The sequence below is a fragment of the Juglans regia genome, chromosome 7 (genome assembly GCF_001411555.2).
Source record: "Juglans regia cultivar Chandler chromosome 7, Walnut 2.0, whole genome shotgun sequence".
NCBI classification, from domain to species: Eukaryota; Viridiplantae; Streptophyta; class Magnoliopsida; order Fagales; family Juglandaceae; genus Juglans; species Juglans regia.
Genome location: NC_049907.1, coordinates 10,663,218 through 10,735,306, shown reverse-complemented (window position 1 = coordinate 10,735,306; position 72,089 = coordinate 10,663,218). Strand labels below are relative to the sequence as shown.

The 72,089-nt window shown below is 35.8% G+C and overlaps 3 protein-coding genes across 4 annotated transcripts; 2 read left to right on the top strand and 1 right to left on the bottom strand.

Moving 5' to 3' along the window:
• The first annotated feature begins 2,374 nt into the window (after positions 1 to 2,374).
• On the top strand, positions 2,375 to 4,283 carry LOC108989274 (aspartyl protease family protein 2). The gene has a single exon (XM_018962830.2). The coding sequence runs from the start codon at positions 2,500 to 2,502 to the stop codon at positions 3,916 to 3,918; it is 1,419 nt and encodes a 472-aa protein (XP_018818375.1). The 5' UTR covers positions 2,375 to 2,499; the 3' UTR covers positions 3,919 to 4,283.
• A 36,995-nt stretch (positions 4,284 to 41,278) lies between these two features.
• LOC108989268 (protein TSS) lies at positions 41,279 to 64,406 on the top strand. 2 transcript variants are annotated; one of them, XM_018962814.2, is made up of 26 exons: positions 41,279 to 41,584; positions 41,870 to 41,937; positions 42,047 to 42,108; positions 42,921 to 43,013; positions 44,312 to 44,384; positions 44,503 to 44,823; positions 45,336 to 45,403; positions 45,498 to 45,629; positions 46,429 to 46,470; positions 46,598 to 47,122; positions 47,232 to 47,389; positions 52,238 to 52,763; positions 52,832 to 52,894; positions 52,992 to 53,093; positions 53,437 to 53,754; positions 55,033 to 55,125; positions 55,232 to 55,333; positions 55,468 to 55,572; positions 55,792 to 55,925; positions 56,243 to 56,426; positions 58,654 to 58,785; positions 59,007 to 59,119; positions 59,880 to 59,967; positions 61,077 to 63,433; positions 63,721 to 63,796; positions 64,205 to 64,406. In XM_018962814.2, exons 2-24 carry the CDS (start codon positions 41,877 to 41,879, stop codon positions 63,246 to 63,248), a joined length of 5,667 nt encoding a protein of 1,888 aa, XP_018818359.1. In that variant the 5' UTR covers positions 41,279 to 41,584; positions 41,870 to 41,876; the 3' UTR covers positions 63,249 to 63,433; positions 63,721 to 63,796; positions 64,205 to 64,406. The 2 variants fall into 2 exon arrangements, with proteins under 2 accessions (XP_018818359.1, XP_018818360.1); XM_018962815.2 differs by lacking the exon at positions 63,721 to 63,796.
• Positions 64,407 to 64,879: 473 nt separating this feature from the next.
• Positions 64,880 to 68,002, bottom strand: LOC108989250 (cytochrome b561 and DOMON domain-containing protein At3g61750-like). The gene is made up of 5 exons (XM_018962795.2): positions 67,592 to 68,002; positions 66,688 to 67,084; positions 65,991 to 66,280; positions 65,438 to 65,746; positions 64,880 to 65,346 (listed from the first exon to the last, which is right to left on the bottom strand). The coding sequence occupies exons 1-4, from the start codon at positions 67,832 to 67,834 to the stop codon at positions 65,465 to 65,467; spliced, it is 1,212 nt and encodes a 403-aa protein (XP_018818340.1). The 5' UTR covers positions 67,835 to 68,002; the 3' UTR covers positions 64,880 to 65,346; positions 65,438 to 65,464.
• Between the last annotated feature and the right edge of the window lie 4,087 nt (positions 68,003 to 72,089).

The window sequence follows — 72,089 nt, the reverse complement described above, 5'->3', positions numbered from 1 at the left end:
GAAAAAATTCTATTCTTAAGTCTCATACACCACACACTAACTTTTTTATGATTTCAATGCTCTTGATTGGTTAGAAGATTGGAATCCAAGGAGGAGAGGAAGCATGTAAGAGTCATCACGAGGAGGAAACATCAACAATATTGCTCTAAAAAGAACAAGAAGAGCATGATTTTCCAATCAACTTGATCATAGACTTTTTACGTGTTTACTTTTGGGGATTCTCAAAGTCAAACAAAGGAGTGCGTGATTTGTGGATGCCAATCTGTTTTTTCCCCAATAAAGGAAACCTTTTTTTTTTTTTTTTTCTTAAAAATAAAAACAAAATAAAAAATGGCTAGGCTAGTTGAGAGTGAGATGAGATTAAGGGTGCAATTGATTCAGTTTGGTCTGATTTTAGATAAAATTTGAGATCGAGCCAGTATGCATCGGTTTTATATTTTCAAGAACTAATTCAACACCGATTACTTTCTTAAATCAATACTTTCAGTTTTACCAGTTATGATTCGGTTTGATCCGAATTTTCAATTTTAATATACTATATACTATATTATATTATATATAATATAGTGATATAAGATTTTAAAATTTAATATTATATTAATTAGTAATTTATCATATAATACAAAATTATTTTATATATAATTATATATTATATATAAAAATTATATACTATATAAAAAAATTATAATATATATTTGAACCAGTTCGGTTCGGTCCGGTCCGGTCCAGTTGTAGAAAAAGAAAAATCGGAACCAGACCGATTTTGACCGGTTTTAAGAAAAATAAAATCGGTACCAGACCGAACCAAACTCGATACCGGACTAAACCTACTAGTCCGGTCCGGTCTATTTTACTCACCCCTGAGATTAAGTATAAAATATAATAGAAGTAATCTATTTTATTAAAAATGAGTAACTCTTGAACAAGTTTAAACTCGTTTGAATATTAAATGAGTTGTTTGTAAGTATAAATTCAATTTGTAACAAGCTCGAATTCGACTCGTTTTGGAATGAAAGATAAATAAATAAGGCTTAACCACTTACTACTCATTCAAACTTGACTCGTTTACACTCTTAAATGTAATATTTATGATAATAGCCAATTAAAAGAAAAATGTACTTAAAAAATGAAAAGAAATGATGCATTTATATAAATATTTTATAAAAATAAACTCATAAATTAATATAATTTAATGTGGTGAGATTGTAAAATTTGTTTTACTGTAAAGTGATCTAACTTATTAAATCAAAATACGTTAGTATGTAAATTTATTTTTGTAGGATCCGGACAAAGCATTTCTAAAATAATAGTTGAAATATTAAAAAAGTGATCTTGTAATCAAATATTAATTAGGAACTTAATAAAACGAATGGGAATGCACTAACAGCACGTAAAGATTATATACGGTTTGGATAGTAAGAAGAGATGAGATGATTTTAAATGAAAGTTAAATTAAATATTATTAGTATATTATTTTTTAATATTATTATTATTTTAAGATTTTAAAAAGTTAAATTATTTATTATATTTTGTATATAAATTTAAAAAAATTATAATAATGAGATGAGATGAAATATTCAAATGGAGCTTCTATAGACTCTATTTGGTTGCAAGAATTAACTGAGATCAACTCAGTTCAGTTTAATTTTAAACTAAGTCTAACAACTAAATACCAAACTCTCAAATTACAAAACTCATCTCAACTTAAACCTCTTTACACGTGGGATCCATAATTTTTTTTAACTCAACATATCGTTATACGTGAGATTTACAATCTTTTTTAATTTTTTATAAATAATACTAAACTTATCTTAATATTCAAATACATATAAATTTATTTTAAATAAATTCCACATAACTTATTCTATCTATTTAATTTACTATTATTAAAAATAATAATTCAATTAAATTTAACTCAACGTCCGAACACAGTCATAAAGTTAAGGAAAAATATATGCATCTGCCCCACACCGGCACACACTCAACCTATTGAGTGTAAAAAAAAAAAAAAAAAAAGTGATGTGAAGTGTGTGCCGGTGTGGGACAGATGCGTAGCATTTCCCTAAAGTTAATACCATTACGAAGGCCAGCAAGAATTAATTATTCCATTAAACAAAATCGGATGGTCGTAAGTTGTTGGGAAAGTAAAAAAGAGAGAGACACAAATCTAATGGTCACGATTCGACGAATCTTGATGACACCGAGTTTAGTCCACTTCACTTATTAGGGACCGGGACTGGGAGGGACATCCATAGGGTGATAAACCTCGTGGGCATCAAAGTGGATACGCCGATGTTTGACGCGTGGCTAAATAATGGAGAGATCTTACGTGCTACTAAACTAACGAACTGTACAAAGCCAACAGGATAGATAAATGCTGTTTCCACATCTCCAACTCCGCTACAGAACCGCCTTAAACTACACCGACCACACCAGTCTCCAGTCTCCATTTATATCAAGCATCTCTGCCCTGTCTCTCACTCCAGCATCTCTTCTCAAATGGATCCCAAACCTCGAGATGCTGCCCTTTTTACCCTCACCATTTTCTTCTTCTTTCTCTCCATTTCTTCCTCAACCTCACTTCGGTACCAAACCCTTGTCCTCAACCCGCTTTCTACAACCCCACACTCCCTCTCATGGCCCGAATCCGAGTCCGAATCCGTCGTTTCAGACTCTACTGTCGCCACCACCACACTCGAATTGCACCACTTGGACTCTTTGTCCCTCAACAAAACTCCCGAGCAACTCTTCCACCTCAGGCTCCAACGCGACGCTTTCAGAGTCAAGGCTCTGACTTCACTCGCTGCCGTTGGGAACCGGAGTCGCGCCCACGGTGCTGGGTTCAGCAGCTCCGTCATATCCGGGCTCGCACAGGGTAGCGGCGAGTACTTCACTCGGATCGGTGTGGGCACTCCCCCCAAGTACGTGTACATGGTGCTGGATACCGGAAGCGACGTCGTCTGGGTCCAGTGCGCTCCGTGTAGAAAATGCTACTCCCAGGTCGATCCGGTTTTCGATCCGAGGAAGTCCAGATCCTTCGCCGGGATTTCCTGTGGGTCGCCCTTGTGCCTAAAGCTCGACTCTCCGGGCTGCAACTCACGCAAGACGTGTCTCTACCAAGTATCCTACGGCGACGGATCGTTCACTACGGGCGACTTCTCCACTGAAACGCTGACGTTCCGGGGCACCAGGGTGGGACGCGTGGCGCTCGGTTGTGGCCACAATAACCAGGGCCTGTTCGTGGGTGCTGCGGGGTTGTTGGGCCTCGGCCGGGGGAGGTTATCATTTCCGTCCCAAACCGGCCGCCAGTTCAACCGGAAATTTTCATACTGTTTGGTAGACCGCTCCGCCTCGTCTAGGCCGTCCTCGATAGTGTTCGGTGATCCGGCAGTTTCACGGACCGCCCGGTTCACTCCCTTGATCGCGAACCCTAAGCTCGACACATTTTACTACGTTGAACTCGTCGGAATCAGCGTCGGCGGAACACCGGTCCCCGGCATCAGCGCTTCATTTTTCAAACTCGACCGAACTGGGAACGGTGGGGTAATCATCGATTCGGGCACGTCCGTAACCCGCCTCACACGACCTGCTTATAATGCCTTGAGAGACGCGTTCCGGATCGGCACATCAAGTCTGAAGCGGGCATCAGATTTCTCATTGTTCGACACGTGTTACGACTTGTCCGGTAAAACGGAGGTGAAGGTACCGACGGTGGTGTTGCATTTTCGAGGTGCCGACGTCCCGTTACCGGCAACGAATTATCTGATCCCGGTAGACAGCGATGGGACCTTTTGCTTTGCGTTTGCGGGTACAATGAGCGGGTTGTCGATTGTGGGGAATATCCAGCAGCAGGGATTCCGTGTCGTGTATGATTTGGCGGGTTCGCGGGTCGGGTTTTCTCCGCGTGGCTGCGCCTGATTATTGAGTGGCATGCGCGATTGTAGTGAGAAAAGGGGAAGGCTTTTGTTTTTATTTTGTTTGTTTAGTTGGAAAAAGGAAACATCTTTCTCGGATTTGAATTTGGATACCATGAGAAAGGACAAAAGCAGAAGGAATAGAGAGAGAGGGGAGAAGAACCCGGGACCGAGTTGTACGGTGCACGTGGTGTCTGTCGGGGGGTTATCTCGTCATAATTATCAGTGCTATGGTTGGTAACTACACGGTAGAAGTACTTATTGTTTTTGTTAATTAAGCTTTTAAATTTAAGTTGTGGGGAACAATGACGTGGATTTTAATTGCAAGTTACCTTCAAGTTGGGAAATCAGAAACATTCATAAAGTTAATTTAGTAAGTTCCAATAATTATTTAAATGATAATTATATTAAATTATTTAAATGATGATTGTAGTTGAGATTTTTTAGTTGGTTTTAAAAAAGTATGCGTGTCGGTAAAGATATGTTAGATGTAAAAGGTGAGATAAGATTTTTTTTTTAACTTTTTTGAGGAGAGAAATGTGGTGGGTCCCAATGGATGAAATTTTTTTTTATAATTATGTATTTATATTTTAAATGTATAAATTAATTTCGAAAATTTAGAAAAATAATTTGAAAATTACTTTATGAATTCGAGAAATTTGAAAAAATAATGGAAATGACACTATTAATTAGAAAATCTGTTTTATTTTATATTTGAATGTATATAATTATTTCGAAAATATAGAAATTGCATTTATAAATTACAATATCAATTCGAAAGTTTGTTTGTATAGATGAATTTGGTTCATAAAGGAAAATAAAACGGAAATTATGCTATTAATTACGAAATTGCTTTCTATATTTTACTGTATCAAATAATTTCGAATACATTTAAAAAATAATGTATATAATAATTTGTTTTTACGAAAATACTCAAATTTCTTCTTACTTATATTATAATGTATATAATAATTCTAAAAACAAATTTCATAGAATTTTAATTTCGTAAAAATCAGACAACATTACTAATGCATTTTCTTGGTATATATATGGAAATAGATATCTATAGATTGTAGGGGTGTAACGGGTCTGGTTTTAGATAGAATTTAGAATCGAATCGGTATGTATCGGTTTTGCATTTTTCAAAACTGATTACGTACCCGTTACCCTCCTAAACCGGTACTTCCGATTTTATCGATTTTCTGTCTAGTTCGGTCAGGTTTTTCAATTTTAATAAAATGTAAATTTATCATAAAAATCTATTTATAAAAAAAAAAAAAACTGATTTATTGTTTTATTAAAAATATGCTTTATGAAAAAATTTGCTATGTAAAAAACAATCCACTATAAAAAATCTGTTTTATAAAAAAAAAAAATATGTTAAGTAAAAAAAACTTCTATAAAAAAATCTACTTTATGAAAAATGAACAAAATGGAAGATGTTAGTGCATGCCCTAATAGATTCTATAAGTCAAGAAAGATGTCATATAAAGGCTTAGATGACTAACAAATTCTATAAGTGGAAAATAATGTCCCAAGTTTGTAATAGACTATTGATCTTCTTATATGTCCTAAAAATCTAATTGTTTACAACAACAGAGATTATATGTATTACAGAGTAAGAGCTTCAAAATAACAGTTTAATAGATGATAAATTAGGTCTCATATGGATTTTTTGTTCCTCAATCGTCTAAGATGTTTTCAAGGCTAATATCTATATTTTTTGCATGTACAGAAAACAAGTGACACATGCATGCAAGACATGGACACTTTTGTTTGGTTGCATTGAAAAATGCATTTGGGTTTGTCTAATATACTAATACTCTTCACTTGTCAGGCTATTCATTTTCCCTTTATGCAATTTTATAATTGTACTATGTGTCGATAGATTTATATGGGTATTTTATCCCAATACTTTGTGCTGCCTGATGATGAATTTGGACACATGACAAGTTCCTTATGAGATCAACAAAAGTTGACAGTACACACATTTGTTTACTGGAACATTACATATCAATAAAATCAATGATAGTACATACTTGGTGTGGGATACACACACAATTTCTAACCAATAAAATCAAGAAAATCAATTAAATCTACAGGAGGCAGGAGCATACCAACATCCCAATTTCAAAATGCATCAGAAACCACAAAAGGACCAACAAACAACAGCGATTCAAAACTAGAATCAACACCATCAAAAGACTAAAAACCAGAGAGAGAGAAAGAGATAATACCAATTGAAAATCAGCGAAAAGACGCGACTGAGGGGATGAAGAGAAATTCGATAGAGTCACGGAAGTGTAGAGGGGCTGGGATGTGACGGAGGGAGGGCTAGGGTTTTTGCCTTTCGAGGGAGGTGGGAAGTGAAAGTGAAAACTAAAAATTAATGTATTTTGGGTGGGGGGCTAAAACCTAACGTTGAAACGGCGCCGTTTGGATTGAAGTTGGACCCAAACAGCACCGTTTCAACATACGGTTTATTTAAAAAAAAAAAAACTAAGTTGCATGAAATGAACTCAGTTTCAAAGTTTCAAAATTCTCCCCCCAGACTTAAACGGCACCATTTAGATCCTGTTTTATACTAATTGGCACCATTTTGTGTTTAGCAGATGAGGTATAGTGTTATGCTTTTATCTTTTTGGCACATAATTTAATTAACAGAATTATTTAAATTCCTAAAATTAAAATTAAGTAAATTATTCAATGTGGATTATATAGTTAAGTGATTAAAAAAAGTAATTAATCATAATTATATTTATAATGTTAATTGCTAATTTGTTACTAACTTAGAGTATGTTAATGTATTAATATTACGAATCTATGTTAATTGTCAATATATTAAACTTTTTAGTCTTCACATTTTTATATGATTACATTTAGTTAATTACATTAATATTTGTAATTGCTTTATACTAAATAACTATAGACTATACCAATATTAATAGTGATATCCATATTATATATAGTTATAGACTTATAGTGAACTTAATACTATTAGTCTATTATACATATATTATGCTATAACTCTAATATATTATAATGATATTAGTATTAGTTATATATTAGTATATCTATATAATATATTAGACTATATAATAGCATTAATATTAGACTATTAGTAAAGCTATATATTAGTATTAGTTATAAACTTATATATTAGTATAGCTATATAATATATTAGACTATATATAATATAATTTAATATATATATTTTATGTTTAAAAATTAAAGCATATGATCAATTAAATTTTCATATTTAAAATTGAATTTTTATTTTATAAATTATAAAAACATTATCGTATATATAATTATATTAATAACATATGATCAAACAAATTACATTAAGATTAACATTTTATGTTATAATTTATAAATTATAATATGAAACTATTTCATATATGATATATAATTATATATAAAAATTTCACATATAATTATATATTATATATAAAACTTATATATATAAAATATTTTGTATAATATTAATTTTGTATAATATATATAAAATATTAATTTGTAAATATTGTTTTCCCAACCAGCTCGGTCCGAAAAATCGTAGAACCGGAACCAGACCTAATCCGGCCAGTTTGCATAATACAAAAACCGATCCCACATCGGACCAGTTAAAAATTGAGCCAATCGGTCCGGACCGGTTTTCCGGCTTAAAATTACACCCATTGGCTCGAACTGTCATAAAATATAAAATACAAAATACCAAAACATTTTTAATTCTATTTTTTGTAATATCAACAAGCATTGCATATTTTTTCCCAAGAACTATGCAAAGTAATTTCTTAATGGCTTGAGGTTAAATACACAATTACAATTTTTGACATGTCCTTCCAAATTTTCAAACTTCATTTTTCCTGACATTTGAAATATAATTAGAAATTATAATAATTCAGCATTTAGCATTTACGAGAAAATTAATAATACACGCAACCACATATGAAACACAACAAGTTGATTATTCTTGACAAAATGAAGAATTATTATTCTCAATTACAAGTTCATTGCCTAGTCTTATGTGCCCACATCAATAATGCAATCTCATCCGTCGTAGCAGCCATAGCTTGGGCCGATTCATTAGACATGTCTACCACATGAGAGGATTCACCCGCGTCATCATCCGCAACCATGTTTGCCATTGAAGCCCGATGATCCAATACGTCTTGAATGTATTGATCATTGGGCGTCACCATTTTATCATATTGTGTAGTGTACAACATGTAGTAACAATCATGTCTTGCTTGACTAGGTGATATCGAGGCTGGACATCTAATATTTGAAACTGGTTTTTAATAAAGTGAATGTGCGTTCAATAACGTTTTGTAAGGATGAATGACGATAATTGAAATAATCTGTATATCCCCGAAATAGACACCCACTATAATGATCAAACCAGTGATATCTTGGCATTCGAAGCCGACCCCCAGAATTTTGGCATGTCATCCATATCATAAAAACTAGGTCCGTCTCCTGTAGTGCTGATTCATCTCCACTCGAATTATATATCCCCATTCCCTCGTCTGTCTCGTTGTTGCGATAAATACTTGAGGTTGTCTCTTCATTCTCATTGTTCGCTTTCATCGAATGGGCATCATTGGAACTACCATCAGTGTCTGTTCTGAATAAATTTCTCGCGTGTGCTTTCAAAAAATAAGATGGTGCAAAAATTAAAGACTCAATGTATGCTCAATAAAATGTGATCATAGCTTATATTACCCACTGCATAAATGTTCATAATGTCATAGAGTAATGTCACACATTAATTATCCACTGCATAAAACTTAAAAATAAATAATTGCAATTTCATCCAACATGAATAATTAAAACAAGCATAAATAGTATAAAATATAAAGTCAGATAAATGCTTACACTGAAGCTGATAAGCATAAAAATACCAATCCAGCAGTCTCTCCAAATAACCACTCATCAATAATACTTAGATCAATCTCCAAGCCCACTGACTCCTGCGAATAGCAGAGATCGACACGAATGATCTTTGCACTTCCGGATCAAGTAATCGGTCGAAAGCCTTGTTAAATTGCTCAGGAGGTAGGAGAGGTTCCACTTCTTCTAGAAACTTTATACAATGGGCATGGAGATCAAACGCGCCATCAGACTCCATACTATTTGCCCCTTTGCTGTGCTTCACGGACATGCTCCCATACCTCCCATCCTCAGCAGCCTTTCGCCCGGCTTCAGCACTACACTTAACTTCCTCTCTGCATTTGCTAAATTGCTCTTCAAGGGCAATGGACTGGGAAGACCCTCCCCTCCGTCGTCGGCGAGATCCCCTACCGTAGGAGGCAGAGAAGGGTCTCCCTGATTGCATGGATACGTCCATGCTAGCTACTCGCATTGGGCCCCCTTCATGATTAGCCACCGGTCGACCACGGTTTTGCATCTCCTCCTCATGCATCTTGTTAACATAATGTTAGATTAGGTCTTGGGGTTGTTAACATAATGTCATATTATATCAGGCATAATGTATACAAGTTTTTCAGTTCAAAACTTCCTTTGCTATACTTCTGACCTATCAAGAGAAAAGTGTAAAGTGTAGTTCTTACACAATCATAGGACCAATGATACAACCAATTAAATACAAAAGATAACAAAAACATCAAATTAAGAGCAACAAAGAAAATAAGATGGAAAAAGGTTATGGTGATCAAAATTGTTGGCAACTGAGATTCATGACTTCCTTCTTTTAGAGTCATTGCTTCGAATTATTCAACCAAACACCAGAAGTTGTTGAGGGCACAAACAAACTAGTCCCGAGTAGTGCAGAATAGAGCATAAATAAGTAACATCCAGTCATGGTCACAGTGCCCTTGTTCTGTGATCATATATATATATATATACATATATTATTGAAAAATTTTCAATTCCAAAGATCAAACTAGAAATATTAAGAAAGGAATCTTATAAAACATAATAAAAATATGAAAAGCTAAAAAGATGAAGTTGTAAAATTCAAGGACTGATTATGTAGTTAATTCTAGTGATAAAATCAATATTCAAGTTCATCTGGCTACGATGATCATCTATTATTAATATGTATAAACTTGAATCAGACCGAGCACGCATTATAAATTCCCAAACATTCTGAAAATAGAAATGGAACAAGGGTACAAAACATGCAACAATTCAGGAAATTTACAACATGCAAATTGATTGACATTGGAAAAATTTACATCTCTAAAATACTAACATGGAAAAATTCACATACTAAAAACTAATCAGACTCGAAATTGAAATAGAGCGGCCTTGTAAAATAACCTGGTAGGAGCGTGTCTTAGGACACGGGTGGTTGAGTTATGGAGGGTCCGACATCTATTGCGATATTTGGGGATGGCAGTGCGAGACGTGCAACCCTTCATTGGGGTGCCTTCTGTCGGGTTGGGCACTGCTACTTTATAGACCATTTTGCAGGGCAATGAGATAGCCGAGCTCAATACACGAGACTGCCACTCCACTATTTCAAACCACGCAAACCGAATTATGTATGCAAAGGTCACTTCTCTTCATTTGAAGGTTGCACAACACAGACTATGCTTTAGGGCCAAAGATTCGACTGGGTCGAGGTCAAGATTAAGCTGGCAATGCACAAGTTAGGGTCAAAGATTCGCAGGGCAATGTGCATGATGATTTGAGGTTGGAACAGCTTCAAGCACAGTGCCTTCAAGGGAACGGGAATGCAAACGGTGTCAATGCTCCCCCTGTAGAGATGTGATTCGGCTTTTGGATGATCATATTCCAGCAGTTAGGGCATGAAGGATTTTTAGGTTTGGGGGTTTGGGGCGAAACAAAATCCACGACATTTTGATGGATGGCTTCTTCAAAGAAGCTGAGATGGATGAAGATCGAAGAGGTAGATAATTTCTACGCATGAAAAGGGAACGGGAGCTTCACGGCCACATGGAGGAGGGTGTTTGAAAGAGGGAAGACCGAAGTAATGGATGGAGGAAAGTACGATCGGAGGAGGGACAACAGACACTCTTTAGTCTTTGAATAGTCATGTTGGTGAATAGTGTTCACAAATTTTGAGACAAAAGTATCTCGATTGGGTTATTGTGTGAATGACCGTTTGGATATTTGATCTCATCTCATGGATAAAACGAGATGAGAGTTTCGTATCTAATCTGAGGCCCCAAACAAGCCCTTAGTTTGCAGTCCCAAGAATAGGGCAAAATCACGATCAAACAGGATGGATACCATAGATATCAATGAATTGTTTGGTTATACAAATAAGATGAAAAATTTGTTAATAGTAGTGAGATAGTTTGTAAAAAATAGTGAAATAGTTTAAGTTAATATTTTTATAAAATTTTAGAAAATTAGAAAAAAAAAATGGTTTAGTTATAGATAAGTTAGGAGGCTTGGGATTGATTCTATTGTATCAGTAAACTTTCGTCTACAACATTTCTTAATTTTTTTTTGTGTTTTTTTTATTGAACTCTAAAACTTAAAACGTGTGTGAATTGATAGGGGAGTAATAAATAATTTACATTAAATATTGAATAAATAATTATTTATATCTCTCTCAGTTTGTGAAGGCAGGAAGTGGGAAGTATCTAACAGCGGTGGTGTTTAATGCGGTAGAGATAGAAGTGGAAAAAGCAGTGATAACCAATAATGCATTGATGGGGGGGAAAAGCGGTGGGCAGCAACTTGGTTGGCACAAAATGGTGAGAACAAAAAAGCTTACGATCGGAGGGGAGGGGAGGAAGGTTAAGCACATGGCTTATGTAAAGTGTTGAATGAATCAACTTTATTTCTCGATCATGACAATGATGTTTGTTGGCACCTATTTACTGTACAATCAGGGTTCCTTTCCTTTCCTCGGTGTCTCCTTTTCCTTCATATCTGCTTGGGATAGTCTCCTTACTCTCCCCAGGCTGCTTCTGTTTTCTAGGATAAGCTTGTTTGGGGAAAGCTATTCCTCGTCCCTCCTCGTCATGATTTTATCTTCTGGTTGGCAACCTTGGAGAGGCTCCCTACCATGCATGTGCTTTGAAAACATGGTATGTCGGTAGATTCCTATGTGGGCAGGAAGAGGAATCCTGGCTTTGCCAACCGACATATGCCCCATATCTTCTTAAACCAATGATGAATGTTAATATTCCGATGAATTTCCTTAATCGGAGTATAAAATATAAATTAAATCTTAGTGACACAAAAATTTATATGTTAAAGGCTTGGAATGCAAGATGTGTTATTTGCAACTGGATGACACTTGATCCCCTTATATATAGAGTGGTGCTACTCTGCTGCATCTATGTGCCAACTCGGTATGTTGTCTAGTGTAAAATATATTTTTTTTTTGTTATTTATTTTAAATATTTTTTAAACATATATAAATATGTTTTAAAAAATATTAATACACTAATAGTCACTTATTTAATCATTAAGAATTTTTTTTAAAAAAAATTAAATATACGAGCGATCAAAATGAGAAGATAAAATAAAAAAGTATAGTAGCATTATTCTTATATAAATATATATATATATATTCCAATATATAAAAAAAGAAAAAGTAGATGTCGGGAGCAGTGAGTCAAGAAGGTGGCCACCAACAGCAACAATATGTCAATGCTACTGTTCAGTGGTGTTAGGCTGTCCAAAGTGCAAAGCAAAATCATCATCTTTACTTTTAATAGTGGTGGACTCAAGCTGTGCGACAGACAGACAAAATCCACTTATATGAGCATTGTTACTATAATTTTCCCTCAACTTTATATCATTGCAATCTCTTATCCCTTATGCGTAATGGGCTAGCTGATCCTTAGTGTTTTGATTGTTTTTGGAATACCTAAGATTTAACTCTTTCTGCTAATCATTACATGATCTCGAAATAAATATGATGTGATATTTACACAATTTCCAATTTTAATAGTATGATATTAGGTAATAGATTAATATAAGTATGTGTTCATATCTCGAGATTACCCAATAATTAATTACTATAGTCTTCTTATGCCAAATTAATTTGGTATTCAACTACTCATAGTCTTACCTCAACCTCACTATTAGTACTAGCCCGATAGATAAAGAACAATGAGCATGACTCTCGTCTCACTAACATTGTGATCAAGAAATTGAGATTTTAATGATTCAGTTGTTGTTATGTATGTTGTTGGTGTAAAATGAAAGCTTGTGCAAGGCCCACCAAAAGCCTATAGAAGACTGAAATCCACTATATTACCGGGAGGGAAGACATAAAGTAAGAAAGCAACATAAAGCTGAAGGTGATGAAACATAAAGATAAGAGATAGACTAGAATAATAGAAGGAGGATGAGAGAAGAGGGGTCGACTTGTAGAGAGTTTAGTGAGGATAGAGAGCTTGTGTTAATCTCAGCTTATAGTGGATTTGACACTCTAGACCTATGGACGTAGGCCTTAGTGCCAAACTGCATAAATATTGGTCTTCTTTATTTCTATGATTTATGGCTCGTTTGTTTTTAAAGATGAGATGAGATGAGATTAAAGTTAAAAAGTTGAATAAAGTATTATTAAAATATATTTTTTAATATTATTTTTGTTTTAGAATTTGAAAAAGTTGAATTGTTTATTTTATTTTGTATTGGAAGTTAGAAAAGTTGTAATGATTAAATGAGATGAGATGAGATGAGATGAAATGAGATATTTTCTAAAAACAAACGAGGCCTTAATCTTTTATTCTTAAGCAAGCCATGAACGAGTGTTCCTTGCACATCACCGCCGCACCATTACCACTTTAGAGGAGAGGGTAATTCGACTATAGAGAGTCAGAGGCTAGAAGAGTCGGAGGGATGGAGGAGATATGGGGAGGAAGGAGGGTTTGAGGAAGAGGCCATGGGAATGTGAGATAGAGGACTGGTTAGGTTGATACCATGTCAAGAATTCAATTTTTGTATTTTTGAAACTTAACTTTTACATTGAGGAAATTGTGAAATAAATAGATACAAGGAATTAATCTATCTATGGTAACTGATTGAGTATGGTATGAATTTGGCTAATTTCCTAAAATCATGTTGTTGCAAATATGGAAGAGATCTTTGCTTGATTTGTGGAAATGATCTGTCAATATATACTGTGGGCATTTAACCATGACTGACAAATGCCTCAACATATGTATATATACTTGTAATATACACAAAATATCTCTTCCAATGCAGCACTCACAATAGCATCCAACATAAAAAGATAAAATCTAAAACCAAACTTTGACACATCACTAACAAGTTAACAACCCTTCTAACCATTGCTTAAAAGGAACGATCAAAGAAAGAAAAGTTGGGCATCAGGTGGCCAAGAATCCCTCATTGGAAGGAATATGTTAGCCATCTAGGCTATGAGGTTATACATTGTCAGACCATTCGTGGATGCAGGTTATTTTCTGATCGATTTTTTGTGATTGTGTAATTTCCATTGTCATTTGGGTGGCTCTACAGCCACCGCTCCGAGTCCCGCTGGGAGCCACTGATAGTGTAAAATGTTGTGTTTTTTATTTTAATTTTTTATACATGTATTTTTTTAACACTGTAAAATATTTTTTAAAAAAATAAAAAATTATAATATCACTAAAAAATACTTAATCATTAAGTAAAAAAAAAATATAGTGAGACAGGGAGCGAGACCGGGGAGCGGTGAGAGCTTTACTCTTCTCATTTTGGTGAGAACTCAAACAGAAGTATTTGTAGTAAATTAAAGCCAGCATTCCAATATTGGAATATTGGCCCAACAACTGAAAAGACATTCTAATATTGGCCCAACAACAGCAGGCCCATGGACTACAACCTGCTTCTTAAGGAGCATCCATCCTTGTGGCTTACCTTGTTTGAGATTCGGCTCTTGTGAATTTTATTAGAAATAAATTCCATGCTACATGCCACATGTCAAATTTCTTTTATCCAAAAATAAAAATAAAAATATGTCGAAGGGTTGTAATTGATCGGGTCAGGTGGGGTCATGGATCAAAAAATTCGGTCCTTGGATCAGATCGGACTGTTAGTTATCAGTTCGGTTCGTCTAATCAATCCCATTTGATTCATGATCATTTTTTTTCTTCTTTTTTTGACAGAAGAATTAATACCAAAAATCAATTAAAGAAGTAAAATTAAAATTAAGTAAACTCTTTAATGTGGATTATGTAACTAACTCATTAAAAAAATAATTAATTATAATTATATTTATCAATTTATGATGTTAATAGTTATTAACTTACTAACTTAGTATTCATGAAAGCATACATTAAGACTTACATTTTATATATGGTTAATGAATATTAATTAATTTCATTGTCCATAGATTCTCCATGCTAATATGCAAATTATGCATATTAAAATAAATTACCTAATTACTTTAATTATGTGTTGATAGTAGAGTATGTGTATGTATCTACATACAATAACATTATTCATCATATGATATATTAGTAAATGGGTAGCATATTAACATTTTATATATAGTTAATGAATATTAAATAATTTCATTATATATATATATATTATATTCTTTATGCTTACTTGCAACTTTGGTATCTTACAAAAATTATCTAGTTATTTTAATTAGTTGTAGATAGTAAAGTATCTACATATAATAATATGATCTATCACATGATCTATTAGTTATTTGATTTTATATATTATTTAACATTTTATATGGTCATTAGTGATTATTTGGATGAAAATTACATAATTAATTTATACAACTACTACATAAAATAATATATTATATTATAAACAAAATATTTAAATATATATTTGGTCGGTCTCAATCCGGTCTGGTCCGAAAAAATCATACCCTTGGACTAGACCAATTATCGAATTTTTCTACATGTTGAAATCGAGACTGACCAATAAGACTATCGGTCCGTTCCGATAGTCTTACAACCCTGGTGGAGAACACGTGCTTTATTTTCTTTACTTAATAATAAGAGAATTTAAGAAAATCTTACTTTAATCACATAAAATTATGTTATACACAATCCTTATTATAAGAACAAGAATTTATCGAATTCACTTCTAATGTATTCCCTATATTATAGCATCACATGCACTGCCAAAAAAAAAAAAAATCTAATCTTGCCAAAGAAAGATGTCAGCACTATTAATTAGTGGAGATGTGAGTAATGCCATATACAGTCTTAAAGTGTGCAAGCCCTACATATTCATTTTGAAAAAAAGTAGGGTCTACCATTAAACAAATAAAAATTTCATGTGGATTATATACTTATCCACTTTTTTCAAAAGAAGTGCACGTAGAGGCGGAACTAGAATTTGGTGTTTGGGAGGGGGGGCGATTGACAAAGTGTGTGGTATGTGTGAGTATAAGTAATATGTGTTTTTTGCATGTGACTATATAAAAACAATAATCATACAGTATAAAATTGTATACAAAAAATACATGTCTATAAATTATCTTATAAAATAATTTTCCTTAGAATTTCTGTAGTTTGCTAGAGACCATTACAAAAAGAAAAGAAAATGAAATATCAATTTAGGATTTTCCCTTCAAATTAAGCTCGACGATGATCTTTCATGGAATAAAATTCATCTATTATCATTTTTGAAGTGAAATTCTTGGCAATTTTGTTCTCAATATAAACTAGCAAATGATCTGTAAGAAACTTATTTTCTATTCGAGTACGCAATCTAGTTTTTATAGTTTCATGGTAGAAAATGCTTGCTCAGTAGTAGTAGTAGAAAAAAGAAGAGTTAATACTAGATGAACTAACTTGTCAATCAAATAATAAATTTTTGACTTTTCTGAAATTGCTAGTCCTCTGCATAGCTCAGATAATGTAAACATATATTGAAACTCTAGATGCGTTAGCACATCAAGCTTATAATGTTGCAATTGAATTCTCAAAAGGAATTTGTCTTGCTCAGTAAAATTTTGTGGATAAAACTTCTCAACCAATTTGCATATATCATCAATTTTAAATGATTTATATGCACCTTTAGAGTTCAAAGCAACACTAAGAATGAAAAGTTCCATTGTATGGTCGTTAAATCTATTGTTCAATTTTTGCAACTGGAAGTCTATTTTAGCAGTAAGTATATCAACCCTAAAATGATGCTCCATTGTTGTCAATGACTTGTCAACTTGACGACGAGATCTGCCTCGAACTCTAGTATCTTGGCCATTCATATCAGGAATATCAATTCAGTGTTTTGTACAAAATGATTTAATATCAATAAGCAAAGACTCTCATCCATCATCTCTCAGCTTTTGAATGAGTACTTTTTGGTTGAAACTAGGCTTATGACATTCACAATATCTTGAAAATTTTGTTGCAAAGATTGACAAAGTGCATTAGTGATTCTCATGATTTCTTTCATCATATGTAATATCAGAATAAATTCAAAAGATGTTAATACCATGTAAGCCGCTTCAGCATCACCATGTTGAGAATAATTTGATATTTCATTTGAGATAGTATTGATAACTGAGCAAGTAGCACCGAACATCCTCATCAAGCTACAAATAGATTGAAAATGAGATCCCCATCTAGTATCTCCTGGTCGTTGTAGTGTATCAATTTGATTTGCCAATTTTCAAGTCTCAATCTTATTAGAAGTGATCAAACTTTCAATTTCAGTAGCATGAGCAAATTGTAATTCATCATTACATTTAAAAGAACCAACAACAATATTGATAATGGATGTCAAATGGACACATAATTGATGAACTTGCTTGGCTTCTCTAGAGGCTACAACTAAAGCTAATTGTAGTTTATGAGTCCAACAATGCACATAATATGCATATGGACAATTTTTAAGAAATAAAGCTTGTAATCCATTTCATTTACCACACATATTACTTCTTCTATCATATCTCTGACCTCGAATATTCTCAATTTGAAGGTCGTAACGCGAAAGAAGAACACATATCTCATTTTTTAGAATTAGTGCGATAGTATTTTACACATGCACAATAGGAAAAAATTGCTCTCCAATAAGACAATCTTTATCAACAAACCTCAAAATGATAGCTATTTGTTCTCTTTTATACTCAGCTTGAGTTTCGTCAACAAGAATACAAAATTTGGCATCCCCGATTTCTTTGCAAATCACATTTCACACTTTATTTGCAAATATATGCAAAATTCCTTTTGAGTTTTGGGTAATGTATATTTGGCATTTTGTGGAGAATTTCTTATGACAACTCCGTCAACTTAATCATTATAACATGCTAGAAGTTTTATCAATTAAATGAAGTTACCTTGATTTTTTGAGTCAGAGCTTTCATCATGACCTCTAAAGGCACAAACTTGGAACATAAACCATCAAATACTATCTATCAAAGATTTGAGCCGTAACCAATTATTCTTCATCTCTTGAGATACTTGTTTTTCAACTAACTTGTTAATATGTCTTGACCGATTCATTGATTGTCACAACATTTTACAGTATTTTTATGTGGTGAGTTTGGATCTCTCTCCACATGTCCTATTAGAGGACAATTCATTCTATCATTTAGTTTTTTTCAATTGTCAAAACCTTTATTGGTAAATGCATATGATCCTGGATGACCTTTTGATTTCTTAGCAAAAACGTAGCATGGAAGACAAAATATAGCATTCTTCGATGGTGAGTACTTTGACCAATTTGAATATATTTAAAAACAAGAAAATTGAAATTGGCGACGTTGATTGCCTATTCCTGAAAGTTTAGGTTGATATGGACCAACTTTAAGATAGGCACGTTGGATCTCATCTTGTAGGCTAGTAGGAAATTCTCGTATTTGTCGATGTAATCCTGGATCATGTTCCAAAGTGGTAGGATCTATCTCTTTAGGTTGGATTCTTGAAGTTTTAGAGAGACGCTCATCAGTGATAGAAGCATCATGTTTCGTTGTTACCAAGCTTTCTAAACGTATATTACTCTTTGAACTGTCCACGTCTTTCTTTTTAAAAAAAGAATTACTTGTTCTTGACTTACTCATATTTTTCTTTACTTTAAGTAAAATTTATACATCAAGAATAAACCTGAGAAGTACCTAATAAGTAATGATGTAAAGTTGTTAGATTTGTTTTGTATAGTTTGTATTTATTACTAAGTGAGCAAAAAAACATGTGAATAACAAATAAATTTCAAAAAAGTAAGTGAACAAAAAAAATGTGACTATGTGAGTCTCTCACAAATAAATTATAATCAATGGGTCATCACAAATAAAAAAAAAATTGTGGCTCATCAATGGCTAAGACAGTTAGGCTCAAGATAAATTATAATCATCATGATTCATAAACTTCTAGATCCATGGATTTATAACATTAACAATGAAGATGAAAGGCAATAAAATAGAGTTGTTATTGCAAGTAAATAATAATAATGTACATCAATACACTATACATGTTTAGATTAACATACCCGAAACTTTAAATCTAGTGTTACTAGTGGAGATTGCTTCAGGAGAAAATCAACAGGAAACTATGGTCTGTGCAGCTGTGCTTTGGCTCTAGTGTTAGTGTTGTAGAGAATGAAAAAAAAACTTAAAGAGACGTTGTGTAGTAGAGAGAGAGAGAGAGGGGTATCAGTGATGGATTGATGGATTGAGTAACCGTGTAAATTGTAATTTTCAGAATAATCCCACGCTAAGGTTGTGTAGCCTATGTAATTTTCATTGTCAGAATTGTTCAAATTAAAATTGTGTTCTGTTAGTACTTAGTAGCATGTCAGATCACTAAAGTCTAGAGTTAGAGTGAGAGTGTTTTCGTGTTTGAGTATTGTAGACTCAAGGGTGTCAGTTGAAGTGAAAATTTAATTGTTAAAGTCTAGACTAAGGGTCTCAAGTAAAGTGAAAAGTTAGAGTGGGGGCTACGTCTATAACGCCTCGGTCCTGGATGAGTTTGAGAATTACTTATTGTCACTTAAAATCATAAATGACAGTTCATGTATAAACTCTAACTTCTTAATTACACATGAATCTCAATGTTTAAATCTCTAACTCCTAAAATAAATAACTACGAAAGCCACTAAATCTCAAAATAAAAAATAACCTTAAAAAAAACATGTCAACAGAGGAGACAAAACCATTGAATAAAATTCTCAAATAACCAAAGTACCTTCTTGTACTTATTCCACTAAGATCATGTGGCCTTATACATGCTTTGTACTCTTGATCCTTAACTAAAACATAAAAAACATCTAAAAAAATATTGTGGAGGTAAGGAGTGAGTTATCAACAACTCAATAAATAGAGGACATATACTGGCGTGCAAAATGAACATTTACATAATACAATATGTAGAAAAAAATATTTTTCAGGGTTATCATATAAAATAAAACATATTTTCAAACATAACAGAGCGATGATTTTAAGACACATAAAACCCTGAGTACTTTGGCATAACTAAATTGAGCATCAACATCACATTAAAGCAGAGCATCTAAAAAAGAAAATACCATATTTCACCCCTATGGTAGGGTTGTGCTATCTTCGATGGCCAAATTAGGCAGAAACAAAGGTGAAATATTCCTCTTATTATTCTCGGATCCTCAAGTGTGCACACATGAAAGACCATATAAAAACCACTTTATTTCCAAAGTAGGTGTACTCAGAGATAGAGAAGTTGATATCAACCCAAACAGAGCAGAGAAGAATAGAATAGAGAAGAGCAGAGATAGGGTCAGATGCAAAATCAGTACACCATGCCAAAGGTTTTTCAGATGCCATATCAAAACAAAACATAGTATCGAAACATATTTAGATCATTCTCACGTACTAGAAACAAAATCCAGAGCATCTGTTGAATCAAAGCATAGATTTTCAGATTTTCAATATCGCTTTTTTTCACATTTCAGAGACAGCATGACAAAATAAAACTCATGTCTACACAATAAATGTCAAAAAACATTTTTGTTCTTTCTTACAGATTTCATGGTTAATGCAAATAAACAACCGAGGTTGTTTTTCCCAATTTCTCATTTCATAACAAAACATGCAAAATTTTCATAAAGTTAACCTCAGTCTCAATAATTCGTGTAAAATCTAGCATAGAAACCTTGCTTACTTAAACTTTTTAGCTTTTCAGAATTTATCCACAGCAATACTAAACGAAAGTCAATCGTCACCTATAAAAATAATCACGTAATTTCCATAAACATCCAAAATTAACATATTTTTCAATACTTAAACCTGAAACGCTAAGTAACCTATTTTCCTAAAACTCTAAATTGCTCGAAACCCTAAAATATCATAAATTCTCAGATATCTTGATATTCACTTACTGTAATAATATAGCAAAATCGATTAAAGTAATTAGCAAAAATTCCGTTTAATAAAAATAAAACTTTATCAAATATAAGTACTCAAAAATAAAATTGTGTACTTACTATTTATTTTTAAAATTAAAATTTAAAAACAATTTAATACTAAATAATACAATTTAAAACTCATTTATTTTCTTTATGAAGACATGTATTTAAAACAAAGTCTATACAACAATTTAATATATAAAGGATAGACAGGCCACGTAAAATCAGTGATAATTCTGGAAAATTTTCAAAGGATGGGCTCTAAAAAAAACTATAAATAGATAAATAAAAAAAACAAACTTATGAAACTACCTCCAGCCAACCCATGTGCAAAAGGTAGGATTGTTTCATACCGACGAGAAGGAGGAGCGCGACAGAGGTAGGGTGTTAGCACGATGATCAACAACACGGATGTCACTGAGAGAGAGAGAGAGAGAGAGAGATGAGAGAAAATACGAAGAAAGGAGGAGGCATGAGGGGAAGAAATGGAGGAGACGACAACGACTTACGGTGAGGAGGATGATTGTTTCTGTGACAATACTGGTGGCTTCTAGCGAGATGTAGCGCCTTGAGGAGATGGCATAAAGGTGGGCAAGGTGTGCTCCTGGGGACGAAATTATACTCTATTTTTGAAGAGGGAAAATAGGGGCCTCCCTAGACATGTGATAACAATAAGGGTTCACAACACAAGGTGACATTGGTGAGGAGTGGCTTCCGTTGGTGGGGCATGGTGGTGCAGGGCAGAGCAGCGGTGGCTGACTCGAGTTAGGCTATCACGGGGGTAGGGCTGGTTACAGCGGTGGGGCTGAGGTCAAAATCGACGGAGCCCAAGAGAGAGTCGTGCTGGGAGGTTGAGTGGTTCACGGTGGCTGAGTGTCTCTCTTTCACTGGTTGCTCGAGGTTTGCAAGGGTTGGGCAGTGTTTGAGCTCGGTGGTTAATTCGAGTGGTGCAGTGGCTTCGTCATTGGGTTGGCAAATGTGGGAGGAGCATGCGCTTGTGGTTGCTGGACAGGGAGAATGGGAGTTGGTAGGCGTGTAATGGAGGGATCATCTCTATATATATGCGTGAGCAAACTAGCGGTTTCGAGGTTGGCGTTTTGGAGGTTATAGTATCAGTTAGAGAAAATCGGGGGATGATGTGGAAGAGAGATTTGGGGGCGTGGTAGTGGGGAATAACGGAAAAGAGCCGAAAACTGAAAGTAAGAAGAACTTACATACCTAAACGATGCCGTTTTGCGGTCTTCCAGGGTTAGGGCCTTCGTGTGGCCCGTGTGTTACAAAGTGAATATTGGAGGGGGGGGGGGGCGGGACAATTTCAGTTATATAAAGAAAAATTATAATTATTTATATACTATAAAGAAACATTATTTATATATAGTTTCGCCCCTAAGTGCTCGGGACTTGCACATCCTAAGACTGCAAATATCAATTCTCATTTGATAAATTATAAAATTAAGTTTATCAAAAAATTGAAAACTCACTTTTAAAAAAAAGTCCCAAATTGAAGTTTTTGTTAAAAAGTTGGTACAGATATTATGTGAATTAACTACAATAAATTTAATAGCACCTTAGATATATGTTTACCAAAAAATAAACCGTATTTCAATTGTAGAACTTTTTGGCAAAACACTTCAAACGAAAAATTTATAAGTCTAAACTGGCTGTGAGGAAACAAATAAGAATAATCACATAAAATTAAAAGTAATCTTAATAATCACATAAAATTAACAAGTAATCTTAAAAGCATAGTAGAATATGAGGATTTGCAAGATTTTTGCATAATTCTAAGAAATGTGATCACACCAAACAATGCACACCTTGGAATACACCCTCTCCATGGTGATGGTTGGTTCCCATTGGGGTGTTGGTTAATGAAGTGTCAAGAGACACAACAATTTGATTTGGTCAAATAGTTGAAATCTAATGGTTGTCACTTGCTAATGGTTGTGTCACTTGCTAAGAGTTGTGCCTCTTGTCAACTGGTGCCTTGTGGTCTATAAAAAGAGACTATTTGTGCACAATTCAGGTACTTAAAATTCATCTGTCTATCACCAATTTGCGGGACAAATTACTAAACGGGAGTTGCACAATTTTGTCAAAAACACACCCATTTTCATTCTATAAATTCTAACAATGGTATCAAAGTTATGACAGATGAGGTATTTTCTTGCCTAAAGAACACCATAAATAGGCAAGTGTTTGTTTTGGCAACCACACTTACATATATTACAATCACTTGCGGAAGATTTCAAACTAGAAGGAAAAATTCTTCCAAATCACGATCGGAGGCATCAAGTATATTAAGAATCTTCAAAATCTGGTAACAAGTTACTACTTTGAAGGAAATTATCGGCATATTCTCATACAAAGAAGAAATTCTATACTGCTCGGAATAGAGAATTTAAGAAAATTTTCAAACACTGTTTCACTCGGTCGTCGGTGTTACACACTACAATTGGGGTTCAAAATCGTCAGGGACACATCGGAACTTGAGTAATCGCTGACCAAGTTTTATATAAGGAAGCCTTGATCCAAGTTTTATAGAGTTTGCGTTGGACTAACGCGAGGAAAAAGAAGGACACCACATTGGTCGAAACAACATCATTTCAACTAACAGTCAACAAAGTTCAAATAATTCTTGGCTAAACGACCTTGTCATTTAGCTAAGTGGGGAAGAAAGCGACATGACCAAAAAGACATTGTTGTTTTGGCCATGTCTGGAAATAAAATACTTGCATCAAATGATGCCATTCCAAATAAGGGACCAAATGACACCATTCTGAGGACCTTGGAAGCCGGAAGAAGCAACACGATGTTATTTCGGGCAAACCTAACGACACCATTTTGTCTGGACCGGGCCTTCATCAAAAGGCACATATTCAAGCCTTGCCTCCAACCCATTTTTTTGAATCCCGTGGACTCATATCAGACTAGACCTAGAAGTAAGCTCAAGCCCAGGATGCCCACGAGCCCACGCACCATCTAAAGTCACAAGCGGAGAAAAGGAATGAGCTACTCCATTTTCCGTTGACCACCAATTTTCTACGCCTGAACTTGGTTTGAGTAGTTCGAAATGCTTGACTCTATTTTCTGAATCGATTTGGACTAGTTTTAGTGTTTTTGGCCGTTCTCGGTGATTTTAAGCCTCATTTTGTCCGTTCAGAAATCGTTTCGCTTCTATTTTTTTTTGCCAAATCATTGTAAGGCACCTGTTGGTCAAAAATATCGCCATTATTCTCTTTTGTGGCAATACTCGATCGGAGAATCACTTCTGTTATTCTCTTTATTTAAAATAAAATAGGAGGATTAATAGGCTGCCACCTTTGATTAAATCCAAAGATGATGATGATGATGATTATTATTATTATTATTATTATTATTATTTTATTTTCTCATAGTTTGAAGTATTGTATTTAATTTATTTATAATAGAATATATTTTTTGTTTCTGCATTTTTGTTGTTAATTTTGAAGATTTATTATATTTTTCACTGATGATTATTCAAGATATGAACATATCTACTTAATCAAAAATAAATCTAAGGCAATTGAAAATTTTAAATAATATAAAATAAAAGTAGAAACCCAATTGGGTAGGCCCATTAAAGGTTTGAATGGTGATAGACGAGGTCAATTTGAAATTTTGGATAATTTATGCAAATCTAACTGAATAAGACATATTTATACTATGCTATATAAGTCTCAAAATGATATTGCAAAAAGAAGAAATAAAACTTTATTAGATATGATGAGATCAATGATTTCATATGTTGATTTACTAATATATTTTTGGGGTGAAGCATTATTGATTGTGGCATACATATTAAATATAGTTGAAACCAAAGCAAAACCTCTCACACCTTAGTAGATATGAATGAGACATAAATCAGACTTAAGTTAACTCAAAGCATGGAGTCGTAAGGCACAAGTACTAATTCTAAGGCAACTATGAGAAAAGTTGAAAAGTAAAATCTGGAAATGCAAGTTTATCGAGTTTGTAGAAAATAGAAATGGCTATAGATTTTATCACATTGATAGAGGATTGATAGAAAGTACAAATGATATTTTCTTGAAAAATATAGATCTAATTACTCCAATTGATCAGATAAATTTATTACATGATCTTGAAAATGAGCATATATCTATAGAATTTGACAATAAAAATCTTGACGTTACACACACAGAATAATGGAAATAAAAGGAATTTAGATAAAAATTAATCTTCAGGTATTAAAGTTGGAGATAATGGGAGTAAAAGAACCAGATTACCATTAGTGTTATTTCAAGATCATTATTCTCTAAATACTAGTTTAAAATATTTAGAAAATGATCTTAAGATTTTTCTTGAGACAGCCAATAGTATCAACTCAGATAAATGGCTTGAGGCTATGAGATATGTATTAGAATCGGTAAATAAAAGTAATGTTTAAGACTTAACAAATCTTCCAAAAGATAGAAAAGCTATTAGTTGCAAGTGAGTTATCATAAGAAAATTTAAGGTTGATGGAAGTTTGGAAAGGTTTAAAGCAAAATTAGTGGATAAAGAATACACTTAACAACCAAGTATAGACTTTGTGGACACGTATTTGCCTGTGACAAAGTTCACATTTGTAAGGACTATCATATCTATTGTTGCCATGATGAATTTAGAATTACATCAGTTAGATGTAAATATGAATTTTCTTAATGATGATTTAAAAGATGACATCTTTATGATTTAGTCAGAATGATTCCAAATCAAAGGACATGAAGAGAAAAACTATACATTAAAGAAGTTACTATATGGACTTAAGCAATCTTCAAGGCATTGGTACTTGAAATTTTACCTAACTATTTTGGAAATTGGATATGAAATGAGTCCACTAGATCACTGTGTATAATATGAAAAAATGATAATAAAGTTTTATTATTATTATTATTATTTATATTATAATTTGATGATATATTACTAGCAAGTAATTGTTTAGATATGATGGATACGAAAAAAGAATTTTTGAAATCTAAATTTGAAATGAAAGATTGGGTAAAGCTACTTATGTTCTTGATGTGAGAATTTCAAGAGATAGAAATTAAAAAAGAAATTATATTTAGATAAAAAAAAAAAATGTAGAAAAAGTACTTAAAAGATTTGGTATTGAAAAGTATAAATCCTTAAGTATACCTGTTTGTAAAGGTAATGCTTTAAATAAAAGTATGTATCAAAAGATATGGCGGAAATAAGCGAAATACTTAAAGTTCCATATACTCAAATTGTGGGAAGTCTTATGCATGCAATGACAAGTACAAGACCAGACATTTGTCATGCAGTAGGATTGGTAAGTAAATTTCAATCAAATCTAGGTAAGGAATATCGACAAGCAGTAAAATGTATATTAAGGTATTTACATGGTACTAAACATACGAAATTGTGCTTTGAGATCAGTGATATGAGATTAATCGACTATAGTGATGCTGATTTTAGAAGTGATGTAAATGATATAAATCTACAAGTGGATATATATTTAAATTTGGTAGAATAACAGTTTCTTGGTTGAGTTAGAAATATGGTTGTGTTGCTAAATCTACTATGAAATTAGTATATGTTGCATGTAGTATTGCAATGACTAATGTGGTGTGGATGAAACACTTTATTGAAATCTTAAATTTAGGTATATCCACAGACAATCAATGCATTTTGTGATAATCAATCTGTCATCTCATTGATAAAAAATGGAGCATAGAGTTTCAAAAGAAAATACATTAATGTGCATTATGACTATATTTTGAATATAATTAAAAGAAGAGAGGTTAAGGTTAATTTTACTTCTTCGACGAGATGGTAGTAGATCCAATGACCAAGGGATTGTTTCTAGAAGAGAACATATAACTAGATTCGGGCTAAGAGATACGTAGGTGAAATAAACTCATTGTCAACATGCATAACTCAAAAAATTCTGGGGACGCCTAGATAAATAGAGTTATAGTGATTTATCCAAATAACAGATTTGGTCATTTGTAAATTCACTAATAAGGTGATTATGAGAAACATTTGAAATGATCTTAGAGTGAGTACTTAATAAAATTTCAGTGCAGGCTGATTAACCAAGTAACTAGTTAACCATTTGTAAAGTCCCTGATAAAGTGATTAGAAAAAACATATGGAATAGCCTTTAGAGATAATATTTAACAAAAAATCAACACAGGTTGATAATTGTGACAAAAATATTAATTCAGTTACGGAGAATTGATACTATTCACTAAAGTTTTAGTAAAATGAAGTCACTCCTAATATATGATCAGTTGGAGCACATATGGTAGAGCGTACAATCAGATTAGGTAATGAAAAAAGTGTGTGCATGTAGAGACTTGTCATGCTTTGATGCTGATCTGTAGGAGTTTGCAGATGAGAGTTGAGTTGTGGAGATCTTATATTGGTACTAAGGTAAAATATTCAATTGGATTCATTACCATTTTTGTGAGTTCAAGTGGGAGATGTAATTCTAAGAGATGTGATAACACCAAACGGTGTACCCCTTAGAATACACACTCTCCATGGTGATGATTTCTATGGGGGTGTTGGCTGAGGAAGTGTCAAGAGACATAACTACTTGATTTGGTCAAATAATTGTGTCACTTGCTAATGGTTGTGTTCCTTGCCAACCGGTACCTTGTAGTCTATAAATAGAGACCATTTGTGCACTATTCAAGTACTTGAAACTCCTCTGTTTATCATTAACTTGTGGGACAAATATCCTAACATGAGTGTTATACCATTTTGCCAAAAACACACCCAATTCTGTTATATAAATTCTAACATTTGGCTATGCCAAAACTTTCGTAAGATTTGAGATTTTTTAGTAGTTTCCAATCTCAAATCTTTGCCTAAGCATTGATTGTCACTGCTCATGTGCTTGACCAAGAGTCTCTTAATGTTTGACTCTACCATTCTACTTACAACCTCCAGTACGTACCTCTTAATCGGCACGTGATTCCAACGAAGCTACTGCCTTTTAGGCCAAGAGATAAAATGCTCTTTCTATTGCTTCTTGTATCCTGAGATACCTTTGTATGCTCCTCTATTAAAGGACATGAGAGATCAAGAGATTCTAATTTATCGCCTTAACATGTTCATAGAAAACTCTAATGCACAATCTAGGGAAATCGCAAGAAAGAGGGAGAGGGAGGAAAAATATGGAGAGAGAGAGAGAAAAGAGAGAGGGAGAGAGCTTACTGAAATGGAGACCAAGTTTGTGTAGATTGTGGAATACCTTGGGTTGTGACAGCACGACGATGGGGCAACCTATTCATGGAGGGGGAGAGAGAGTGCATTTGAATGAGTTGTAGAGAGAGAGAGAGAGAAGGGGAGAGACGGAGGAGAGAGAGACTCACTAGCTAGGCGAGGTGGTGACAGCGTGACAAGAGGTAGACTACGTTGGGATGGGTGATAGAATAGAAGGAGGGTATCGGGCCGGACAAAGAGGGAGCACATTGGGATAAGGGGAGGCAAAGTAAGGGGAAAGGTTATCTAGGAGAAAAAAAAATCAATGTTAAATATTTATACAATTATCTTTTGCGACCACTTATGTCGACACAACAATTAGATATAAAGTGGGACCCTTAGCGGCAATATAAAGTCGCTGCAAAAAAATAAGTAACTCTAAGAAGTTAGGTTAACCAATTTTTTTGCGACAAGATTTAGTCGTAGCAAATGGATATTTTTTGTGGGAGGACTGCTGTAAATTGTAGGATGGGATTGCAAAAAATGCTATTGTGTCCCTAATTTATAAAACTCACTTTGTCCCCTTGAGGTGACATCACAATGTGTTGCCATGTTGCTTATTAAAAAAAAATTAAAATGCTAACATAAAAGGGGAGAAAGAATCTAGGTTTACGGTCTTTTTCTTTAGGATCTATTTTGTTTTGAATATATATTTTTAAATTATTTTTAATAAGCCACATACACTGCATTGTGGTGCCACATCAAGGAGCAAGTGTGGTATAAATTAGGGATCATAGTAGCATTACTTTTTTTTAAAAAAAGGGTGTTTCTAGCCCGCTACATGATCCGTTTCGCATTATTATTATTATTTTTTAAATTGTCTTGTCTAGTTTACAATCTCTGTTCTGATCTTTGCTTTGTAGCAAATTGCTTCCCCGTTGTGATGATATGAAGCTGTATATAGAAATACAGCTCATAAAAATATGTAGACAAGATTCCCCTATTGGCTATTATAATTAATTTGTAGGCAATAACTAACTTTTAGGTTACTAAATATAGTGATAATTAGAAGGTTAATTTTTATCTTTTCTTGTGACCATCTATCTTGATTGCCAATAATTAGTCATGATTACGCATTCCACATTTTTTCAACGAGATTTGAATCTCTTGACTGAATTCATGCTAAGTGCACAAAGGGCATTTCAAATGTTTGGTCAACACACACATACACACACACACATATATATATATATATTGGTAATCTTTTTTTTAATTGGTTAGTAACGTGTATAAGACTTTTTCCAACGACATTGATCTGGCCAAAAAAGGAAAAAAGAAAAGAAAAAATGAAGGGTTTCAAGGATTTCAAGTTGCATGTGATTTCATATAAATATATATATATATATATACACACTTTAATATGACTTATATATACACTTTAATATGACTTGTTACAGTTTATAAATTTATTTTTATAAAATTATTTTGTGATTAAATCATTCCTCTTATCCTAATTATCATGTTGAAAATACTATTATTTTATGACGTTAATTAATGCGGATTAGATTAAGATTTAAGACAAAGGAGAGAGATTCCGAATGCTTCCCACTCAAATGAGTGTGGTCGGTCTCAATCAGGATCATGAATTGTCACTCCCATTATGTTCTTGCGTTTAGGACCCTCGATCGAGACATTGTCTGATCACTTGTCTTTGTGTACATTCATTTAGGTCTCAGTTTATTGGTATTCTCCACAATTTACAGTGCATTTTATTGGGTTGGTCCGAGCAATCGTAGTCTTGTCCTGTTCAAAATTTTGACAAACTCCTCACCATTAAATTATATATAATGTAGCCTAATTCATGTATCCTTGTCGGCCAAATTAAGGTAACTTGAAGGAGTTATACATGATCTATTAATGTGACCGTGTCGATTGGAATGTGGTCATGTTCTTAGTTACATGATACATATTCCATCCATTTCTTATGTCGAATTCGGATATCCAAGACGAATTGGCCGGATCGGATAACAGGTAATTAATCGAATATCCGAGTTTAATTACTTGTATATTATAACTAAATACAATACTTAATTGATTAAATGCTGTACCATTGGAAGCACAAAGAAACTGTGATTATTTAACTAATTCATGAATTTCCCATGATCAGTACTGTTCAATAGGCCGAGATCAAAAGAGAAAAACAAAGCAAATGTATGAGATTGAAGACAAAAGGAGGGAAGCCACACCAAACTCATGAGTACTAGATCTGAGTGTGGTTGGTCCCAATCAGAGTCATGAATTCTGATCACTTCCCATATTCTAGCATTCATTTAATTAAGAGTAAAAAAAACAAAACACAAAAACAAAGACAAAAATTCTTGAGGTTGGCTTAACTTTTGGGATTCGTTTATTGTTTTTTTTTTTCCCCACAAATGACAGTTTATTTGATTGGCTTGTTCCGACCAATCACTGTCTTGAAATTGCTCAAAGTTTTGAGAAAACTTCTCACCAATAATATTAATGCAGATATGATAAACAATATTATTTGATGATCAACAGCATCATGTCATGTCATACGTACACTGGAAATTAAGATGGACACTATATATATATATATATATATATATATATATATATATATTTATGGACAAGATGGGTTGACATTGTCATACAAAAAGAACACATAAATTAGTCTAAAAGCTTCTTTAATGTATGATTTATAGCAATTATAGAAAGAAAAAACACACCATAATACCGCCCCACTTGTTTTTGTAACAAGGTGGCCAAGATGGACGTCCTGCCCAAAACCCTAGCTACGAATATTTCTTTAGTGCATGGCCACTACTGCTGGGAATTATTAATATAGATCGAGTGCATAGCTTTTATTTATATATATTCTAGGCTCAAACATTAATAATGCTTGCATGCTTGCTTGTGATGATCTCATAGGCACTTTAATTTATATATATCGTGTTATTTTATTAAATATATACATATTAACCCTCCATTAATCTTTGTAATCTGCCCAATCATCTTCGTAGAAATATATATAGCAATATATATTTAGTTTTATGCAAAAGCTATTACCGTACGTTCCAAGAAATAGTTTAATAAATCTCTAAAATTAAATTAATGTTAACCTAAACTTTGGTTAATTAAAATAATGAAAAAGATTTATCTGTATATATAAGAGATGGAAACTAAAGAATTAAGCTAGCTGATGATCATGATCATCATGACCTGAATCATGTTCATGTGACTGGAAAGTACGTGGGACCGATGATCAAGTTAATGCTCTGTTCCTAAATTTTATTAATTTGTTGGGAATAAATAGTACTTTAGAATAATATAATTAATAGCTAGTTAAATTAATGCCGCCAATGAATAATCGAGTAATTAATTAATAATGAAAGTAAACTTCTGAACCATTTTATTGTTCTTTAATAGTAATGCTAAATATAATTTACGCACTAATTTGAAAAAACAACGTGGGACTGTCCTGCATGTACCACCATTAAATATATATATATATATATATATATATTTTTTTTTTTTTACGTGGATTACATATTTATCATTTTTTCTCATATGGAATACATACAAGATAAGATTTGTACACTTACGACTGTACGCACTATAAGAAAACTGCTTATTTACAATTAATTAATTCCAGCGAAATGATTATTTATAATTAAAATGAATTTATTTTGATCACAAATAATCTTTTCATCTCAAATAAATAATCACAAATACCTTTTTTTCTTGTAGTGACGTAATTTTAATTGACCTATAAATTATCATTTGATCATGTTAAGAGTAAATCACCAAGATTACATGATATACAGTGAATAATATTTGAGAATTCTTGCCTGCAATTCTCCTTTGATTCATGAAAATGTGGTACTATACATATATTATATATTGGTAATTAGAAGCTTGATCTTTCTAATAAATTCGGTTATTTATGTCCGGCCATATATATATAAAATTTGAAAGTTCTTTTTGTCGAGTATGACTATCATTATCATCATCATCATCATCTTTTTGATGTCGATTCTTGCATGAGTAGTGCACGAATGAGCATAAGTGTCATATCAGAAAGGGAAAATTACAAAATAAATTCTAAAGAAGATATTGGAGTGCTTGGGGGATGATCAGATCGAAATTAACAAAAATTAATTCTTTATATTTTTTCCTAGATATTGTTCATCTACATGACTTATGAGCCACATAAATAATGAAGAAATTTGTACTTATGAAAAAGAAAATGCAAGAAGAGAAGAGAAGCGTGTTACGCAACAACGTACGACGGAATTCATCAAAGGGCCACTAAAGTACGTACTTTGGTCAGCTAATTTGCCAGAATAATGTCATTATCATTGTTTTCTACTTCCTTCTATCTGCACCAATAAATTTGTCTTCCACTAAGAATGTTTTGTATTTATTGAGTTTACAAGTATTTTGGTTTAGGGGATCTTAAGAGATAGAGCAGCCAGATTTGACATTAGCAGCTAGCGTTGGAATACCTTGAAAAGGAAGATCACTGTACATATATACGAGTATCAGGAAAATAAAAAATAAAAAATAAATAAATGTACTTAAGAAAAACTAATAAAAAATTTACTTCTCCACATGTCAGTTATTGATATGATTAAAATCATAAAATTTAAAATTTGAATTTCAAAAAAAAAAAACTAATAAAATGAATCTTGTTATAAGTAAAAGTATTGTAAGTGTATGTCATACTTGAGATTTTGCATTTTTAATATTTTTTTTTATAACAATTAATGAGTTTCTTTATCTAACCCCGAATTTGGATAATATTCTGTATATATATATTTTTAAGTTAATTTCCTTTGCTCTTAGGTTGTTTTCAGCATTGTGATTTCTATCTTCATAAGCTTCTTAATTTGTTGTTTTCATCTTTTAAACAGTTTTTTGTTATTAACTCGCCGTCAAAATAATTTTACTTATGTGCGTTCGTCATATATATTTTTATCATATTTGAAAGGAAAAAGCTAATGCTCAAAATTAAATAGTGCCTTAGTATATACACTACAAGAAAAATAGGTTTTTGTGGCCATTTAATTGCGGCGAAAAGGTTATTTGTGACCAAAACAGACTCGTTTTGGCTGTAAATAATCATTTCGCTGAAATTAAATGGCCACAAATAAGCAGTTTTCTTGTAGTGATATCACCTTTGATATTGTGCTGATGATAACTAATAACTTTGTGCAGATGATCACTTGAGTTATCATGATTAGTAGTATTATTAATTCTTCGAAAAGAAAAAATTATTTGGATAACATTACAAGGAATAAGGTTTTTTGCAGCCAAAATTATTTCTGGTGACTAGTATTTTGTCGCGATAAGTCAATAATTACTATTGCAAGGCTTCATCTCCAGCGAGTGGTTGAATCACCGGAAGAAACGCACTTTTTCTGGCAAAAATTACTCGACGCAAATGGAATCACCGTAAAAAATACATTTTGCGATCAACTTTATTTTCGGTGATTCAAATTTTGACACAAAAACTCAATTTTCAACATTTTAATTCCTTTATTTCCTGCCAACAAAAAGTTGAGGCTAAAAATAAATTTTTGTGGCAATAAAAATCCTTGCAATAAAATCAACAAAAAAAACTCAAAATCAAGATTCCTTTTGTAGCTAGGACGCCGTCACTTTTATTAGTTACATTTTCCTTTTGCGGCAAAGTTAAATCGTTGGAAAATACACGATATAAGACATGATATTTTGTAGCCAAATCTTTTGCGGCGGCAAGAATATTGGTCACAAAAAGTCATTTTTCTCATTTGCGTCATTTTATTATAACGATTAGGAATTTGTCACAAAAAATATTTTTTGTGGCTTCAATTATATCGCTACAATTAATTTAGATGAAAAAACTCAATTTCAACACCTTTGGTGTATTTTATGGCGATATTATTTTGCCACTAATTGTATTGGATGATATTTATCTATTTGCGACGATTTTTTAACTAGTTGTAACAATACTAAATCTCGGCAAAAAGATCACAATTAAAAACGAAAAAGGGAGAAAGCCATAATCCCTAAAGTTTAAATCATTTTTCCTTTCTTCTTTGCCCCTTCTGAACCCCCACTCCTGACATCTCTCTTGCCCCAGATCTTCTGTTCGTTCTCTCTCTCTCTCTCTCTCTGCACCGCTGTGGTCCCTCACTGTGCCGGTAGCATCTACGTCACACCAATAAATCTCTGTCTATCCCTTTCATCTGTCTCTCTTTTCTCTCTCTTCATATGTCTCTCTCACTTTCTTGGTTTGCCAGCCTGTCTCTGGTCCCTCTCTCTTGTTGCATCGCCACGTCATAACGGCCACCTCCACCTAGCCCTTGAGCCATAAAGGTTTAAGCCCCCTTGCGTTGAGCACAACCCCCCATCCATGTCTCTCTATTCTCTCTCTCTCTCTCTCTCTTTGTCCCCCCTTTTGATATAATAATTTCATTTCTGATATTAAGTTAATCTCAGAGCTATTAGATAGTGTTAACATCACTAATATCACTATTGTTAATCAATAAATGTTTTGAAGAAATGTTTTTGGTAGATTTTCAATGAGGCTTAGGCACAAACCTTGTGGGGCTGGAAAAATTTTCTGACCTGTTTTGCTCTTAATCCAACCAACCCGCTAATTAGGTTTACTAGATATTGTATTAAACCCTTATGGCCGCTAATTAAGATTTACTATATATATATATGTACTATTCCCGTATGGCTGTCGTACTACCACACTGTGTATTCGATTTTCATTTGAAATAAAGTCAACTACAACTCTATGGACGTAAGCACATTGCCGAACTCTGTAATTTTTGTGTGTCACGTGTGATTGATTCTGTTTTTGCTTTACTCTTATCTTTCCTACTAGTAAGATGCAAGAGAGAAAAGTAAAATCTCCAACCGTCCCACTGCTCCATAATGCCTCTTCTTTATACATAGAGGCCAATGACAATAATTGATAATCATTTCAACTGAGTGGTGTGGTAAAAATGGTCTATTTTTTTTCATCCTGATGAAGTAGTCTCGAAGAGTTTCGATTGGTACCTTCTACCCTAAACCAAAGTTTCCTAAAATTACAAAAATTTCTTTCCTCAAATAAAATATTCTTCTAACCTCCTATCTCAATATAGAAGAGATTGAGTTGTATGAGAACTCAGATGAACCCAAAACTCAAACTACTAGGGTCGATCTTATGCATCTAGATAATATTTTTGGGCATTTGCTCAACCATGAAGCATGTCTAGAATAAGCTAATGCCACAGTTGATGTTGTTGTTGCCTCTGCCAACGTCGATACTCGCCATGATTCCAACCGTGGTTGAAACCAATAATCACGGGGACATCTCTCTAACAATACTTCACATGGCCGTGGACGAGGAAAAGTTCAAGGCTCTTTCACTGCCTCATCTTTTCCTACAATATGTCATGCTTGTGGTAAGAGTGGTTACATAGCCCTCCAATGTTGGCATCACTTTGATCATGCCATCCAAGGGGCACAACAACAGCCCACCTCCTTCATTGTGACACCTACTCAACAACATAATGTTAATTGGTATTCGGACACCGGACCTACTCATCATTTGACCCATGATTTTTAGAACCTGAATATGCAAGCTTCCCCATACCGTGGCCAATATCATATTCAAATCGGAGATGGAACAGGTTTGCCCATTGCCAATATTGGTACCTCTCACTTATCTCTCACCCAAGCAAGCCTTCTCCTTAAACAATTGCTTCATGTTCCCACTATGATAAAGAACCTTATTCTATTAGTAAATTCACTCTAACAATCACGTCTTTTTTAAATTTCATGGTGATTATTTTTGCATTAAGGACGAGAACACATAGAGTTTGTTGTTGCACGGCAAGACTTAGGACGGTCTCTACCCCATCCCATCCAACTTCGGCCCTTCTTCTAGACCTAAGTGTTCCTTTCCTTGTTCCCTTCAGCACTTAACATCATCGTCTTGGTTATCCCTTTATGTGCAGAGTACAACAAGTTGTCTCTAAGTTTAAGTTACCCATGTCTAGTTCTCAATTTGATGTAGTGTGTTGTTCTTGTCAACAAGGCAAGAGCAATCAATTATCGTTTCCATTGTCTGAGTCCAAATCCAAGGCTCCATTGGATCTTTTATTCTTCGATGTTTGGGGTCCTACCCTTTGTTTGTCCCATAATGGAAATAAATATGATGTTATATTTTTTGATCATTTTAGTAAATTTACATGGTTATTTCCTATTGCCAAAAATCTGACGTACTCCCCCTTTTTTGTAAATTTTATCTCCACCTTGAATTCCAGTATAATCGTGAAATAAAAATGGTTCAAACTGACTAGGAAGGCAAATTTCGCTCACTGAGTCAATTTTTCCAAACACTTAGTATTCATCACAAGCACACGTGCTCCCATACCTATCAACAAAATGGGCCCGTTGAGTGCAAGCACCGTCATATTGTTGAGACGAGCCTCTCACTTCTCTCGTAGGCTTATCTTCCTTACAAATATTGGGACTCTGTTTTGAAATGACATGTTTTCTTATCATTCACCTCCCTACTCCACTATTGTCTAACGTCTCATCATTTGAAAAACTATTTCACCGCATCCCTAACTACACCATTTTTCGTGTTTTTTGGGTGTGACTATTGCTCATATCTTCACCTGTTTCATCCCCACAAAATGCACTTTAGGTCCCAGCATTGTGTTTTTCTTGGCTTCAACTCTCACTATCGTGGCTGTAAGTGTCATGAGCCTAGTTCCGGTCGTGTCCATCTCTTTCGCAATGTGATTTTCAAAGAGTGTAGCTTCCCGTTTGCAACTCACAGCTTGTCCAACCCGGCCCCTCATACCTCTCTTACTCCATTGCCTCCAACATTACGAGTGTCCAACTTTAATATATTCCTTGGTCATAAATCATCAACAATTCCATCACCTCTAATTCCAATTATTGGCTTCTCTTGCGCCTTCCCAAGTCTCCACTACACCTTTCTCCTCCCCTCCCTCCTCTAAACCCGAAGTCTCTACCATAGTAGCAGCACCACCTACAACTAGGGTCCATCTCATGCGCAGTCGCCATCAAGATAACATCCTTCAACCAATAAAACTTCACTGATGGCACGATCAGATATCCATTGCCCAAAGCTCTCTTGGCTACAGCTCCCTCTTCCTTGCTTGAGCCTGCCTGCTTTTCCCATGCTATAAAACATGCAAAGTGCCATGATGCCTTGTCTTTGTAGTTCAATGCTTTACTAAAAAAAGGCACATGGACCCTAGTCAAACCTACTGCCTCCATGAATATCCTTGGTTGTCAGTGGGTGTTCAAAGTCAAACACAAGGCTAATAGTTCTCTAGACTGTTACAATGCGCAGCTAGGAGCCAAGAGCTAACATCAACAACCAATTATCGACTTTTGGGACACCTACAGTCCTATAGTAAAACCAACCACCATACGACTGGTTCTTGCCCATGTCGTCTCAAACAAGTGGCCGATCCATCAGTTAGATGTCCACAACACCTTTCTCCATGAGTTTCTCCATGAGGATGTCTATATGCAACATCCATTCGGGTTTATTCATCCCTATAAACCAGACTATGTATACAAATTATATCGCTCTCTATATGGCCTTAAACAGGCGTCTAGAGCATGGTATTCTCGGCTAAGCGACAAGCTCTTGGAGCTTGGTTTTGTTAACTCCAAAGCTGATACATCCTTGTTTATCCTTCATCATTCTGGTGCTACATTTTTAACACTCATTTATGTGGATGATATCATCATTACGGGGTCAGATACTTGTTCTATTACTTCGGTTATTAACTCCCTTGGTTATGAATTTGCTCTTAAGGACTTGGGCCCAATGCACCACTTCCTCTGTATAGAAGCACACTTCATCCAAGAAGGCTTGTTTCTTACTCAACAAAAGTATATTATTAACCTTCTTAAGAAGACAAATATGGTTCATGACGAACTTGTGACTTCTCCCATGACAGCCTCACATAATCTATATTTGTTTGATAGTGCTCCATTTGAGGACGAGACATTATATTGCAGCATGGTGGGGGGCTCTCTAGTATCTCTCGTTCACTTGACTAGACATCTTATATGCAGTCAACAAAGTGTGCCAGTTTATGCATAGACTGTCTACTCTCCATTAGCAAGACGTGAAACGTATCCTCTGCTACTTGAAGTTTTCTATTCATCACGACCTTCTCTTTAAATCAAGCATTAAATATCTATTGACAGCCTACTCAGATTTTGACTGGGTTGGGTCTCCGGATGATAGACGCACCATGAGTGCTTTTTGCGTATTCTATGGTAATAGTCTAATTTCTTGGAGCTCAAAGAAACAGTCGACGACAGCACAGTCAAGCATAGAGGCTGAATACCATGTTGTGGCCAATACCACAATTGAACTAATTTGGATTAAGTCATTATTAAAAGAACTTGGTATTTTTTTGGAGCATGCTTTAGTTCTATGGTTTGATAATGTGGGTACTATGTATCTCACTTCAAATCCAATATTTCATGCACGAACCAAGCATGTTGAGCTTGATTTCCATTTTGTTCGTGAGCATGTCTCTCAACGTACTTTCAATGTTTAGTTTATCTCAAGTAAGGATCGGGTGGCTGATGTTTTCACTAAACTGTTAGTGTCTACCAGGTTTGCATTTCTCTGCTCCAAGCTTCATGTAGAACCACATCCATTCAACTTGCAGGTGCATATAGAAGAGATTGAGTTGTACGTGAAATTAGATGAAACCAAAACTCAAACACATAAGGATGAAGACAAGAAGATAAGATTAAGATAAGACTTTTGATGAGTATAGAGTTAGACAATTCTAATAAGATACTAAAATGCAATTCAAATAGGATACTAATGCTATGTAAAATAGGTCTATATATACAAATGAACTCGTCACCAATTGGCGTGTGGAGAATTCCTTAAACTCAAATCCTTAAACTCAACAGCAATCTTGGAGTTTAATTAGTTATTACTCAAATGTTTGATATTGGCCATATCATTTATTTCAAGCTCTCTCTTCACATTTGGATGGAACTTGCATGATATAATATGGAATTTAAAATACCTTGCTTTGGCTGGCCTTAAGGAATGATGTGTATGCAAGCACGACATCAGACACAGCTTTCCCTCATCAGTACTTGAAATTGCATATTTATCACACCCTATTCTCTCCATTACAGCTGGCTTAATAATATTAGATGTCCACTACTTCTTTACGTGCCATGCCGAACACATGCAAGAGTCAAGTATCTTACTCTGTCCCCATCTTTAGTTTTAGAACTTTCTTTTCACACACCAAAACCAACTTAATTGCTCGCGTTTTTAGTAATATTGGATAGTGACGAAGATTTGAAAAAAAAAAAGAAAAAAACATCTGCAATTTCGTAGTGCTTTTGGGTTAGGAGATCATTTTGGGTTGATTGCATAAATTCGTGAGATTTTTAGGATTGCAATTGTTTTTGGTGCATCTACATTTTGTTTTATTTTGGAAAGCGGGAGGATCATTTGCAGTAGAGTAATACTATATACAATCGTAGAATGCGCAAACACCGTGCAGTCGCTTTGAAAAAGAATGGGATCTATTATTAAAAAATTAATTTCTTTTCATGTGAGTCTCATATTTATTCACTTTTTTTAAAGTGATTGCACGATACTTATACACTCACGATTGCAAATATCATTTCTGTTTACGAGTAAGCCTATTTTTACTATATATAAGGATCATCTGTGTTTTTTTGTTTTAAACACAGAATCATAAATTATTTGTTAAATGGGAAAAGTATTGCTTCTCACATAGAAGCAAGTCAAACATTTCGGACACGTGATTTACATGAACGGAGTAGCCGCTATGGATATTAATTAGAAGGTTGCATGCAGTGGTTCTCTGGACTGGCTAAAAACGAAAAACACAAGGGTTCTACTCAGGAGGACTGATCAGGACTTTGTTTTACAAACAACTCATGAATCATGATGTGCATTTTATCACATAACTTTCGTGTATTTCAATTTTTTCAAACCGCCACGTGCATTTAGTAACATATAACATTTCATTTCATCGTACAACTTATAATCATGTATATAGGAATTTGAGGAATGCTATATACAATCGTGAAATATATAAATATCGTGTAGTCGTTTTGAAAAAGAACAGAGTTTACTATTAAAAAATTAATTTCTTTTCATGTAAGTCTCATATTTATTTATTTTTTTCAAAACGACTGCACGTCGCTTTTACACTCACGATTGTAAATATAATTTCTCATAAGAACTTTATGTGCATTTTGTCGAGAGAAATATTTGGTTTACACATATATTTGATTTTATAACAATAGATTTATAAATTGATATGATTCGATATGGTACTGTAAATTTAAAATATGTTTTTATTTTAAAATAAGTCTACCGTATTATATCAAATTACGTGTAAGTTTATTTTTATAAAATTTTTGTGTAAATTATCCTGCTTTGTCAAATAACATATGTGGATGGAAAATCTGGAATACGTGAATAAACAAAATCAGGAACGAGAGCAAAAGGTTAATTGAGGGAAGAATAAAAATAAAATATTCAATCCATAAAACTCCAACTATTTTTATTAATATATATTTTATTATGTCAAGTAAGACAATTGTAAAAGAGTTGTGAAGAACAGTACCCTATCATTTGTCATTCAAATAATATTAAATAATATTGTTTATTATAAATATATTTTTTTTTTCTCAGCATATATATATATATATATATATATATATATATATATTGTCGTGGAATTAAAATAAAATATAATATCCCACGAAATGATAATCACTCTGCATATACGCCAGAAACTGTCGTAAAATGCCGTGTCGTTAAATCTCCACCTCTGCTTCCTTATCACACACACGTCTCCCTATATCTCTTCCTCTCCCGTTTTCTTAATCTTTCCTTCGGAGGATGAGATAGGTAGCTCCGTTTCCAAAACCCCTTCAATGGCTTTGCCCTCTTCATGATAATCTCTGCTGAACCCTTATACCTCTCGGAAAAACCATCAGTTGCAGCTTTTACGTTTGTGCTTTGTATTTTCCACATTGTTTTGTTGTAGCTCAGTTGCTTGAGCTATTGCTTCTTTTTCCTCGGAACCTTTACTCTCCCTTGTTCAATACATAAAAGCTCTTGAGACTTTCTGTTTTGCTATCTGGTAATTATTCTAAAGCTCCACAGCTCTTGACAGAGACTTCCTCTTATATATATAGTTTTCCCTTTTAGCGTTTGAGCTATTTTCTTGTAGATACCTTACTTTGTTCCAGAAATTCGAATCATTTCTCAAAGAAGAAAAGCTCTCTGGGTTGTGCTTTAAGCTTTGTTCTTTGTTATTGGAATGGTCGTTGTACAATCTTCAATTTAAGGAATAACATGTAATTGCTTGCATATGACAAGGAATAAATTTTTTGAGCATTGGTGTACTGATAAGGTTCCAACACAGGTTGAAAATGGCACCCAGAAACAATCGTGGAAAGGCGAAAGGAGAGAAGAAGAAGAAAGAAGAGAAGGGTACGTATGAATCTGTTATGGATAAAATGAACAGGATGAAGTTTGGAGATTGAAGTTATTGTCTTTCTACTGGTTTTTCTGATATATCATGAATATGTCATTTTTGCAGTTCTTCCAGTTGTTATGGATATCACTGTAAACCTTCCCGACGAAACTTGTGTCATTTTAAGGGTTTGTTCCTCTTCAGTCCAGCCTCTAGTTCCTCTTAGTTATATCATCAAATTTTGCAAATTGAATTTTCTTAATGAATTTTTGTTACTCATCATTCACGCACTATTCGCTATATATATATTTTTTTAATTTTAATTTTATTTTATTCTTATAAAATTAATTGAGTTCTTCTACTCATCATTCACACATCACATATTTGATAAGAAAAACAAATATTAAAAAATTATATATAATATATGATGCAAGAATGATGATCGAGTATACTTTCTTTTACTATATTTAATTTATCAATCAACGAATTTACTATACGTTGCTTATTTTGAGACGAGGCGTAATTATAAAAATATAAAACAATTTGTTTTTATATTATTTGATATGTCAATCAGTCTGCTTGCAAATAGAATTTTTCTTAGTAAATTGATACAGTAATAAGTCGCTAGCACGACTCATATATATATATATATATATATTGGTATACTCTCTTTGTATGTCTCTTAATATAGGTAGGTATATTTGCTCGTTTGTCTAATGGAAACATTGATAATTTTCCAACATCTTAAACATTTGAGATAAGGTTTAGCCATGCTTGCAGAGGCCATTGGCAGCTGCTGGTATTAAATCACTCCCTTGTCTTAGCAAAAGCATCCAAATCTGTTTTTGTTGGTAGTAGCCGAAGAGGGCTCAACTTGCAAGCATGAACAACATGTTGTGAAAGTTTGCCTAATTTGACCATAAAACACAACAATTTTTTTGCAATAATTAGAAAATAACTGTTGTTTTTCATAATTTATACTAATTTTACTGTCTGGCAGGGAATATCGACGGATAGGATAATTGATGTTCGTCGGCTTTTATCAGTAAACACCGAGACGTGTAACATCACCAATTTTTCACTATCGCACGAGGTAAAAAACCCGAAACACCAACACCCCTATGTTTATTATTTATTTGTGGTGATAAAGAAATGAATCCCATTTTGTGTTTTTAAGGTAAAAAAAAAAAAAAAGAAAAAAAGAAAGAGATAAAATTCATGTGATTTTGTAATTTACAAGACATGTTTGGCCAAAGGATACAGTTTGGTTTATTATTTTTTTGACTTTTGTTGGTTTGAAAAAAGTATGAGAATTTGGTAGCTAAAACGTAATGAAATTGAAAATCAAAAGGCTCCAAATGCAAAGTGGTCCTGATGATTGAGATGCTCTTCCAACGCCGTGATGCGCGCATTGCAAGTGACGCTGGCAGGCCGTGAGCACAAGATCTGTGGCAGTCAGAGCGAAACGTTCCCTCTTATAATGAAAAAAATCTATTATTTTGAAGGCTCCGAATAAAGACATCCTGGAGATGGGAAGAGGCTCAGACGCAGCACTGACATATTTTGTTGATAAACAGATCACACAAATGTACAAAAGGAAAAACTGAAAATTATCATTTTTTTTATTGATTATTTTAAAATTTTTTTTGAATCGATTTAAATCGAAAAATTAAAAAAGAATTGTCAAATATTTTATTGAGATGCGAACTATTTATTTTTTTTAAGAGAAATATTACGATAGTTTGTGAAGAATTTTATTTTAAATGGAAATCTCATGACTAGGAATTTCAACTAGAATGGATAAATATATAGTAATATGATTTTTCTTTCCAAGGAAACGCTGATTTATTAGTAATATGAAAATTATAAGGTGGTTTGGATAAAAAGAATATATATATATTATTTCATTTTTTATATCAAGATAATGAGAATGGGTAAAAAAATTTGTTGAAAAGCTTCACTGTTCAATAACAATTCAATAGTTACCCTTAAGCCAATTTTATTTTTTATTTTTTAAAAATAACTCAAGGAGTAATAGATAATATTATATTAACATAATAAGATAAAACTGAGATGTCGATATATATAGTTTTTAACGTCATTGTTCATATAAACTCTTGTCTTCGAAATAAATTAGAATTATGTTATATACTACATTTTTTATTTTTTTTTATTTTTATCGCATTGTGTTCAGCTATCAATCTTTAGAATAATTTTATTTTCTAAAACTATAAATTAAAAAATTTTCTGATAATACTATATATTAACATAGTATATAAAATTTATCAAATAATTATAATTCTATAATGTGTCATATTATTGTAAAATAGTTCACTAGAATAATATTAGTCGTAGGGGTAATTTGGGTATTATGCACTTGAGCTTTCACAGGTAAGAGGGCCACGTTTGAAAGACACAGTGGACGTTTCCGCACTGAAGCCCTACCTCCTGACTTTGGTGGAAGGTAATTAATTAGCTACTTTTTACACCTTGAAAGAACGCCGTCTACAAACCGTCTAGAAAATACTTAACGGTGTTCCGTCAGTCTCACGGTGGGCATGTTGACGTTGTTGCACTTGCAGAGGAGTACGATGAAGTACGCGCGGTGGCGCACGTTAGAAGGTTGCTGGACATCGTCGCCTGCACGACCAGCTTTGGCTCGTCATCAACGACCAAGGACTGTTCCAAGTCCGAGGCTAGTAAGAATGCGTCGGGTGCGCAGGATAAGGCCGCCGCTAAGAAATCCACCACCGCCATCCCTGGTGGCAGCAGCAAGGCTCAAGGGACTGCTGTCAAGCAGGACCTGGCAATGGAGGGGGAAGGAGATATAACCCACTCGTGCCCCAAGCTCGGAACCTTCTACGACTTCTTCTCTCTCTCCCATCTCACTCCTCCTCTACAGTGTACTCTCTCTCTCTCTCTCTCTCTGTATATACGCAATATGCAAACTCCCACGCTTACATCTGTGTTTTGTTTGGATTTGTGTATTTATGTATTTCTGTACTACATGTTTGTATAATAGGCTGTACGTTTGGATTTTTGTTCTTATATTTGATTATTATCGTGGTTTAGTTTCTTGGCCACTGTTCAGGATTTTCTTATCTTGTCTCTCGCTTTCCCGAGAAAAAAGGGAAATTTAAGGTTATATTTTAGTCCGGAATGGAAAATGAAGTTGTTCAAGAAAATGTTAGTTGCTTTTAAATGAAATTCGTTGCTTGACACAAATTTCACGAACATTGTACCAAAAGTAATTTTTTTCGTTTACTGATTTGTTTTACCGTTTTGTTTCCTGGGCATTGCTAAAAATCGAGACAGCAGTGCTTGGTTTTGTCATAAGGAACAAGAGAGTGACGAGTAAAGTATTTCTCAATCTAAGCTTTTGTTAACAATGGTGGATTTGCCATTAATGTTGCAGTTATAAGGAGAGCAATAAGTCGACATTTCAATGACATTTCAGCGGATGATCATCTGTTCTCCCTAGATGTAAGGCCTTCCTGGACACAATTCCATACTCATTCATTCAAAATTCGTTCCTGTTAATTTGAAAACATTGAGGAGCTGTCTTGTGATCAATCAGGTGAAGCTTTGCAATGGGAAGGTGGTTCATGTGGAAGCTTGCAGAAAGGGATTCTCTAGCTTTGGAAAGCAGCGAATCCTTTGTCACAACCTTGTTGATCTGTTGCGACAACTTAGTAGAGCTTTTGATAATGTTAGTTTCTTCATTAGGTGCTCTCTCATGTATACCCCTCTACGCACGTGGACTATGCCCATTGTTCATCAATACCATTTTTTATTGCCCATGAAAAAAGGATAATTTCAATTTGGGGCAAACACTCGATTTTAATAATTGTTTATGTTAGTTCGGTTTAACTTGTATCTTTTCAGTTTGATAATGTTTAAACTGCATTGCTATATAGAAGTAAAAATGGATCTTGAAAATATAACTAAGATTTCAATTAGATCTTGTTGTTAAATTTCAATTTAATATATTCTGCCATCAATGTAACTTTGAGACAAACATGCAAGATGTTGGGTGTAGATTTCTGAAAAACCTGTGTTCAACCAAGCCATTTATGGCCTGAAACAGGCCTTGGTTTGTCTATTTCTATTTTTTTTTTTAATTTTGGTTTTGTGCTATTCCAACATTCTTGATTTGCCCTACTGTGTATTCTCCTCAAACCAGAGGGTTTGTCTCTTTTGCCTTATTCTTAAGTATATTTTTCTTGAAATTTCATTTATTAGTGCCTAAATAAGAAAGATCAAATTATTTGCATAGTTTTAATTAATCATGATGACAGGCATTGCTTTTTCTAAAATGAAAGTCTAGGGTGGTGTTGAACTCATTACAGGAATTTGCATGATTTAATCCCAAAAGAATGTTGACTTCATATTTTGTTTTGTATGTTTCTTATTTCCATAACACAGAATTTCGCCTAAGATAGTCTATTCTTCAACTTGCAATTATTCAGTTCACTCTTTGTTTTTGATATTGTTTCTCATATTTACAGGCTTACAATGATCTCATGAAAGCATTTTCAGAACGTAACAAGGTAACAATTGTAGTGGTGAAATTTATTTCCTGTTTCGTACTTGCTTTGACTGACATTGTCAGGTCTAATACTTCTTTCAACCTGTAGATCTTGTGTTTGGTAACTATTTTTCTTCTACTATATGCAGTTTGGGAATCTTCCTTATGGCTTCAGAGCCAACACATGGTTGGTTCCTCCTGTTGCAGCACAATTACCCTCAGTTTTTCCTCCCCTGCCAGTGGAAGATGAAAGTTGGGGAGGAAATGGAGGTGGTCTAGGAATAGATGGAAAAAGTGATCTTATTCCTTGGGCTAATGAGTTTATGTTGCTTGCATCCATGCCTTGCAAGACGGCAGAGGAAAGGCAGGTTCGAGATAGGAAGGCATTCCTTCTTCACAGTCTATTCGTTGATGTTGCCATTTTCAGAGCCATCAAAGCCATCCAGCTTGTAATGGAACAGCCGATATTAAATTGTTCCGTTTCTGATGGTCAAATTCTCTACAATGATAGAGTAGGAGATTTGAGCACCGTGGTCATGAAAGATGCTTCTAATGCATGCTGTAAGGTAGATACTAAAATTGATGGAATTCAAGCAACTGGACTGGATCAAAAGAATCTAGTAGAAAGAAACCTATTGAAAGGGATCACTGCTGATGAAAATACTGCTGCCCATGTAAGATACTTTCTGAAAATAGTGATTGATTAATGATGCTTTGTAAAATTGGTACTATTTAGGTTGTTTCTGCTATGATGGTTGAAAAATGTGTTGCATTTGAGTGCAGGACATTGCCACTCTAGGTGTTGTTAATGTAAGATATTGTGGCTACACCGCTGTAGTAAAAGTTGCACGGAGAGAGAATGACAAGGCCAGTAATCCATCTCAAAGCATTGAACTCCTTGATCAGCCTGAAGGAGGTGCTAATGCCCTCAATATTAATAGGTACTTATTTACCCTTAGAATGTTTCGATTAGTGGAGATTCTTTCTATTTCATTTTAAATTGAAAATATCGATTTAGTAGAAAAATAGTGTTGGTCATTTCAGTTGTCAAGTTTTTGATAGGTCAATTTAATCCTTCTTAGAAACACAATATTTACTAAATGGATCTAACCATTTCCGTCAATTAGTGTCATGAATAACAGGTGGAGCATTTCAGATAATTGTTTTAAGGTTGGAGGTCTCATTTTACTAAACATTGTGACAGATTCAAAGATGAATTAGGATCTATCCAAGACCTTGATGTTACTTATTTGTACAAATGATAGAGCATTGGATCGAACTATAATCTAGTTTTCTTGTAAGGAAATTTCTTGAAAGATTAAAACTAGGCTTCTTTCCTGCCATTAGATTCCCTGAAATGGAAATCATCACATGGGTAGGTTACTTGATGCTGCATGTGTGTGGTGCTTGCTACTAAGGCCCCGGGATACTTTGTTGTTATTTATTATCAACTCTTGCATTATATAGAAGTATCAACTCTTACATCCCTTCAGCACATTTTACATCATGATTTATTTTGATTTTGATGCATGTTTAATATATATGCATATTCTCTCTCTCCCCCCTATCCATCTGTCTATGGTTGAGTAAATAATTTATTAGAAGATAAAAAAAAATGAATCCCCTGGTTCATGAGATACAAATTGTTGTGGGGTGGAGTTGTCTTGCTTTATTGGGTGCTTCAGGATGTGTGTTTTTGATGTGGGATAAGAGGGTGGTGGAGTTAGTAGAGGAACGCATTGGGAGTTGGCGGGTTTGTTTCATTTGTAGGATGTGCCTTGGTGCTTGTGTGGGGACTTTAATATCGTTCGGTTTCCCAATGAGAGGGCGGGTGCAACTACTTTATCTGTTGCTATGGAAGAGTTTTTGGAGCTGATTTTTGATTTGAATCTTGTGGATCTTCCTTGGGCAGGAGGGGTTTATACTTAGTCTAATAGTAGAGGGGGGTCAAGGTTGGATAGATTTATGGTCTCTCCTTCGTGAGAGACTCACTATCCGGATTTATGTCAGAAGAGGTTGCCCCGTTTTAGTTCTGATCATTAGCCCATTTTGCTTGATTGCTGTGGCTTACTTGGGGGTAGGCATTATTTTAAATTCGAGAATATGTGGTTTGCAGTTGATGGAGTTGTAGAGAAGGTTAGAAACTGGTGGGTATTGTACTCCTTTTCTGGAACTCCTAGCTTTATTTTGGCAGGTAAATTTTGTAAAATCACAATTTGTCCCAAAAGTTTAAATTGATGGGAAGATGTAGATTTTATTATTTATTTTATATCTTAAGACTCATCCTCACGTGTGGGCCAGACTCCCTCTTAATGGGTAGCCCAACACGTGAAATATTTAATTAAATGGAGTAGAGTGTAGAGTTAGGATTCGAATTCAGGAACTCTGCTCTGATACCATATAGAAACACCAATTTCTCCCCATAAAAGGCCTAATAGGAGAAGTGAGGTAACTCCTTATAAAACCCAGGATGAGTTTGTCCCTAAGTAGTCTGAGACTTCTCAACACGCCCCCCTCACGTGTGGGCCGGTATTTTCGGTACCATCATCGTGGGTAGGTCGCATGAGCCCATAATCAGTCATAGGTTAACATAGCTATGATACCATGTGAAATCACAATTTGTCCCAAAAGTTTAAGCTGATGGGAAAATGTAGATTTTATTATTTATTTTATATCTTAACAAACTTAAAGCTTAAAAGTTTGATTTAAAGAAGTGGAATAATGAAGTCTTTAGGTACACTGAAGTCAAGAAAAATCTGCTTTGGGATGAGTTGCATGCTTTGTAGGAGGGGGAGGTAAATGAGGAGTTATTGTTGAGGAAGAAGGAGGTAGTGACGGTAAATGGGAAGGTTTTGTTGATGGAAGAAGTTTCTTGGAGGCAAAAATCAATGGTGCTTTGGTTGAAAGAGGGATAGATGTACCATGGGAAACAAGGGGTTGGGGTCAGGTTTGGTGTATTTTGGGTTCTTTTTATGGGCTTGGGTCATTTTGAACAATGTGTTTTCTTGTATACATTCAGTGTACTTGGTTTCTCCTTTTGATATAGACAATATTTTTACTTATAAAAAAAAACCAAGATGGCTAATTCACATAGACGCAACAACGCTATTGAGGTACTTCGTTCCGGTACCAACGTGCTTCACACCCCTAATGAGATTCAAGATCACATAGTGCAGTATTATGAAGATCTTCTAACCGAGACAGAGGAGTGGCATCCTAAGTTGGATGGTCTGTGCAGTAGCTGGTTGGAGAGGCCTTTTGAAGAAAACGAGGTGCATCAGGTGGTGAATGGAATGTGTAAAGATAAAGCTCCGGGCTTGGATGGCTTCTCCATGGCTTTTTTTCAAGAGTGTTGGGATATAGTGAAAGTAGATGTTATGCGGGTATTTCAGGACTTCCATTCTTGTTAGAAGTTTGAGAAGTCCCTAAGATAGCTGGTGCTCATGAGTTGAAGGATTTCCGTGCTGTTAATTTGATAGGTGGGATCTATAAAATCATATTAAAGGTGTTAGCTAATCGTATGAGTACGGTGATGGATAAAATCATTTCCAAACCTCAAAATGCTTTCGTTATGGGATGTCAAATTTTGGACTCAGTTCTGATTGCTAATGAGTGTTTGGATAGCCGTATAAGGATTGGTATTCCGGGGGTTTTTTGCAATCTTGATATGGAAAAGGCATACGACCACGTGTGCTAGGATTTTCTCTTCTATATGCTAAGAAGATGCGACTTTGGGGATAAGTGGTGTGGATGGGTTAGACATTGCATATCGACCGCTCGGTTCTCTGTTTTAGTTAATAACAACTCTTTTGGCTTTTTTCAGAGTTTGAGGGGTTTAAGACAAGGGGATCCGTTGTCCCCTTTCCTTTTTGTTTTAGTGATGGAAGCATTGAGTCGTATGGTGGAAGCTGCTGTAGGGGGGTTTCTCTCTGGTTTTTCGGTGGGTAATATTAACAATGGTACTACTTCAATCTCCAATTTGTTATTTGTGGATGATACTTTCATTTTTTGTGATGCTGACAGTGGACAGATTCAAGCTTTAAGGGCTATCTTATTGTACTTTGAAGTTGTCTCGGGCCTCAAGGTGAATTTGGGCAAGTCATAATTGGTACTAGTGGGAGATGTGAGGAATATTAACCTTTTAGCGGGTTTGTTGGGCTGCAAAGTTGCTTTTATTGCAATGAAATATCTTGGGCTTCTGTTGGGGGGCATCGTTCAGAGTAAAGAACATATGGGATGGTGTTGTAGAAAAGGTTGAGAAAAGACTGTTAGGTTGGAAGTGTCTATTTATCGAAAGGGGGAAGACTAACCCTCATTAAAAGCACCCTTTCCAACCTTCCCACTTATTATCTTTCATTATTCCCTTTACCGGTTGGGGTGACAAACCGGATTGAGAAGTTGTTTAGAGCATTCTTATGGGGTGGCATGGGAGAGGAGAATAAATTCCACCTTGTGAGTTGGCATAGGGTGTGCTGTCCGACTGCAAATGGAGGCCTGGTGGTGCGGAACTTGAGTAATTTTAATAAGGCATTGTAAGGGAAGTGGCTATGGAGGTATCAAATAGAAGGGGACTCGTTGTGGAGAGAGGTTATTGATTGAAACTATGGAGGTGATTGGGGGGATGGTGTTCTAAGGAGGGTAGGGGATCTTATGGTGTGTGTTTATGGAAATATATTAGAAAGGGGTGGGACAGTTTTGTAAAACATACTAAGTTTGAGGTTGGAGAGGGCTCAGGAATTCGTTTTTGGTTTGATGAATGGTGTGGTGAGAGAGCCCTCCATTCTATCTTCCCGGTTGCTTTCAGCTTGACTGGAAATCAACAAGCTGCTGTCTCAGAGATGTTGAGCTGTGCTAATGGGACTGTGCAGTGGGATGTTACTTTCATCAGAAATGTACAGGATTGAGAACTTGATGAGATTGCAGATTTTTTCAGTTTCTTGTATTCTCTGAATTTAGTAGGAAATGTGAGGGATCGAATGTTGTGGAAACACACACGGAGCAAAAAATTTTCTGTTAAATCTTATTATAAGGTGTTACATGGCCAGCAGCAATTCCCTTTTCCATGGAAGAGTATTTGGAGGGCGTTTGTGCCGTCTAAAGTTTCTTTTTTCACTTGGACAGCTGCACTTGGGAAGATTTTGACGATTGACAATTTGAGGAAACGTGGTATGGTTGTGGTGGAGTAGTGTTTCATGTGTAAGAAAAATGGCGAATCGATTGATCATTTACTTTTACATTGTGAGGTGGCTAGGGAGTTATGGGTTGGGGTTCTTAGTAGAGCTGGGTTGAGTTGGGTTATGCCAATAAGAGTGGTAGATTCAATAGCATGCTGGAATAGGCAGCACAGAAGCTCTCAGTTGGCAGCAGCATGGAGGATGATCCCTTTGTGTATAATGTGGTGTTTATGGATAGAAAGGAAAGAGCGGTGCTTCAACGACAAAGAACTGTTGAGGATATCTGGAAATTGTTTGTGTACTTTGCTGCAGTGGTTCTCGGCTATTGTCCTCAAGGGAGGAAATGCTCATGAGTTTTTGTTTTCTTTTCAAGTTTCTAGAATGTAATTAAATGCTTCTTTTGTATACTTTCTGTGTATATGGGCTTTGCCTAGTTTCATTAAATAAAGCTTTTCTTACTTACAAAAAAAAATGAGATACAAATTTTAGAGAGCTATCAGTTTCATATATTCCACCTTAATTTGTTACCCTGATGCCATGGTTTGTTAATTTGCGGTCCTCTTCAAGTCATTTGGCTATGCTGACAGACCTTAAATATGACTTTGTTCCTTTCAGTTTGAGATTACTTCTTCACAAGACAGCACCTTCAGAGCCCAATAAACCAGTATCACATGTCCAAACTTTGGAGCGTGAAGAGCTTAGTGCTTCCCAAGCTTCTGTAGAGAGACTCTTGGAAGAAAGTCTTGCTAAGCTTGAGGAAGAGGAAATAGGATCGGACCATGTTGTGCGGTGGGAACTTGGAGCCTGCTGGATACAACATTTGCGAGACCAAAAAAATACAGAAAAAGATAAGAAGCCATCTGGTGTAAAGAAGGAAATGAAGGTTGAGGGGCTTGGGACAAATCTCAGATACCTTAAGAACAACAAGAAGAAATCAGATGGAAGCAATATGAAAGTGCAGTCTGAAAACTCAATATCCCATCCAGAAGGTGTTATTGGGGAAGTTAAAAGTTCTATTTTGCCTCTGATAGAATCTCAGCTTGAGAGTGATGTGAAAGAAAATGAGCTTACAATGAAGAGGATGTTGTCTGAAACAGCCTTTACTCGACTAAAAGAATCAGAAACTGGTCTTCATTGCAAGGTAAATTCTTGTTTGCCTACTTGTTTGCAGGGTAGAGTTTGAACTAACTGACAGTATGTGATTGACAGTCTTTGCCAGAACTAATTGACTTGTCTCGGAAATATTACACTGAAGTTGCTCTTCCTAAACTGGTAATTACTGAATACTATTTTTTTCCTAATCATCTGCACATTATTATGGTTATAGTGAGTCAGTGACCCTGTCTCCTGAATTTTTCATGCGACATAGGTAGCAGATTTTGGCTCACTGGAGCTCTCGCCAGTTGATGGTCGGACTCTTACTGATTTCATGCATACCAGAGGTCTTCGAATGCGGTCTTTGGGACATGTAGTAAGTGTTTTTTCTGACTCAGGCCTTTGATTCTTTACCGTTTTATTATCTTCACCTAAATGAGATTTATCTCACTTTGAAAATAGGTCTTATAAATCTAGAGGATGTGCCTTGTCATATACTGTACTAATGTCTTACTGATACATTAATGACTGTTGAAACAATATTGACTAACCTGTCATTATTGTAATGTATCAGAATTGAATCTCATTCCTTGTTCTGTTTGCATGATATTTTCTTTTCAATTATAGCTGCATCCAACTTTTACCAACTTCAATCTTAAGCTGCTAATTGTATGTGTTTTTCCTTATTTAACAATTTGTGCATTTTGTTTTCTCTACAGGTCAAGCTTTCAGAAAAGCTGCCGCATGTCCAGTCACTCTGTATTCATGAGATGATTGTGCGAGCGTTTAAGCACATTCTTCAGGCAGTGATTGCTGTTGTTGACAACACGGAGAAAATAGCAGTATTAATAGCTGCTGCATTGAATATGATGCTTGGGGTTCCAGAAAATGAGGAATCAAATAGATCTTGCAATGCCCATTCCCTTGTGTGGAGGTGGCTGGAGGTCTTCTTGAGGAAGCGATATGAATGGGATCTTAGTAGCTTGAACCACAAAGATGTTAGAAAATTTGCGATTCTACGTGGACTATGTCATAAGGTATTTAATACTAGACCATAAATTCTATGTTTTTGAGAATAGCTGGCATTCTATTATATTTTGTCTAAGAATTTGCATTCTTTAGTTTCTTAAAGATTCATACTATTCCGGACTTTTGGATTACATTGTATTAAATTTTGTGATAAATCATTGTCTTCTACTCTCTACTTTGCTGCTTACCCTTTTTGAATGCTTTGGATGCATACAGGATTGTCGGATGTGTCCTCTAAACGGATGATATTCATGATCCTTGCTTAATCTCATAGCTTTTTGCATTATTTTTTTGTACCTTGTAATATAGAGGTTGCGATGTCTCCCTTGATTCATGTATTGCGTGCCCTTTTTCCTTCCTAACTTTATTTTTTCTTGTAATTGCAATGGTTTCGCATAGAATTTTCTATAATGGGTAGCTTGTATATATTTGTTTGATAAGTTGGTATGTTGTGTATATATTGCGAAGAAAATTGATATGGCAATCAAACTAGGGGAAACCACAACAGGGGAACTTTTTTTTTTTTTTGGGCAAGGTAGAAGTATATTAAATTAGGTAAAAATTACAATGGTGTGGGAGGGGAACCTCAACAAACACTTTAATGCAGCTAATAAAGAGCAGAGAAAATAAAAATACATGAATAGGTAAATGCCTCGTCGAGTTGTTCCCATGTTTCTTGGCCTAATGCCAAGAAGATCACCATCAGGACAATTTTTGAAACATTGCAGAGATGGACTGCAGTAAGGTGCTGTTGAACTTCAGTCACACGTTGTAGGTGAAAGTAGTATGAAGCTCCTAGCAAAAAGGACACAAAAAATCAGTTTTTTTTGGCGGAACAAGGCGGGGGTAGCCACACAATTGACAAAAAAGACAAAAAATCAGTTGGGGAGGTGGCATGGGGGGCTCTTGGAGACCTCCCAATAGGGCACATATGTGGCAGTTTGGTGTGGAGTTTCATAGATTTGGGCTTGAAGGTTCCTCAAAAAACTGAAAAAAAGCCCAGAAAAAAGGCCGACTGACCGGTAACTGATGTACAGTAGCGGCTGGGAAGGGAGGAGTTGGGGCTTCTGCCCTGGAGAAGGCCTCCGAAGGTCAGGCAGTGATTTTTTAAACAAGATCCTTAGTGGGTTTATTTTGATCTATGAGAGACCATAATATTTGGTATTATGATGGTATATCTAGTGTTTTTCATGACTTGTAATGTTTAGATTATAGGTGTTATAGACGTCAAGGAAAGATCAATGCTGCCTCAGTGACAGCTTGTTTGTCCCTTCGCCCTCTTTCAGGTTGGTATAGAGCTGGTTCCAAGGGATTTTGATATGGACTCTCCACAACCATTTCGGAAATCAGATGTTGTCGGTTTGGTCCCAGTGCATAAGGTGATGGAGTAGACAGAATAATGGACACATGTTCTTTTCTTTGTGTGCCAGATTGATTTTATTTCTCCAGATTTTGTATTTGACTGCATTTTCTGTTTCTTTGCAGCAAGCAGCCTGTTCATCAGCAGATGGGAGGCAACTCCTAGAATCATCGAAAACAGCTTTAGATAAGGGAAAACTTGAGGATGCAGTTGTCTATGGGACAAAGGTATAAGGATTCCAAAATCACGACTTTGATATCCTTTCATCATATGATCTAGTAATGAGGGCTTCAACAGATTTTCTGTCCCTTTCAGCTGGTCTTTGTCATATATTAGCTGCTTTACTTTTGTGGTTTTGCAGGCTCTTGCGAAGCTGGTAGCAGTTTGTGGTCCCTACCATCGGATGACAGCAGGAGCTTACAGCCTCCTTGCTGTTGTTTTGTATCACACTGGAGATTTTAATCAGGTCTATTTGTGCTTCCTTTTGTATTGGTATTACTGGGGCATCTCTGTGATGGTATAATGTTGTTGTTATCATTCGAAAATAATGTTACAATATTCTTAGGAAATGCATATAATAAATCTGCACTATAGGCTGGTATACCACATACAACTGAAATATAAAAACAGTGTTTTAATAAGGGTTTCAAGTGAAAGTTAATTAACTAATTTATCCCAATCACAGGCTACAGTTTATCAACAGAAAGCTTTGGACATCAATGAGAGAGAGCTGGGTCTTGACCATCCAGATACAATGAAGAGTTATGGGGATCTTGCTGTATTCTATTACAGACTTCAACACACGGAGCTGGCTCTCAAGTATGCTTTCTTGTCTGATGTGATAGTTAATGAATAGGGCTGTAGAAATTTTCATAGGATTTCATGGTTACTACTTTTCAGGGTTTGATCTAGTATCTGACTCCAGTTTTGTTTCATGGTTACCTTATTGGTCTGGTTTCTTTCTTATTCTAATTACATCTGATTACTACTATAGTAATTGTTTGAATAGTCATTGTTTGTGTTATGTTTTATGCACACTCCTATCGTATAAATTTTCTGTTTGGACTTGTGTAATTAGCATGCCTCTAGCTGTTATAGTGGTTTTCTCTACACAGTCCATAATTGTTGTTGATCAGGTATGTAAAGCGGGCATTGTATCTTCTACATCTCACGTGCGGTCCATCTCATCCAAACACTGCTGCAACATACATCAATGTGGCTATGATGGAGGAAGGCCTCGGGAATGTGCATGTTGCCCTCAGATATCTCCACAAAGCTCTGAAGTGTAACCAAAGGCTACTCGGCCCTGACCATATTCAGGTTTTGTTTTGGTTATTTTCTTTCTCGATCTGTACTAAAGTATGATACAAGTCTATATATACCTTATAGTTTTCTATCCTACTGCAATTATACTCCAAAGAGGTGTTGGTAGGCTTCCCTCCCCCTATTCCCTTCATATATTTTACCCAATAAGTCTCCTTTATGACAGGTGGTGAGGGACTGGGATGGGGATGGGGATGGGGACGGGGAGGGACTTCGACTCGGTTGACACCTCTGACTCGACTCTAGTGGAGTCCAAAAATTTACCTCGTTTGGTTACACAGTTCAAATGAGATGAGATGAGATGTTTTGTTGAAAGTTGAATAATATAAATATTTTTGTTTTGGGATTTGAAAAAGTTGAATGGTTTATTATATTTTGTGTGGGAGTTTGGAAAAGTTGTAGTGATTATATGAGATGAGATGATATGAGATAGTTTGGTTTTGTGTAACCAAACCAGCACTTAGAGTTTGGAATGGGAGTTGCTACGGAAAAATGGTCAAAGTCAGAGTCGGAGCCGATATGGGCTCCAACCTTCTAACTCCGACTCCGATATTCGTACTTAATATATTTTTTGATATTGTAATATAAGTAATAGGCAGTTGAGTGGCCTAACGGTTGAGACACTGTTTTGCAAAATTTTTTTTAAGAAAAGGAGAGAGTTTTCTCATCCTATATATTCATCTTAAAACCGTAGTTCTTTCTCCCATGGATTTCCTCAGCCGATAATCAGATTCCAAAACTGCAATTTTTCCCTCTTCTCGTTGCTTTCTTTTTCTTCACACTCTATGTTCCAAAAGCTTAGCTCAAAAGCGAAAGGAAAATAAATTTCCCTCAAAAAAGTCAGTCTAGCAAGTAGTACGTACGTCCATGGCTTCCCTGTGTTCCAGTACTTTTATTGTTTGAAAGCTGCGATTTTTCACATGTGATTTTTAGGGTTCCAAATTCTTTAGTTGATTTCTTTGTATATAAAATGTAATGGAGAATTTTAAGGAAAGAAAAAGAACAACAGAGAGTTGTTCTTTGTTAAACTTTTGTGAAATGTTCTGTTTCTTCGTCTGCTGCTGTGGCTTTTGTTGGGGGATCATGTTGTAAGATTCTTAAATTTTTTGTTTGTGAATGTGTTAATACTATTTCAATGCAGTACAAGGTTAAAGATGCTATTTTCTTTTCTGTTCTTCTTTTTTTTGTTTGCTTTTCTTCTTTCCTTCAACTCCGATTGAAACTCCGACCTTCGACTCCAACTCCGGCAACTCCGATTGAAGTCGGAGTTGGAGCCCAACTTGGTCTTTGACTGTGGTCGGAGTTGGAGGTTGGAGTTGGGCCTTCCGACGTTGGAGTTGGAGCCCAGCCCTAGAAGAGACTTTTGTTGTTTTGTGTATAGGTGCAATGGAATGTGGTACAACTGTTATTCTATTTGGTAAAATGCAGTCGGGTTGCTAGATATTCAGTTCTAGTTCCTGCTGTAAATTGGGTTTTCTTTTCAAAGTATCAAACACAAAGGTCATAGGCCAGACATATATTGAAATGATTGAATGAATATGTAATCATCATTATTGCAAAATCTGGTATTTGCTCATAGGTTTTCGGACTTTCATTTGGGTTATAGTTGCTGGTGCCTTGCCTCCCCTTATAAAAGAGGTATCCCAATTCACTTAGGTACGTTGGGATGCTCTTTCTAAAAGAAGAGAAAACTCATTTGATGCCTCAATATTTTGGAGTAGTAACTATTAAATTTCTCAAAATCCAGATAAAATATAACACGTGAACTAGCATTTTCTGGCAACACTGTTATTGCATTTGGGGGTGGCCCATCCAGATATCTTTTCAAGTAAAATCTGAAGCAATTACACTGTGTCATTTATCACTAAAACTAAGAGGCTAACTAGGATTTTGTTTTTAATTCTTGTCAATGAAGAAAAATTTCTCTGGTTCTCAAACTGATGCCAAACACCTTCTGCTGGGGGTGCTGTTAAAAATTATGTAACTGAACAACAGAAACTGATAGACATGATGGACTAGGCTATCACTTGTAGCAGATTGCACTCAAGTGACTCACCCTAATTGCAAGAGAGAAATACTAATCTGTGAAGTTAGGTGGTAGAAAGTTTGTTATTTCTTACATGCTTGCAAATGATTAATTGCTTACTAAACCTCTGAATTAAATTTCATTGTACACTCAAATTTTACTTCTTATAAGTAGCCCCTTTTTCTGTTAATCATACAGACAGCAGCAAGCTACCATGCAATTGCAATAGCACTGTCATTGATGGAAGCATATCCTTTAAGTGTTCAGCATGAGCAAACAACCTTGCAAATTCTACGAGCAAAGCTTGGCCCAGATGACCTGCGTACTCAGGTATTTTGGTAGACTATTATGGCCACATGTCATAACTACTACAATAGAAGCAATGGTATTAGCACCGTTCATATTGAGTTTTTGTTGGAATTTATATAATTCCATATAATTTTTCTTCTCCCTCCTTTTCTCTCTGGTAAGTATGTTTTCTAATTTCTTTAAAGCCCATTTAAGCTTTTCATACATATAGTTATTTTAGAAATTGCAATAAATTCATTCAGGATGCTGCTGCTTGGCTTGAGTACTTTGAGTCCAAGGCTCTTGAACAGCAAGAAGCTGCACGGAATGGTACTCGAAAGCCGGATGCATCCATAGCCAGCAAAGGCCACCTAAGGTAAGTTAGCTTTGCCCTCCATAATTTAGACCTTCATGTAATTGTTGTTTAGTTTTGATGCATGCAGTTTCAACTGTAGTATATGTACTTTTTTTTTCACCAAATATTCATAAAAAAAGTATATTGGCTAATCACTCCATTGGGTTGCATTCTATTTGTCAGATTTCTTGATAACATGGAGCTTTATGCAGCTATTCTTATATTTTTCATGTAGTGCTATTGTCGAGTTGCTTTCTTAATTGGCCAATAGTTATTGAAATATTAATTGATGTTACAAAATCTTAGCTTTGGAAATGTAAACATGAAAATGTAGTGGGACCTGTTCCCCAGCTTCATGCTTCAATGTTGCTTTGCAATGACTCCGATGCTACTCTGGTCGGAGTGTAAGCTAGTGATGCTTTTGGCTACATGACCAATGCAATCTGGTCATGTAGGAGCAAGTTTCAAGTTTACTGGTTTAGTCTAACAGTCAGTTGCTTCCCCATATATGATTCAGACTCAAGTATTTTAAATTGAGTTGAATGTAATTCTTCTGTACATTACTCTTTGTGGCCTTTCCGTGCATGATAAGACTGTTGAGATTTATATTAATCTGGTCAAGATGCACTGGAATATTTAACCAAAGAATCCTGTTGTGCTGTCCCCAATGTACAACTGCATTAGACTGCTGTGTGCTAGAGAGGCCGGGCATATCACGCATTGTGTTTCCTGTTAAATTCATATCCTTGTTACTAATGGAGATTATTTTTAAATGTGGCAGTGTGTCGGATTTGCTTGACTACATCAATCCAAATGATGACACCAAAGGGAGAGATGGGGCAGTAAAGAGGAGAAGCTATATTACAAAGGTACGTGGAGTTAGATCACGGTTGGTCAATATAAATTCAAACCCACCAAATTATTGAGCCAATTATATCTGGAATAAATGTGAACTTGTTTTTCTTTTCACACCGAGTGTATAATTAACTGTCCAAGTTCTGGTGTGAATGGGCTGGGGTATTTTCCAGGAATTGGTTGTTTGTCATGCCATTGGTAGTCTTTCATTGAAAAAATAAGACCAATTAAAGGGATATAGCAATTATAAAGATCTGAAATTAACCAAAAAAGCCATATTCATGATGTCCATAAAATTTGGTCAAACCCATCACATTTTATTAGTGGTTGGAAGCCCGAAATTAATGTTCCCTACTATACTATACCAGGCCATGAACTCTTTTAAGTTTGAGAAATGCTTTAGTTACAAAAAGATCCTACAAAAGTAAACCTCCAAACTAATGTAGCTTGATGTGATACGTTAGATTATAAAGCTACTTTTATTGTAAAGTAGATATAACGTATCATATGAAACTATGTCAGATTGTAGATTTATTTTTGTGGGATATCTTTGTGGCTGTAGTATTTCTCTTCAAGTATTGTGATATGTGTTTGCTTGGTATTATGGAGGGATAACTTAGGAGAGAGCATTCTCTTGCACAAATTGGCACCATCTCTTCTGACTGAAGGGGAAAACTTCTCCTTTTATTTATCCAAAATATGTGAGGGGCAACATTTTTCTCCACAAAGATGCATTCTTTTCTTTCAAACATATGTGAGGGGCAGCATTTTCCAACACAAAGAGACATTCTTTTCTTTCAAACATATCAGACATTCTTTTCTTCGAAACATATCTAGAATTTTCCCCTTTTACTAAAAAAAGATAACGACATGAATGTTTCAGTCTAGATTAAATGAGCTGCAATATATATTGAAGTTGTATTCAAAATGGGAAAGCCATGATGGATCATAGATTGAGGAGAAAATTTATTGGGCAGACTGACTAACCTGTATTTTAACCTCCGTCTGCACGTGAGAGAGTCTTTGAATTTTCATAATGTCGGCAAACATGCAGCAATCTTGCATATATATGTCTGTACTCAAATCTAATGAACATCATAAAAAATTTGACGTTCTTTTGCAGGTGAAGGGAAAATCTTATCAAAATATAAGCCTCGTAGGTTCTGATGAATCTCCAAAAGAAACCCCAAAAGAGGTTTCAAAAGAAGTTTCTGATGAAGAGACACCTATGCTTGAAACAGAAGGTAGTGCAGATGATAACCAAGAGAATAGCTCTATTCCTGTTGAGTCCCAAAATTTTGTTGTGCAAAAGAATGAAGAGGAAAATCCAAATATAGCCAATGAAATATTTTCTGAAATGCATGCTGAAGGAGAGGATGGATGGCAACCAGTTCAAAGGCCAAGATCGGCTGGCTCACATGTTCGGCGACTGAAGCAGCGCCGTGCCAGTATTGGCAGGGTCTATAGTTATCAGAAAAAGAATGTGGATACTGATATGGAGTATTTTCCATTTAAGAATACTCAAAAGAATACCAAGTATTACCTATTAAAGAAACGGACAATTTCTCATGGGAGTTATACAGATCACCAAGCAGTGAACCCTGCCCAAGCTACCAAATTTGGACGGAGAATAGTGAAAGCTGTAACATACCGGGTCAAGTCAATTCCTTCATCTACCAAAAGTATTACAACAAATGCCCCTAGAAATAGTGGGCAGCTAGTAGGTTCTCCATTACCTTGTCCGACTTCTGCACAAAATGATGTTGGTCCAGTGAAAAATTCAATTGTAGGTCTTGGAAAATCTCCTTCCTACAAGGAAGTCGCATTGGCCCCACCAGGCACCATTGGTAAATTTCAGGTCTGGGTGCCCCAAAGTGATTTTTCAGATAAACAGGAACTTGGCTTTGGAAAACACGAAGAGGGAATTAATGAAGTAAAAGGAAACGATGAGCTCATCCAAATGGGGGTTGAAAGTATATCAGAAGGGAATAAGAATTCTATATTGAATTCTACAGATCATTTGAAAGAGGAAATAGGAATTGCTGAGAAGCCGGAAGACACTCAGTTAACTGATACAATCGAAAATAACTCTTCTTTGAAAGCATCTGATATTGTGGAAGGACTTGAATCTGGTAGTGTTGAGGTTCAAGATGTGGTAGAGGCTAGCATATTGATTGATGGCGTGCCAGACTCTGTTGGTTCACCGAAAAGGGATGTGAGTGGGAAGGATTCATCTATCAGTACTGAAATCCTCCAAAGTTCAAACTCAATATTGCAAGCAGTAGAGGATTTGAAGGAGAAACCCTTGATTCTGAATGCAAGTGATCCTCGAGGATTTCCGAATAAGAAGTTGTCTGCATCAGCAGCTCCTTTCAATCCCTCGCCAGTCATTGCACGCCCTACGCCGCTTGCCATGAATATTACTCTTCCTTCAGGTCCTGGTGCTGTTCCAGCTATTGCACCTTGGCCAGTAAACATGAATGTTCACCCTGGGCCTGCAACTGTCCTATCCACAGTTAGTCCTATCTGCTCCTCCCCTCACCACCCATACCCATCACCTCCACCAACCCCAAACATGATGCAGCCATTGCCCTTTGTGTATCCTCCCTATACTCAAAACCAAGCAGTTCCAACCAGCAAATTTCCTGTAACGAGTAGTACCTTTCATCCCACTCATTTCACATGGCAGTGTAATGTGAACCCAACTGTATCAGAGTTTATTCCAGGTACAGTTTGGCATGGATGCCATCCAGTGTTCTCTGTCCCACCACCTGTTGTTGAGCCAATTTGTGATCCTGAGTTGGAGACAAAACTGCAGCCTGATGAATCTGGAAGCCCAAGTTCAGCAATTCTGCCAGTGGAAATTGACAATGTAGGGGAGGCAGGGAAAGAAGTGAATCCTCTACCATCAGAGGAAATACATAATGCAGATGAAGTAGCTGAGATAAGGTTGGAGAATACAAAGGAAAATGGTCATCCAAATCTGTCTAACGTCGAAAATGCTCTTAGTGAACCTACTTTGAGCAGTAGTGAGAATACAAAGGTGAGCAGTAGCTCAGACGAATATGCTGGAAACAATGATGAAAGGAAAATTGATGGAGAGAGAACTTTTAGTATTTTGATCAGGGGGAGAAGAAATCGAAAGCAGACCCTTCGAATGCCAATAAGTTTGCTCAGTCGACCATATGGCTCACAGTCTTTTAAAGTTATTTATAACAGAGTACTCAGGGGAAGCGAAACCCCAAAGTCTTCCAGCTTTCCTTCAAGAGATGACTGTACAGCTAGTGCTACGTAGCCCAGTCTTTTCTTCTTTGTACCAGTCAAGCATAGCAGGATTGTTGAGAGAAAAAGTAGAAGATACAGACCTTCATTTATGCTACGTGAAAGGGAAAAAGGTGTCTTGGATTATCCTGGCTCTTATAATCATGAAGTGCCTTGTCTCATCGGTTCTTGATTGCACCACCTTTTGGAAAAATTCAGGTGACTTTTCTATTCTCCATATCAACATTTTTTTTGAGTTGAAATCCTTTGGAAACAACGTCTCTGTCGTGGCCTACTTTGCTTGGTTACCACTTTTATCTTCACGAATAAATATCATCCGTGACTTTTGTTTTTTTTTTTTTTGTTTTTTTGTGCGCACACGTGTTGGATCCTTTAAGCACAATTAAGTGGCCCGAATCTTTTACCATTCACGAACTGCTGGATGGGTAAAAAGAAGTGTCAGATTTGTTTTAAGAGATGATATTAATGCTTGGAAAAACTTGCAGATGTGCTTTTATTTGAGTTAATCTTAAATCAGCAAAAGGAAATTGGTGATGAAGGAATATAGGATGGTTTCCCTATGTAAGTATTGTAATCTTTACAATCTCTATTCCTTTACTCCTCTGGCAAATGATTCAATTTTCTAGTAATATGTTTGCCCTCATTGGAGTGAAGACAATCTTTGTAGGCTAGGTGTTCTCTTGTGGTGGAAGTTAATTTCTTGTTGATCTATCTCTAAAACGACCATTAAGTGTTAGAAAATGTGTCATACTACTGAATGATCATTGAGTTTTGCTCACATTTTATCTGGAGAATGTCCCTAGTGACGTCAGATTCTAGACTGGGAGTTCATTCATGTCATTTGGAGTGCCATAGGGTTAAGGTTTGTTAAAAACTTAAACTGGTACAAGAGTAGAATCTATTGACCTTCCTCTCTGTTATACTGAACGTGTTTGCTTGGGCTAATCAATGGTTTTGTTCGATATGCAGGTTTACAATAGGGAATTTGATGGACTTTAATGGATCAACTTTTGAGGTGACAATTTTGGTTCTTATATGGTTAGGAAATTTTAACAAATTGGTCACAACATCTACGGACTTGGTTTTTTTCAATTTCCCCTCCATTCCCATGGGAAATAAACTTGATAATTAATTTGGTTCAATCATATATGACTTCATTATTTTTTTTGCTTGGTTGGGTATTCACTTTTTAGCTGTCTTCTTATTAAAGTTGACTTGTAGCTGTTCCTCTGTCGTTTTTAACAATGAACAATGTTGCCCAAAAATAAAGAAATCCAAACTTTTGAAGTGGAAATTTATGGAAGTAAACTCATATAAGGCTCACAGACCCGTTTGGATACAGAGGTGAGATGAAATCATTTCATTTCATTTTATCTCATCTCAACTAATTTCAACTAATAATCTCACTATTATTCACAAACTATCTCAATTCATCTCATCTCATATCATTTCATTTCACTATCCAAACGGGTTAACCTCATGAAACTCATGGTGAATATAATTTTTGTAACTGTTCACGAGTTAGTCTCCGTGCAGTATATATTTCTGGAACCATTTTGAAGACTGTCCTCCCATCAACCTTGACTATCCAATCACCCACAATCCCTCGTCCCCAATTTAAAAGCAAAAAATAAAAATAAAAATAAAAATTAGACAGCTTGTGGGGGAACAGCACTCAATGGCTACTACATGTATGATTTATGACTCTTCCACTCGGAATCAGTGTTTTTTCGTAAAAACAATATTCTCGCTTGCTCATTACATTCTATATACAGACTTTGTACAGAAAAAGAGCAAAAATCCTCAAAATATCAAAATCAAGAACAACATCTGTTGACATCAAGAAAACAATGACCACATCAAAAAGGGGAAGTTCATCACTCTTGTTAGTTAGCTTGAAAGGGAAGCTGAGATTGATTGGTATTGTCCAATTTGGCAAAGAATAAGAAATCGAGATAGGATCAAAACCCAAGTTCGAACAGGTTGCAGTGGAAATTGAACCAGAGTGAGATTCAACCAGCTTGCCCATTTTCAAGATCAGAATTCAACACAAGCATATATAATTTCAGACCCCTTTGTCAGAAATGCAACATCTAGCATCAATGATCAACCTGTTTCAGTAAAGTGGTCATGAAAGTTCAGAATGAATACCTTCATAAATAAAATAATCAAATGAACATTTTTGTGAAGAGAAAATCATACCTTTTAGACCAAGTTATTGAGTGTAACTTATTCAACCGGATTCATTTGGAAGGATTGATCCATGTCAGTAGCCTTCTCTGACCTTTTCATCCACGCCAGTACTTCCAGAACAATGACTGTGAGGATGACTACACTCAGAAGAAATCCGTAGCCTATTTTCCAATCGTTCCCTGCACCTCCAATCTGGATTCCCAACACAATGTTCAAAGCTCCAAAAAAGAGGGCAAGTCTTCCAACCCAATGATGGTACCAATTCCAGAACTTCCGAATCTTGGCCTCCCTATTCGGACGTAGAAAGAAAGCCAGAATCTGAACATCAATCATATTTCTCCATTAGAATCCTGATAGTTAATATCCGAGTTCGTCTAGAAGTTGTGTATATGCAAGTTACCAATATATTAAAAAGGAAAAATGCACCTGAAGAATACTGAGTACAATCATGAGATTGAAAATTATTACTTTCAAGTAGTTCAAATTTGCGTTGTGTTAGTTTTTAACAAATAGAATAGATACTAGACAACTCTTAGATTGAACCATAGTGTTGAGGTTGAACCTGAAGAATACTGAGTACAAGAACAAAGATTCCTATGCCTCTATGCGTTGGAAAATCAGCTTTTATCATATTATAAAGTCGACGTCCGAGTACCACGCCAGCAAGCCCGATGACAAACCCCACAACTTGAAAAACCGAATGAAGGTAGTACCATAAGGGGTCCTTATGCTTGAAGTATCTTGGGATGATTGCCCCAATAGGAAGGATCAGACCCCATCCGATTATACCCAATATCCCATGGTTCTTTTTCATCGGGCCAAAATCAGTGGATGCAACGGCCACATGAGAACCTGTGAAAGTTAGAAGCAGTATCAGTCTGTGTTCTGCACTGCAGAAAGAATCAAGACTAGTTATTGATTGCATCCAAAGGTACTTAAAAAGTCAAGATAAAAGGGCCACTTGAGGTGTGAATAGGGTAATGACTATATACATAGGATTTTACCATGCAGAAAAGCAGAAGGAAAAATTTGATATCAGAGTTCTGCTTCTTATGAACTGACATATAAACACACCACTTTCTATGGAACTCGTTACAAAACTCATTACAGTTATAAAAAAAGTCAAAATACCAGTACTTTTTATGGTGGTTGATGTGGAAGGTTTCCACATCAATGGTGTATTGGGTGTGCCAAAAAGCAGGCTTGTAAATAGATTTTTTCTAATGCAAAGAACTCAAGTGACAGTAGTGAGAAAAAACCTGGAGAGAAGTCAAACATGATGGTTGTTTTGTCATCATGCTTAGGTAGGTGGGAGTGCTTTGGGGATGCGCTTCCAAAAGCCAATATAATTGGTTGCCGAGCAAGTTGATTTTCAAATTTCATCTGGTATGCCAAGTGAATCATGGCCCCATGAATCCCCACATAAGTAGGAATACCAGTTAGTGGCAATTCACCTTTGTCTGGTATGACTTGCCATTCCTTGGAACCTTGCAAATAGTATTGCTTGATTTTTGCATGACCTTTTCTGTTAAGCCATCCCACCATGGCACTGGAACCAACCATCATACCATCCTTGGAAAACCCCAATCCCACCCAACCAGTGGTGTATACAGCCGACAATATAATGTTTATTACATGATCTTCGTTCTGGGAGTGCTGCAGCAAAAGATGTCATTACATTAGTATGGATCTACCAATACGACACTGCGGCCACTTTTTATTAGTAGGACACGTGAATAGAGATCCTTTCTTATTACTGACCGAATTGATCGAGACAAGGAACTTCACATGAACATTTAATGTTGTGTTAATTTATGTGTTTATTGGACCATTCAATTCTTTTAAGAAATTGAAAAGGATCTCAATCGGAATCATGACCTCTATAAAAGCTAATTTCTTTTATTACGTGTGAAAGTTTGGAAACATGATTATGTTTTTCCCCAACAAAGCCTAACATTTGAGTATTTTACCCTACCAAAGGACACGCTCAGCAACAGAAACAAAGGCAAAAGCTAGGAACCAAGCAAGGAAAAAGTTCACGCCAAACTAATATAATGGCAACCATCATATGTAAGATCATAAACAGATTAACTTGCTACATCTGACCTCAAAGTATGCTAATCACACTAACTTAAGATGATTAAATTAGAGCATCGGACTTACCCTCAAGACAAAAGTATTCCAAATAGGTTTACAGAAGACATGGGATAAGTTTCCATATGGCGTAGGAAGGAAACTCAAATCCGTCCCACAAAGCTCCGGCACTTCACCCCGGCCACCACCACCACCAATGTTACCACTCTCATGATCTGCTAATGCAGGAACGTTCAGCTCCAAGACAAGAATCGAAACACAAAACCCAACAACGACAAGTTGATTCGGAACCCAAGATCTCAAATTTGCCATTCAGAAAACTATTAGCGAAGTGTTGATTCTGGGAGCAAAGCAGCTACAAGAACAAGAAGTGGGAATGTGATTGTGAAGGAATGTTGTTGAGGCGGTTGAGGAGTCTATATCCCTTGGGTTTGAAGGTCATGTATGGTTTGGTGAGAGAGGGGGGAGGGGTCGGAATGTGACTGTGAAGGAATGCTGTTGAGGGGTCTAAATACCTTGGTTTGAAGGTGTATGGTTGGTGGGGATGATTGGTTGGGTGGTGGGGGGAGGGGTTGGTTGGAAATGGAGTCTCGTTTGAAGGAATCATCATTCCCGCCAATTCTTGCAAATTACGACTACCTACTGCTGGTCGCATTTCTTTTTCGTTCCATTTTTTTTACCCGCTTAGTCCTAATCTATAGAAATAATTATTTTTCATTTATTTTTCAGAAAAAATTATTCTTGTGGATCTGCGACTAATACTATGTAATTTCCAAAGTATATGCATTGCTCTCATGAAGCATCATTATCCGCTCATTTATTTAATTATCATTACATGAAAAAATTATTCTTATAAAGCCACATCATCCCTCAAATTGATTTAGAACTAAAATGATAATTAAATAATATATGCAATTGAGTTAATATATTCACAACAGGCATATTGTACTTCTTGTCTCCTTGGCTGAAATTTTAAGACACGCAGGGGCTAGTTCTTTCCGTTGCAGTTACCCTCTCCAGCAAACGTACACCTGGACAGTAGAGGACACACCGATTTATCAGCCAACCCACATTGAGAACTTTGAGACTCGTGATAGGCTACACACTTGGTATAAAAGCATTGTCTCGTCGAGCTCTTTGATCTTCACGCTTTGGGATCTCTACAGAACTTAGAGAAACTCTCTCTCTCTCTCTCTCTCTCTCTCTCTTGTTGTTTGCTCTAAACTTTGAGTGAAGGCATAAGCTCTGAGTATGAGGGAAATGCTCAAAATTTCACGCTTTTAGACACCAGAACCCTCATTGAATAGAGGGAGGCGCTAGATCGTCAGTAAAATTTGGTGAAAGTTCACGATACATGTAGGTTTTTTGCTATGATAACACTAGAAATGTCAGATAATGACTTTGGGTATGTCGGGTTACGATCTATTATGTTTTTGTTTCCCATTCTTTTAATATTCTTCCGCATGCATGATACTTAATTTGATTTACTAGTTTTCTTGTTAAAGAGTTGATATTATCTAGTAAAAAGTTTCTCACTTTCTTGTTTTAAGAGGATTTTTTGGATCTATGAGTGGATCACGACCCCAAGCTGAGATGAAGCATTATCTTGGTAGAGTTTCTTTGGTTACTCGGGACATTAAATGATGTCACATGGGTTGTCGCTAGGCGACAATGGGCTCGGCCGAGATGGTAATACTCTTGGGTCAAAGTCTTGGTCTCTTACCTGATAGAGGCTAGAGGGCTCCGTGATCAAGTATGAAGCATGAAGTTAGGTGTCGCTCGTTACGAAGTCGTATGCGTGGTTGTTACTTGCGGTGCAGCAAAGAGAGCTAGGGTGTACGTACGACCATGAGAAAGGAGAGATCATAGCATGCATGTTAATAAATGGAAATGGTTGATGATATGGATTTCATGTTATTGAATGGACCTAAGGTCCAATGTAGATGGTTTTCATGATGAGTTTGGACCTGGGGTCTAGAAAATGTTATGAGATACTTTGGGCATTGGGTGCTCCAAAACTACTATGGTGATTTATGTTTACTTTAATTGCTCAGAGACGGGAGCCTCGGTGTGTATATCATTTCTTCGATTTTATTTGAAATTCAATACTTCATATTCATCACCACATCTTGCATTTATAGTTGTTTTCTGGGTTATAACTTAATGAGATTTTCTTGAAATCTCACCATGGTAGTGCCACTAAGGTTTCGCTCCTCGAAAATGTAGACTTTGATGCAGTTGTAAGTAATAAGGCAAGATATGAAGAGGAGGAGCAAGTGAAACCTAAGGAATAGTTTGAGGGCCTATCTTCGATAAGATATAAATGTTTTTAATGCCACTAATCTTTTGATTTGGGTGACGAACAATTTATGGTTTGTAATATTATTAATGATGGTGTGGAAGTGACTTATAGATAATATTATTGTTGGACAAGTTATGCATAGTTCTATGATACTCATTGTTGACTACATGTTTCGCACACCAGTTACTGGGCTCGACTACTTGCAACACAAGTAAGGTGGTGGCTCGATGTATGGGTAATCTCCGATGCCTAAGTTAGTGTTACTTTATTTTTCAGGAGAATTTTAGTAAATCAAAGAGCATGAAGGTTGGCTTTTATACTGCTAGTTAAGATGGTCCCTTGTATCCCATGTAAGAGGGAAATGGGTCACGTACTCGCGGTGGGTTGGTATGCACGACTGCTCCCAGTGTGCTCCGGTTAGTGGCAAGGGGTCGTGTCGCGCACACTATCAAGGAAATGTCGCCTTACTGTGACATCTGCCAATGTAGGCGTTTATCTTTTGATGGTGTGACCCTGTCATTATACGCGTGTGCAGGGCGGTGTTAGGAATGTCAGTGCCCTGTCATCATAGAACCACCTCTCCCTAGGCCCTAGCCTTGGGCTTCTTCTTTGCCCTAGGCCCCTTACCCTTTACGCAACCCGTGGTTGGGGCGCAAAGGGGGGGTTGATGTGTGGAGGGCCTTCAGCATAGACTCGGCCCAGCTCGAGTGGGATATAAGTATCCATTCCCAATCGGGACCAGCCGAGTATAAGATTTGCATCATCTCTAGTTACCTCGTCAATTCCCATTGTACACGTATAATGAGAATTTTATAATCATTTCCTTCTTTTGGGCAGGTCGTGATGTCTAATGTGGGAGGCTACTTGTCACATGCGACAATTCTCCTTCCCAAGTTGGAGGTTGTGTCTGATGGCAGGGACCCACTTTCTCCTGCGCAGTGGAAATCTCATGATTTTTCACTCATGACGCTTGTCACTTCTCCGTCTGGGCAACTCTATCGTCGCAGTCACCTATTTAAACTCAAGCCCCCTTTCATTTTTCACTTTCTTTCTCCAGTCTTCTTGCGCACTCCACGCTTCTTTGAGCCCATTGTCTGTTTCCCTTCTCAAACTTTTCCCAATCTTCTTCTTCCTCTACCTCCAAGCCCTATCAATGGCACTCAAGAACACCTCTAGTTTTGCTTCTTGGAGTGCTCATTCATCCCATCCAAAGGGATATGCAAGAGTCCTCGTGGGTCCAGATCTCCCCGGAGGTTCGCGATGAGTCCCAACATTTTGATGGGTGTCACTAGGCTTCGTCAATCACTCTCGCAGACTTGAGGTCGTTCAGGAATTCCTTTGGAACACTGGCACTACAAACCTCGAGGCCCTGGCGAACCACCAAGGGGCCGTGGACTCGAAGGGGTTTGCCACAAAGGTGGCCCTATACCCCTCGGTGTATACCAACGGGCTATGGCTGCCCTTCTGCTGCCTAGTTCGTGAGATTTTGGACATCCTCCGCTTGGCTTTAGCGCAACTCCACCCCAATGCTTGGAGGATCTTGTTGTGCTGTTGTATAGTTTGACACATGGTCCTAGGACCCCTTGGTGAAGTCTACCCATACCTAACCACCAGGGAGTTCTTATTTACGCACAACGTGTTGTGCCTGAAAGACAACTTATGCAGTTTCCATTCTTGGGCGAGATGCAAGGTCACCCGCCTGGAACCCTGTTTTTCACGCATCAAGGATTGGTTCAAACAGTTTTTCTTTGTGATAGGCAAAGGTTGGGAGTTTCCTACCGAGGAGGCAGCCCACTAGGAGTTCCCTGTCTGTGCCATTTGGGGCATCATACTGGACGATAAAGAGACCAACCTAGAGTTGATCGGGCATGAGAAAGCTTGGTTAGAAGCAATATACACTTGGGAAAGAGCTCACCCAGATGACGTCAACTCTGAGGCCTTACTGACCAGAGCCAATATAGACTGCTTCCTGACTTCCCTAGACTGGTCTTGCTTCATTGGGAGAGGGCTACTGGAGAGGTAATCGTCTTCCTGGGGACGAAAGAGACCTCCCAACCCCCATTGGAGGGAAGGGGAAGAAACCATGCACTGGGGTTGAGGAGGAGTCATTGGGGTCAGGCGACAGTGGCGGCATCTCTGGTCCTCGAAGACATGCTCTTGTGGGTCAATCTTCCCACGACCCTTCCTCCTCAAAAGTCGCAGAGCCCGTCCACGAACAACTGTATCCTTCGATGAGTGCCAGTGCTTCTCGAGCCGAGCGGGCTT

Coding starts and splice junctions, on each gene's coding strand:
- LOC108989274 (XM_018962830.2), top strand. CDS start 2,500: ATGGATCCCAAACCTCGAGATGCTGCCCTTTTTACCCTCACCATTTTC.
- LOC108989268 (XM_018962815.2), top strand. CDS start 41,877: ATGGCACCCAGAAACAATCGTGGAAAGGCGAAAGGAGAGAAGAAGAAG. Junction 42,109..42,920: donor AAACTTGTGTCATTTTAAGG/GTTTGTTCCTCT, acceptor ACTGTCTGGCAG/GGAATATCGACGGATAGGAT. Junction 47,123..47,231: donor ATGAAAATACTGCTGCCCAT/GTAAGATACTTT, acceptor ATTTGAGTGCAG/GACATTGCCACTCTAGGTGT.
- LOC108989250 (XM_018962795.2), bottom strand. CDS start 67,834: ATGGCAAATTTGAGATCTTGGGTTCCGAATCAACTTGTCGTTGTTGGG. Junction 66,281..66,687: donor CATGTTTGACTTCTCTCCAG/GTTTTTTCTCAC, acceptor TAACTTTCACAG/GTTCTCATGTGGCCGTTGCA. Junction 65,747..65,990: donor TTGTACTCAGTATTCTTCAG/GTTCAACCTCAA, acceptor ATTGATGTTCAG/ATTCTGGCTTTCTTTCTACG.